The 61,896-nt window shown below is 41.9% G+C and overlaps 2 protein-coding genes across 4 annotated transcripts; one reads left to right on the top strand and one right to left on the bottom strand.

Moving 5' to 3' along the window:
* The first annotated feature begins 15,595 nt into the window (after positions 1–15,595).
* sp5l (Sp5 transcription factor-like) lies at positions 15,596–18,224 on the top strand. The gene is made up of 2 exons (XM_086277413.1): positions 15,596–16,058; positions 16,415–18,224. The coding sequence occupies exons 1-2, from the start codon at positions 15,849–15,851 to the stop codon at positions 17,453–17,455; spliced, it is 1,251 nt and encodes a 416-aa protein (XP_086133539.1). The 5' UTR covers positions 15,596–15,848; the 3' UTR covers positions 17,456–18,224.
* A 954-nt stretch (positions 18,225–19,178) lies between these two features.
* On the bottom strand, positions 19,179–61,460 carry arhgef25a (Rho guanine nucleotide exchange factor (GEF) 25a). Of its 3 annotated transcripts, none has more exons than XM_086277510.1 (17): positions 61,285–61,460; positions 60,221–60,359; positions 33,239–33,546; positions 32,624–32,734; positions 28,981–29,105; positions 27,774–27,840; positions 27,244–27,347; positions 26,970–27,039; positions 25,445–25,534; positions 25,067–25,159; positions 24,710–24,760; positions 24,160–24,237; positions 23,842–24,033; positions 23,417–23,597; positions 22,248–22,477; positions 21,874–22,008; positions 19,179–21,105 (listed from the first exon to the last, which is right to left on the bottom strand). In XM_086277510.1, exons 1-17 carry the CDS (start codon positions 61,378–61,380, stop codon positions 20,980–20,982), a joined length of 2,196 nt encoding a protein of 731 aa, XP_086133636.1. In that variant the 5' UTR covers positions 61,381–61,460; the 3' UTR covers positions 19,179–20,979. The 3 variants fall into 3 exon arrangements, with proteins under 3 accessions (XP_086133636.1, XP_086133637.1, XP_086133638.1); XM_086277511.1 differs by having other exon boundaries at positions 19,179–21,102; positions 61,285–61,459; XM_086277512.1 differs by lacking the exons at positions 60,221–60,359; positions 61,285–61,460 and adding an exon at positions 51,017–51,583.
* Between the last annotated feature and the right edge of the window lie 436 nt (positions 61,461–61,896).

Raw genomic sequence — 61,896 nt, 5'->3', positions numbered from 1 at the left:
AATATTTTTTATTTTTAATGCATAAAAGGACAAGAGCAGTTTTGTAAAGTGCAAACTGCTTCCAGGATAGAAACACCTGCAACACATGCTGCATTCAGTAAAGCCGCTACTGCCAACACAACATCAAAGATAACAACAGTGACACAACAACTTTGCAAATATCTGCACACACAGCATGCTAACAAAGGAAAACAGACCAGTCTTAAAAATTTGCATGTACTGACCCCATCCTAGCAGCCAGTCTGATCTTCAACATGTAACAAAATCAAGCAGTGAACAGTCAGACTTGCAGCACCGTAGCCTCGTTTCTACCTGTATTTGTTTCTGTATGCCCTCATTAGGACAGGGATTTGTGTCAGTGTGTGGGGCTATAGCCTGTGTTTTACACTATTCATTGGTAATTATGTGCTAATACGCTTCAGGCCATTTTAGGGAGTAATGCAAAAGTAATACAACAAGTAGCATGCTTCATGTCATGAGCTGTTTCTCTCCTTTTCCATAGTTTTCTCTTCCCATCATTTTCATATAAGGTAATCTTGCTTTCATATGTCTACAGATGCGTTTTCTGAACTGTGCTGGCTCTTTTAGACGTTTTCTGACAAACTCTAATCTTGTTTTCTTGTACTTGATTATAACCAGTGGTTTGCACCATGTTGTAAACATTCACGAAGGTGTGTCTCGATTGTAGAACTTGACAATGATTACTTGAGTTAAAAAAGGTTCTTCACTTATCTTCATCAAAAGGCAGATAGAAAGAGAATAATATGCTTTTTCTTACAGCACCCTTTCACTACAGTCAGCTGATAATAGTTCGTATTCAAAGAAAGGAACCATTACTGTTATTTTTATTGCAAGAAAGGACAAGAGCATAATAGTAAAGTGCAAACTGCATCTAAGACAGACACAATGCAACTAAGCATCTGCACCGACAGCATCCTAACACAAAGCTCACAAAGAACCCAGGCCGATGTTGCAGCTGAGTGTATGCTGAGCCCTGCAGCTGGAGCCTGATCTTAGGTACAGGTAACAGAAGCAGTGTTGAGCAGTCAGGCGTGCAGCATTGTAGCCTCCATTTCTACAGTACAATCAGAATTAAAGTCTCTTTGAGCTGGTTTCAGCTTTACATTTTGTGTTGTCGGTGCTGTGTTCATATTAAAACACGTACAGAAAGCTCTTGTGTGTCTCCTCATTAGAACAGGCATTTATGTAAGTGTGTGGGACTGTTATTATTATTGCTAACTGGTAATTATGTGACAGTGCGGTTCAGTTGATGTTAAAGAGTAACGCAAAAATAACATAACTAGTAATGTAGCAAACTACTTTCTCCAGAGAGTAATAAATGTACTGCATTATTTTTAAGAAAAGTAATGAGTAATGTGTAATACATTACTAATTTGAGTAACACTGACTACAACATCGGAGTAAACCTGCTGACACAAAACCAAAAACTATGGGTCCCAACGAGCTTTTTTTACTTCCTTATTTTTTTCTAATTTTTTTTTTTTTCACTGTTGTTGATGTTTTTGAAGCGCAGAATTTTCCTGGAAGAAAAACAGTTATCTTGTCTAAAAAAAACCTCTACAGTTCAGTGAGGCTTGGAAAAACATCCAATCCGATGGCAGCTGAAGTTTTGTTTGGCAGCGCACCTCATGATCCCACTTTCCTTGTTGCAATAGCATTAATCACATTATAAAAATACCTCATCCAGCCTGTCTCCTTCATGCTGAGTGTGTGTCCTGATCTTACGGGGTCTTTCAATTATTCTCTTCCAGGGAGAGTCTCCAGTTACTTTGTGGCCTATAGTTCCTGCTATTGTTCTTTATCTACTTTATGGGACGCTTGTCCCGACCCCCCATGTCATGTTCCTTTGGAAGTGACCTTGTCAATGAGGCTGACTGCTAGAAGCCAAGCCTCTCCTTGTGTCTCCCTACCTCTCCCAACCCTTTCCGTCTGCTGCTCGTCTCCATCCATTAGTGCCTCTCCTTGTCCTGTCCAAGTATTGTCTGACTTCAGAAATCATCTCCCTTACAAAGCATAAGATTGAGTCATAAATTTATGGTAATTTGTCACTTACATGTCAGAAAGCTCCTGCAAGGGTTAAATGCCAAACAAAAACTAGGATTTTTTCAGACAACCACTTGATTTGCTTCAAAAAGTATATTTTTTTTAAAGAAGCTTGTCTTTGGAAAATACATTAATGAAAGCAAAAATTGCATATTTTTTTTAGCTTTTGTTTTTCTTCTAATAATTTTTCCATGCTTAAATACACCTGTAATCATCATCATCTCTGTCCCCGGGCAACACACTATAATTTAATTAGTGTCAGAGATGTGTAGTGAATTCTACTCGCATGTCCCAGATCTCTTTGTCTCGCTTGGGAAAGGCATGTCATACATAAAGGTTTTCAGTTATTAGTTCAGTGCTTTTAAAGCAGCTTTCACCTTTGCGTGAGTCGGGAAGATTTCGGAGTGGGTGGCTTTTCCTGTTCATTTGTGATGAACGTCTCTTGACCCCCACCACACCTACACAAGTCATGTCCATTCATCAAACATCTGGGCCATGCATCTCCTGGGCGGTAAGGGAGTACCCGCCTATATCAAAAGTCCCCCTAACGAGTGAGCACTCAAAAAGCATCCTCTGAGATTAGATTTTATGCTCTTGTTAGGTAACAATAAAGATAATTAAGCACATGTTCATACTACAGTTCCCATATGATTAAGGCAATAATGGATTTATTGAGTACAGCAAATGTTTGGTCCGCTGGTGGTGAAGGAAGTAAACTTTTACTGCTCTTACATTTGGGAAACCAAATGGTTAACGCTTTGCCTAGGCATGCCGCCTGTCATCTGAAAAGAACAAAAGGTGAGAGCTCTATTCCCAGCTGACCTTCCTTGCTGTGTCATGCTGGCTGTGTCGTCTTTCAGGATGTGCTGTCACACACATGCACAAACACTCACTTTTGTTCAGTCTCATCTGGAGGATTTCTGTCACAGATGAAGTGCACTGCTTTTCCTGTTCACATTTACTCTGCCATGATGATTTTTGATGATTTGGCCACTTAGAATAACTGTTTGATTGAAGTCATGAAGGAGAGTTGTTGTTGTTTTTTTTTGTTTGTTTGTTTTTGTTGTTGTTTTTTCACCTGTCCCGTTTGGCTCTTTTGCCATCAGAATTGTTGTCTAAAGGCAAAGAAAGATGCCCAAGTTGTTTTGACCGGGGCTACTGAGGCTCTGGGTTGACTGGAGAGCCTGGGTTTTGGGATGTGTCACTTCCTAGCCTATGCCAAAGCATTGTGCAGCTCAAGTACACATTGGCGACACAGCCTTGAACCACATTGTAAGAGCTTTGACTGCATTGTCTGTTTCACCTCAACACTTCTGTCAACACTGGATTCACTTTCAGCTTTAGAGCACTAAGAGCATTCCACACAACAGGGAAACAGCATTTCTCTGCATTGTCATTTGTGGCGTTGCACACTTGAGAGTAATAATCACTCCCACAGGCATTGAACAAAAAATGGTGGGCTTGAAAAGAGAAGAAAGAAAGATGGGGGATGTTTCTGTGCAGCATATGGGGGAAAATAGCTTATGTTTTCTATGTATTGTGAAAGATTCCTGTACCCATCAAAGTTTCCCTTTTTGCATTTTTGTCATCATAAATAAGAAGTACGCATGACTCAACTATGTGTATGATATTTAATTTTCAATAAGCCTTATAAATAAAACTTTAAACATTAAGCATTAAGTTATTGTAGGGACGGGGGAGTTTCATTTTCATCTGTACAGGAAAGATCTGCACTAAATATTCTGACTGCAACCTGAGATCTTGCGTCCGTCCTCTGCAGGGACTCCTGTACTTTATCTTGTGCGTAAGACTCTGAGTGGTCCTTGAGAATCACTAGTGCGGCCAGGCTTACCTCACACAGAGTTCATGATGGTTATGTTGACTCAACAGCTTAGTTGTGGGCACCAACACAGTGATCTTTACAGGCTGCTATCTCCATATTGAACACATTATGAGCTGTAGTGGCATCTAGTCATGTTAGTTTTGAGATTTCTACTAAAACTTTACGTAAAATGTATCTTTCCAAAAATGTATACTTGCTAAAGTAAAAGATCCTCTATTACTCCCTGACTCTCAGACTTTGGATTTCTCTACATCGTGAGGTGGTGTGCTCAAGGTTGTGGATCAAAGAGCTATATTTCATAAAAGGCTCGGAGTGTAGGGTCTTTGTCACATTTTTAAAATCATTAACAGTAAAAGTGTCAGAAAGTAGCGGAACAGTATATTAAAAAAATATATGATATGCTTCCCAAACTGTCTGGTTAAGTTTGGGACTTATTCTAAAACAGTAATACTGGCATAGTGTCACGTCCAAGCTGAATGTCACTGTTAGTTCACTACAGTACAATAGTAAGTTAAATGTGCGGGTTTCTCGTACGTGAAACAAAACATTGTTTTCTCCATTGCATCACTTGTGTGCACTTTCATTTACAGTCTGCTTTAATAGTATTCATTAACACTGGATTTCCTGACTTGATCTTGTCAGCTTGAGGGATTGCACGGCAGCTCTAGCACCAGACACCCTCTCCTGCACGTACCAAGCTGAAATAAGCAGGGTGGAGAGGGCAAACAGATGCAGGGGCTGAACTGTACCGGCTGCCACTGCCAAACCACCTTCCTGCCACACAGGGACATCACTCATGAAATCACATTTGAAGCTAGACAACAATAGTAAAACCAGAAAACTGTTTTAGCTTTTTTTTTTTTTATTAGTCTACTTATTGTTAGATGTCGAAAACATTAAGACAATAAATAAATAAAAATGCAGTGAAAGAAGCAGTGGGCTTCTTTGATGTTCAAAGACCTGTAACCCTTCATTATGTTACGCCTTCAGAGTGTTGTTTATATATAATGTTTATCAATGCAAAGTAGTGGGCTGTAAGCATTCTGAAATATAAGTGCAGGGCAGATTTTGTAGTGTGCGCAGTGAGTGAGCTCGGAAGCATCATATGCGCGATACAGCCAGGGGAAAGGGCTCAGGGCATACCATCAGTGATGTACAAGGCTGAGAAAATATCTTTCAAAATATCTCATCTCTGAAAACACATTGGTGTTGAATGGTTTTTGTTTTGCACATTCCTGTGAGGTGCACACCTACACAGTCATCAACTGAGTTCTGGTGCATTTTCCCCCTGATTCTAGGCCAGTGAGGTCTGCTTCAGCGCTCTCCTTGTTTCTTCCTTTTCCCCTTGTGCCACCGCCTTTCTTTTCCATTTCTTTTCTAACTTCTCCTTATTTTTCCTCTGCCTCTTCTTACTTCTCCATCACCTTTACCTTGCTCCCAACTTTACTTTCACCATCAAAGGACACCCGTGGCTCCAGCTGGGTGGCTGCTAGCTTCTCATTTCCTCTCATGCTCTCCAACCATTCAGCAGTGGTGCTCCATCAGGGCTGAGCAGACCCCAGGGAGTCCACCAGAAGCCTCCGCTAGGCGCTCACCGCCACTTCCTGCTCATTTAAGTGAGCCCTCAGAATGGAGCACTATTGTCCTGGCTGTTATCTGATGGCTCCACTCAACAGAGAGACAAAGCCAAGGGCCTGCCCCCCTCCACCTCGCAGGCTGCGCTGAGTTTTTTTTAAACATATCAATAGCTCAAGAAGGGAGTTCTGCAAACACTGTTAAGTGCAGAAAGGCACCGCACGAGTAACACAGTGACAGTGAAAAATCACAATTATGATGTTCACAGATTGATTATCCTGCCTATTTTAGGGAGAAAACACATAGGATTTTGTGTAAAATGTAGGGAAAAAACAGAACGCCTGAATTTTAAAAAAGATATATAATTAAAACATAGTGAAAAAAAAGCATTTCCCAAAAATTGCATTAATTAATTTTATTGGTTTATTGCTAATATACAAGTTATTAACACGTTTTATAAAAGTTGAGGGAGAGGCAAATAAAACTGAGACAGTTATGTAATACAGATGGAACAACTCACGAGTAATTAGGTTTTCTTTGCACTTAAAGTCACTTTAACAAGCAGTTTCTCTTTAAGCAGAAATCAAAAACAAATCTAAACCACAATCATGGAACAACCTCAAAACATTGCTGATTAAAGTCACCCCAAATGTGAACACTGGAAAGAAGTGCTTTGATAATTCATTTTCTGCTGAGCGGCTCTATCCTGAATGAACATGATGAAATTTTCACCAGCATTTTGTTACTTTTTCAATCACAAAATACACGTCACCAGGATTTATTGTATGTGCAGATTTCTCTAAGAAATTTAGGATGCACTTTTAAAATTTAGGGGGAAAAAAGAAATAAGAGAAAACTCCAAAAAGGGAAAGAATTTCAGGAAGCGAAACAGTACTCATTTTATCACAGAAATTGTAGCATTTTTTTTGTAAAATGTCATTTTATCACAGCAATTGTAGCATTTTTTTTTGTGAAATGCTCTCACAGTACAGTAGGGCCGATGCAAGTTGGCAGTGTCCTCTTGTGGAGAGATGGGGTAAAGCAAATCCAGTGCTTTCCTCCTTTAACCAGAACGTTTTCCCTCTCATTTGGAAGTTTTTTGTGCCATTTTCTTTTTCTGTTTGAGAGTCTCCCCCCCCAACACACACACACACACACACACACACATACACAGACAGAGGTAAGGGGGTTTCCTATAGAGACACCATTGTTTGTGCTGCATCAAAGGGAGATTTGTTAAAGGAGCTTTGGTGTGCTGCGATATCACCCACATCAGTCAGGACTACCTGTGCAGGTGCTTGCAACCCTGGGGGTGAGCAGGGGGTCTGGGGCGTGGGGGGCTTAGAGCAAAGCTGGTCTCACTGTCTGCTCCAATTTCACAGACTTCTGACATGACAGGAAAGCCTGTAATAGCAGAAGGTAAAGAATCAAGAGTGCAGAAGAGTCAGGTTTAAGCCAAGTTAAAGCAACAATTGCATGAATCACTCTTTTGCTTCAAATCTATACCCGGAAGTGTAAATATTTGCCCCACAGAGATGTGCTTCTTGCCCTGTTATTTATATTTGCTCCTCAACAGCTCTCCCTAGTGGGGCAAAGACAAACTGTATATTACCTTAACACGTGTGCTCGTTTATTCCTTATAATGTGGAACTGAGAAAACTCTGTTACTGTATTATTAAGGCTGATAGTGAACGAAACACAGGCCTGCCTGTGTGTACAGGATGTAAGCACGAGCAGGCTGAGTAGAAATTTCCCTTAAATATAAAACAGCTGCTGTTGCAGTTGAACAATTAGTGTTAGTGGTGCTATGATTAAAGTCACCATCTCTGCCTGATTACCTATCTAACCTTTGTAGCTCTTATTTTTATTACATATTCCTGTATAGTATGATTTCTACACTGTCTATTACTTACATTAAAAAATGGACATTTAACAGGCCGGAGAAAGACTTAAAAATAAAGGGTTAGATTAATTGAGCCAGAGGAGCGAATCCACTTTTTAACCAGTGGTAATCTCACTTATCATGCAGCTGTTTTACCTGCGAAATGAAGCCAGACACAAGACATTAAAGTCATAATGTACAACTAAATACACCAAATGAGAAAACGAACACTCCTTCAAACAACTGAAGAACACTCTTAACTAAAACTCATTCATCCATCCAGATTTTCCTCTACTTTTTCCTCTCTTCTTTTTTTGAAGATCAAGCAATGGCAAAAAGTTGAATAATTCCGCCTCTTTGATCTGCACACACAAGTGAGAGTTCATTTCCATTTTTGATTTTTTTCCCCCTTCCTTTCTGTAAGAGTGCCAGCATCAAGATTTACCTTGGTGTGCAAATGTGCTGGAATAGGTTAAAAGGAAATCTCGCTGCTCTCTCAAAGCACAAGTGCAGATGTTATGAAGTTAATTAAAAATTTAGCAATTCGTTTCTCTCGTCCCAATTTAGGCTGCATCAAATAGCAGAAAACTGAAGGGAAAAAATGACTTGTGAGAGGAGTCCGTGCAGTCTGTCTTTTTACATGTATAGCAACATCAACAAGGAGGAATACTTCTGTAATGTAAAATTCAGGATGATACACCGATCCTATCCACCTTTTTCCTTCATGCAGCATGCATTATCAGGAAATATGTTACATCCTGTGTGTAGTACATGTATTTCCATTTCAACAAATAAATCCAAACACTGAATATATAGCTCTCCAGTTCCATCTTCCTAACTCTTCCTTTCTCTTTCTCTAAATCAATAATTCTGGACTGAAGATGGGAAATTAGTCCAGCCTGCTCATCTTCTGTTTTTTCAGACACTTTACCTCGTTTAGAAGACAACAGTGATGAACACATTTTTAAGCCTCCCCCAGCCACCAGTCTTCCCAACAACTAACCCAGCTTTCCATGTTTTCTAAAATTGCATCAGTGTGTTGACATAGGCCTGGTATCTTCTACCAACTTTTCCATCCCCTCCCAAATAATAGTGCCATCCACAGAAAGGATGTCAAGTCTCAAGATGCTGCCCACCCCTCTCCACTCCCCCTGTGTGGATGATGCTCCAGGAGGGAGGCGGGCGTAGTTTCTGCACAGGTGCTGCAGCTGCATTCGTACATAATTCCTTTCTGCGCGAGCACGGCTCGGTGTTAGCCTCTATGTGCTGCTTCCCCCCAGTGGGACCCCCTCCTCCACTGAGTGATATTACAAGCGGCAGCCGCGCGCCTCTGATCTACATGCGCTGGGCTCTCTCCTGGTCCTGGGTGAATAGCGCTTGACTTGTTCAATTTGTTTAGAAGCCGCGTTCGACGCTTTGAAGCCACACATTTTAGCATAAATCATAACCTGTCTCCTTGCTAACAACTGCTTTGAAATGCAACATCTGCTTTTGAATCCCCAGCTTTACAATTAGTTAAGCAACATCAATAGATTGACTCCCTATAATTTTTCTTGATAATGAACTCATGAATGAACGTGGGGGGGATTAGTGCTGGGCCCATTTGATTTTTCAAGGCCACGGTCCTGAGCTGGATCAGCCTTCATCAGCCTCACTTTGCTGGGATGCCGTTAACTTCCTGAAGTTCTCTGGATGTTCTGACTACAGTCAGACACACCTGTTAAATTGGGTTACCCTCCGTGGTAACCTACTTAGGAAGTGTCATGGTTGTGGGGCATGTTACCGGGCCATGTTGTTTACTCTTTCATCACACTCTTCAGGATCCCTGTTTGTTGGTTTGTTTTGCAAAGCACAGCCTTCTGTTCAGCTGTGGGAAAAGAGCGGAATCAAACACCCGGAGAGCGCCCTGACGTTGACATTGATAAGCTGGGCTTGTCACTTTCCATTTATCTGAATGACACTGATACTCAGGTTGGATCTCTGGAGGAAGTTGTGCATACACAGAACCCAGGTGCATATGCTGCAAGTGCTGCAAAAGGGAAAAAATATACGTCTTCTAAGTTTGCTTAATCAAATGCATCTAAAGTCATTGCAGTGAATAAAAGAAAATGCACATGATATTGGCAGGAGCTGTGGCTCTTCACTGCACTGTACTAAAGTTAAAACGGATCCATCAGTTGGAAACCTCTCATCAGGTGCATTAAGAATTCCTTTTGCAGGTTGAAGAGGAAAATAACAATCCCAAAGATTTTATTTTCAAAGGCAAGCATTTGATCAGTAGTCATCAATTAAACTTACTGAGGTGCAAATTATACCACAAGGATTAGATGAAAGAGCCTCTGTGTCATTTTCTCCCCTCCTCCTCAAAGCTTGGCTTGATTAGCAGTACACACAAACAGCAGGCTGATCCCTGGCATGGTGGTGACAGGGTGACACTTCCCCTCACATTACGCAGGCTGAGCTGACGGAGGGGCTTAACAGATAGTGGCATCACAGGCGTACATTTACAAATATATCTACTGCTCGGGCTGTGCAGCACTCCTCTGCACATGTAGCCCTTGTATCTCTGCTCCTGCTTTGCATTTCTGATTTCAGCTGGAGCTTTGCCATAAGATCTGGTTACCATACTGATCTCAGTCCTTCTTCCCAGATGGCATGTTTGGGCTTCCTGGGTAATATTTAAGAGACAAGATACTATGGGCCTTTGCTAATGCTAATACAGGCCTTCTGTTACATCAATATTCCAAGTAGTCATTTTCTCCAGCATATACTCATGATACACAATTTTAATAAAAACACAGACTTTTACTAACTCTTAAACTTTAATCCCTGCTTCCTTTGGGAGTGAGCAGCACTAGTTTATATCAGATCAGCTAATATTACCATGACAGGTGCTCGTGTCTCCCGCAGCCACTGAACAACGCTATAAGATCAATTGGCAGAGGTCCCTGCATGCTACAATACCCACATTAACTTGATGGCTGTAAACTGTATTGTCAAGTGTTAAAGGTAATTGTTTACCTGTGTCGTCTTTGTCTAAGTGGGTTTGCATAGGCTCTGTGATTGATAATCCCATTGTTTCTTTCTCATTTTGTCTCTGTGTTTGCTTTTTTATTATTCATTTTGTGTCACATTGCACAGACAGGCAATTGTAGGGAATTCATCTTTTTAGGGAATTTACACAGCAAACCCTATGAATAAACAATTCATTTTTTTCCCGGTAAATTAGTAATCATTAATTTTAAATGCTGTGCTGGGGAAAATAAATTAACATAAAGTTATCACGCTCAAAAGTGCAACAATGGATACTTTAAACGCAGAGAGGACGCCACACGATGTGTAGCACCTTCTATATAAACTCTCTCAATCATAATGACAAATTCACTGGTCATGAACAAATATACAGTATATATCTGATGTAACTTCATGAAATACAACTGAAGACATCCCCATAAATAAACAGATCATTGGCAAATTAACATAAAAACCTGAACCCTTCCCCTCAACATCGAGGGGACCCGGCTCTGTTACAGTGCAGGAGTGTGACATCTCGACCCATGTTTGCAACTGTGTGTTAATCGTGCCACAAAATAAATAAATTAAGTAAATATATACATGCATAATAACAAAGTGCATGAAAAAATAAAAATGCTGTTTGAGGAAATATCTTTTAGAGAAACTTTCAACAGAGTTCAAAAGGCTGAGAGAGTCAGTGCCACACCTCGTTTTGTTTCAATAATAATATGCCTATGTTACATAATAATTTAATAATACATAATAAAGATTGAAACTTTAAGTGTATTTTGTCATCTTTGAACAGACCTTGCTGTTTCCAGCCTACGAGCTAACCAGCTACTGCCTTTAGCTTCACATTTACCACAAAGATATGAAGCAGTGGCTGTTGGTCTTTTCATCTTATTCTCATCACAAAGAGCATAACCTGTGTACATTTGTCACTTTGTTTGTCTTTTTAAGGTAAAAAAAAAACAAAAAACAAAAAAGAAAACCTTAAGTAGCAGCGTCACTTATGTTTTGAATGACTACATGTCTCGTCATGCAACTTTGTCACAACTCTCTTTTTCAGATCAAACGCAATATTTTATAGGCCAAAACCTTCAAAGCATATCATATCCTGTCGAGATGATGAAATGATCATGAAGCACCATGAAAGTGACATTTGGCAGATGGACTGCATTCATCTTTATCACTGCAGAGTTCCTGTACTACTTTCCTTTGATAAAACATGAAACACCTCCTCTGCTCAGATTTTCAGACTGTGACAAGTGTTTTAGTTTCAGTACTCAGGACTCTGCTCTTACACACACAAACAGATAGATAGATAGATAGATAGATAGATAGATAGATAGATAGATAGATAGATAGATAGATAGATAGATAGATAGATAGATAGATAGATAGATAGATAGATAGATATTGGGGTTGGAGTTGTTGCATGATTAACCTTCAAGAATTACATTAGTGTAATTTATCTAACTTGGCTATGAAGGTGAAGAAAGCAGTAATTTCTTCTCAATCCATTTCTTTTACTGTATATGTATTTCACAAACCCCCCTCCATCTTCCCTGGATCTCTCTTGCTCTCCCCCCCCCCCTTTCGTCTTTCGTCTCTGGGAGTATGGGTGCATGTCAAGTGATTGTTGAATTGAAATATTGATGTGGAGTATCAAAGCGTGGCGTAGCACTCCTGTGTTTCCAGAACTAACCACGAAGCGCTTTGATCAGATACTCCTGTGATCTGACTTCTGAAGTTGTTAAGAGTGCTGGAAAACAAAATGCAAACAAACTTCAAGTGCTCTTGGTATTGATAAAAGTTTTCTTTGACAAGTGGAGATGCGTGCTGTCTGCCTGTGTCTGCCCAAGACAGGAGATTTTGGGGTTTCTGTACATGCTAATGGACATGAGATGAGGGAATTATTATAGTTCTCTGCTTTTCACACACGGAGCAATGTAAACTGTGGTGCAGGGGTGGGAATCACCTAAGAATCCCGCTGTGATATCAAGACTCCCGAGTACCAATTCTAAGTCTGGGAATTGTTTTAATCCAATTCTGATTAAACTTGTTAGAATTTATCATTTATTCCATTAGCAAACTAAAAAGCTAAATGAAGACACTTGTGAGTAAAGCTCTTTAAGATAAATCTCTTCATGCAATCAAACCTACTGTGCTTACAGGGGGAAATGAATAAATAAATAATGTGGATGTGTTTCCACACCAAAACATCATATTTATTAAATAACTAAATATGATAAGAAAAAGAAAATGAAACACTTTCATCAGTTTCTTTCCCATCATGCTCTAAAAAAAGGAATTTGAAAGCTAGAGAAAGATATTAAAATCTTTAAGGTTTGAGACCAGTTCCAATTACTGACTGTGCCAATTGGAAAGAATCTAAAGTTTCTGGGCTCCACGGTATTCAACGCTTAGCTGTAGAAATGGTCTGGCTGTGGTAGAAATCTGACATATGGTGTCCCTGAAACTACAGAAAAGAACCTTATTAGTACCTTGCAGAGTAAACATCAGTCTTTGTTCAGTATCTCCCTCTGTGCCTCCCACTCCAACATCACACACATTTCTAACTGAGTATGAAGAAGAACTGACTCCTGAATGAGGTATCAACTGATTGCACTGTAAACTCCATCTGTAAGCGCTGCTCTTCATCCTAAAGAAACTGACTGTCACGGTAATTATGACCCATCGTGTCCCGTCTTGTCTTCGTGAATGGTTGAAGAGTGAAGCACTAAAGTTAGCTGCAGGCTTCTGCATGCTGTCTGTCTTATCCATTAGGCCACATTTGTCACACGAGGGCCATTGAAGCAGGCCTGTGTTGTAAAACAGGCTTTCTGACATAGCCACCAGTACAAAGACTGCCTTCCTCTGTGGCTGCCCTTTTACAGTGCAGATGGTCAAGACAGCTGGGACAATTTAGTGATCTGAGGCTTTTAAAATGCCCCCCAGGCATGATAAACAGCTTGAATACCCACTTGCATATTCCACGCAGGCAAAGATTATGTCTGAAAACAAAAACAGCACCATTTGTGTTCTGCAATGGGCAAAAAAACTGAAAAACTCCTCCAAGACTGCGAGATTTTCAAAAATACTAAACTATCACGAGCATCCCTGTAGAGTTTAAAATCTGTTTGTTTTTCTTTGACATGTTTTTGACTGGAAATAGGTGCATGAGAACATCTGCATCATCTTGCCGGGATTTTGAAGTCGCTGGTAGCCACCCAGTCAGAAGCAGCGTGCGATGTATGACGGGGCGCGCCTGATTACCAGCAATCTCACCAGCTGTTTAATGAACACAGGGACCTCTTTCTCTGGAAATTAGTTTTCCCTTGAATACTGTGGAAGCCGTATCCAGGTCTATTTAAATGAGGTAACATGGGGAAGGTAAGCACCACCACATGAGCATTGTTTTCACAGTTCAAAGTGAGGAGAGAGTACTTTGCACTTCAAAGACACTCATCTGGGAGGCAGTACAGTGGGGGTGGGGTGGCGTGGGGGAGAGGGGACAGGAAATAAGAATCAGGGTAATTAACAACTTCTGCTCTGTAATAAACCAGAGACATAGTATACCTCTGCCTCCAAGATACATTCCTATTTTCATGTCCTCCTCACTCTTTTGATTCTGCTCTTTTCTTTCAGCCTTTTATTTGGAGTTAGAGAGCTTTTTTTTTTACCTAGCAAGGCTGCATGTGACTACATTATATTTGTTACCTCATGCACAGGTAATTAATTATCAAGAAACAAATCCACGTTGTTTTAATCTAACTACAGCATTGATTTGCATGCCGAAAAGCACTGAAAAACATTTTTTTAATCAATAAATCTTTAAGGACAGCAGCACTGGCATCTTTATCCTTTCACATTTCAAAATAAAAACTATAGGTGTGATTTAAGTCTGCATGTCACATCTTTTTTGGATGTTAAGGAGGCTACATAACCTGCGCTTTCCGTTTGGCTTTCACACCAGTAACTTAAAAAAAAGTCCCATAACCAAATGGTACAGTTAGGTGATTAAATCGCTGCCTCCCATGTATTTTTAAAAACCTGCTAATTCACTCACCGGCTAAGAGGAATGAAAGGAACTTTACACTTGTGTTTAAATGTATTTCTAAAGCAGATATATTTTTGTTCCTCATTTCAGATGGCTTCACTGTGGGGTGTGTTTATTTAAGGATCACAGCCTGTGAAACAGTGAGGAGCAGATAAGTGAGGAACAAGGAATTTACATGAGAAACAGGTTCCCGGCCTGGATTTAAACTCTTAACATTGTAATGGTGAACAGATTTACAGAATAAGATTAAGATTCAATCTGCATTTAATGGAGCAGATCTGAGGCGGCCTCTACTTGAACCTTGAAATGTGAGATGTCACACAGGGCAGCCTATTTGACATGTCACCTACTGGTGAGAACTCGGAGCCTTTGATTGAGTTTTATCAATTACGGAAAATACTGGGACTTTCTTTAAAGTTGCAAGCCTTACGTGGCCAAGAAGCGCCTGCTGTTGTGTTGAGGTACAAGTTTGTTAGGAGAAAATTAACAATCCTCTAAAATGTCCAGTCAATCTATACAAGTAAGAAAAAGGCTTATATTCATTGTGCATTGTTTCCTTAAGTGGTGCACTTTGTTTTACTGCTGCCCTGTATGATTGTTTCTGCTTCTGCTTGTTGACTTGAGATCATAGTTTGGCCACCTTTTCATTTAACACTGCATCTGTAATGGTTGCCAAAAATAAAAATCCACCCGCTTTCTATCTTTACTTGACTTCCCACAATGGAGTTAAATCAGCATGTAAATACTCCCAGAGTGAGAGAGGTTTTTTTTTTCTTTTCTACTTAGCTGGCTCTGTTTATCTTAGATCTTTTAACAGACTAAGCATTTTGTTCTTGTGCAAAATTTAGTCCTAAATGCACTCAGTGAAAGTTGCTGAAACACATAACAGCAACTTGTTTTCTTTTTTTCTCTTACTGTATAGGGTAACAGTTGCGTATGCTTTTTTTGAATTATTGAAGTGGATCTCAAACACACCATGTCAGCTCAAATAAACGCTTTTCTAAAACACAGATTTTACATGAGCCTTTTTAAAATCATTGTTAGAGTCTTTTTTTTTTGTCTCAGAACAATTGAGGGAGGAGTCAGTTGTTGGGGTCAGCGTTTGGTTGAAATTGAGTGAAATTATGAGTAGCCCACCCCTTCACCTAACAAGCCCCCCTCCTTCCTCCCTCACATCTCCTCTCTATTGACGGGCTCGCCTGCATCATACTGAAGACCCCGTTGAGAGGATCTTTTCTCACTATATAGAGAAGATGCAGCTCCGGCGCCTTTGAGATGATCGCCAGGATTTACTCCGCGCCTCTCTGCCCCTAAGTTCTCTAAAGGGCAGGCACCTTCGGCTGTTTTAAAATAACCACCTGGACTGCTAGCACTCTGAAAACATTTACCTAGTGGAGTGAATGTGAATGAACTTCCCAGTGTTTGCTGCCAAAGCGTCGGAGTCATTCAAGACTGTGAGCATATTTTTCTTCTGCGCGACCAGCTGTGGTTTAGCGCCGGTGCGTCGGTGCCTCTCGGCGCAGTTTGTGTTGCAGGTGCTTGGAGAAGCAGCGCGAGGACAGATGGCTGCGCTGACGATACAACGGACCGACAACTTTTTGCACACATTTTTACAGGTTTGTTAGATTCTTCTTTATTTTATTTTGTTTTAAGGCGGATGCGTTTGTTTGCTCCTCCTTTTCTCTGTTGTGAGAGCGCGAGTGTTCACAACTTGTAAAATAGTATTTAGCTTCTCGGATGGTAAAATCATTTTATGACAACTGAAACTAGCAGGAAACGAGGGGAGGGAACTAAAATAGTTTGCACATATTTTTTTGATGTAAACTTTTTTTTTTAACTTCAAAGTTTAATTTTCAATTTGCATGATTGAAAAAAAATTTAATGCTTGTTTTTTTTTTAAATCAATTTGTTGACCCTGAAGATCATCGAGTAGGACAGGAAACCTGATGTGTTTTTGTATATTATTACACAGGACCGGACGCCCAGCTCTTCTCCAGAGGGGGCACCCAACGCCCTCTCCTTTCTGGCCACCACCTGCAGCCAGGCCTGGCAGGTGGGGAGCACAATGGGCTCAGAGGGTTCTCAGTTCCCCTATGAGGGCACCGTCAGCTCAACATCTGGAATGTTTCAGCTCTGGAGCAATGACATGCCACCCAGCACAGCCCTCAGCACACATCAGATGACCTTCACGGTGCCCAAGATGCAGTTCCCTGGACACATGCAGTCTGGCCTGGGTCACCATCATCATCACCATCACCCCCATCATCACCACCATGAGCTGCCTCTTACCCCTCCAGCTGAACCACCATCATCCTACTCCTTTGAACTCTCCCCTGTTAAAGTGCTGTCCTCACAGCCACAGACCAACAGCCACTACTATCCTCAGCATAACAATGTGGGACAAAACTTCCCCAGCTTCCTCCCAAATTCATCAGGTAGGCATCATTTGTCCGGAGGCCATGTGGAAGAAGGGCAGCAATGGTGGAGCCTTCCCCAGACCAACGCTACCCCTTCTAACCACCCCTTCTCCCTGGGCAGACAGCTGGTTTTGGGGCATCAGCCCCAGATAGCTGCTCTTCTCCAGGGCACCTCCAAAGGTCTGCTGAGCTCCACTCGCCGCTGCCGCCGCTGCAAATGCCCCAACTGCCAGGCAAATGGCGGAGGGTTGGAGTTCGGAAAGAAGAGACTGCACATCTGCCACATCCCAGAGTGTGGCAAAGTGTACAAGAAGACCTCACACCTGAAGGCTCATTTGCGCTGGCATGCCGGGGAGAGACCCTTCATCTGTAACTGGCTCTTCTGTGGTAAAAGCTTCACCCGTTCGGATGAGCTACAGCGGCATCTCCGCACGCACACCGGGGAGAAGCGCTTTGGATGCCAGCAGTGCGGCAAGAGATTCATGAGGAGTGACCACCTCTCCAAACACGTGAAGACCCACCAGACGAGGAAGAGCCGATCTGGACAACCTTCACAGAGCACGGACCCTCTGCTCACCAACATTAAGAGAGAATAATCGCTATGGTTCTTCAATCAGAGACAAGAATGTGTGACTCACACTCACTGCCATAGGTTTGCACTAGAGGGTAAGCGTCAAGCTCCCTGAATATATTCTGTTGTCAAAGCTCTGCTTTGGACTTCAAATACTACCATAAAGTATATTTAGTGATCATTTTGAGTTAATAATTATGTGCTGTTTGGAGCCACGCACCTTTAAAGAAAACTTGAAGCCTTTCTAAGCGATATTGTGAGAGTTTGTGCTGCATTCAGTGTACCTTTCTTCAAGCCACACAAACGGATCTCGCCTAGAGTTAACTTAATTGTATCCCTTTCACATTTTCAAATTCATTTAAATTTGATCAGAGTTGGGGTTTTTTTTGTTATTTTTAATTTTGTGATGTAAATATTTTTTTCATGTGATGAATTTGCAAGACATGAAAAACATTTCAAAAGGCTTTCCTAATATGTTCCTAAATAAATGTATGCCTTAGTACAGCTCTGATTTCTGTTCCCTCGAGCGAATGGATGAATGCCTGTGTTACTGTTGATCGTTAGAATTTTTTTCCAAAACATATGCTAATTTGTCTACTGCAAGGTAAGAATCTTTTTTTTTTTTAAATATAAACATGAGTGTCTCCGAGCCGCATACGTATCTGCCCTGAAGCAGTAATGTTCATTGCTGCAGATCAGCAAACATGTTACATTTTTAAGTTCTCTGTAAATTGTGTATAAATATCATGAACAGTTTTATTTGTATTATGGCAGCATGTAAATTTGAATAAACATTGTCCTTAAAACGGTTTCTAGCAACGTTCTCGTTTTTACACCTACAAGAAACTGAAGTAAAAAGACAGTTGGGGTCAGTCACAGTTTTAAACTTCTTAGCAACTCATTCAGCAAAGGAGTGAATTTCTCAGGGCAATCTGAAGCACCCACTGAGCTAACCTTTTATTCAAATGATATTTTACTGCTTTCAGAATACAAGTGCTGCTCATTGTGCTGTTGGTGTGTGGGGGGAAGATCCTCATAAAGACCTAACATGGTGGCTGTTCAAAGATTTTCACACCTCAAAGTAAATACTCATCCCATTGATGGAGCTGTTTGTCTCGCTCGCTGCAATCAAGTTCACAGCCATGTGGCTTTTAATGAGTGTTTTCATTCTCTCAATGGAGAAAATTGAGTCAACAGATGCAACAGAGGGCACTGGAGAGGAATTCCCTGTGAATGGGACCCCTGTTGTTGAGACCCCCTCAGCAGCGGCAGGAACTCCCTTTGATTTTGCACCCTTGTGAAAGTTAATACCCCCTTCCCCCCTACTCCGCCACAAGCCTCCATATATCACAGCCACATTACGATCGGCCTCGCTTTACTGCCCAGAATGGGGCTTTATTCAAAGGCCAGCCAACCAGATGTCTGCTCATCCAGGGGTTTCTTCCCTTTGTTTTTAATCCTGTTTGAACTTTCTCCAGCTGGGATGCAAAAGCAAGCAAAATGCTTTGTCTTTGTCAGAGGTCCCGCGGTGGAGTCTGAGGACCTCCACGGCAAATTTGAAAGTTTAATCTGAATCAAATCAGAATTTAAGAGAATTCAGCGCAGATTGCAGAGCCCATCGAGTGAATTTCCTTTAAATTTACTTACCTGACATCGAGGTCAAATACTTGTTCAAATACTCTGTATAGATGGTTGTGTATTTTAAAGTAAATAAGTCTCAAATACAAAGAAAAACACAAAAACTACACTCTGTTTCAAAGACACTTTTTAATTCATATGATACAACTGTTTCTACTCAGTCAAGCATGTCATTAACAAACCCTCTCTTGGTTTTATGTCCTTGCTTTTGGTTCTCTGTAGTGGTATTCCTTTGTGTTACATGCAAAACTGCCTGATCAGTAATTCCCATGAAAAACCTCACCACTTCACATTAACTGCAGATACATTTTATGAGATGGTTCAAGTCATCTAATGCCCCATCTTTCAGTTTACTTAAGGTAATTTAGTGTTGCCTTTTGGACCGATCGATTAGCAAGCAGCTTCACTGTTAGCAGGAAGCATGAGGCCTATTGATCTTTGGTGCAGCTGTATGATTCAACTCAACTGAGAATGGAAGCCTTGTGGGGACCTCTATTGGCCACAAAGAAGAACAGACCTACTCCGCTCTCCTCTTCTTTTTGACACCGTCCAGATAGAAACACAAATATCAACGACTGGTGGTAAGAGTAGCGGCAAGCTGAGCTGCAGTTGTGTTTGGCACTGTTGAGGAGGTGGGCGCATGCAGATTTGTCAGCATCGCTCTGTTTATGCAACAACATGTCATTTTCAATGGGACCATCTGGAACGGTGACATTTTTTGGCATACCTTGGTCATTCTTCGTGGTACAAGTGAAAATGTATAATTTATGGTATGCACTGTACAGTATTTAGCCCATGTGGCCAAAAGCTAACAGAGTTTATAGAAATGGTGCACGGCTTTTAACATGACAAAAGTGAACCGATGAAACAATTCATATTAGTTTAAACCAATGAGCTGTTTTAGGGACCCCTGTCCCCAAAAATCACAAGCAACCCAAGTTGGCTTGTAAAGAAAGAAAGAAAGATGTATGTAAAGATGTTGCATGCAGAACTTTGGGTCAGCACAGCAGGCCCTTTAATGCATATCTCGCAACTCCTCTGGAGTTGCCCAAAGAGTAAAAAGTATTCTGAAGTGACGTCATACCCACAGAGAGCCTCCAGGGGGCTTCCTCATGCCTTTTTGTCCGGATCAAAGGGAGGCCGGTCAAACAGAATAACAGAGCAAAGAGGTGCTCTCAACATGGCGGCAAGAAAGAAAGTTCTTTTACTTGCAGATGAAATTTGAGCGAGTAAAGTACTTGTGGCACATTTTGTCTTTCCTCTTCTTGTTAACACAAACGGCAAACTCAGTTGTCAGCAGGGAAATGAAAATAAAATGTAAAAATGTAACTGTGTTTGTCTTCGCAATGGGGCATCAGAAAACAAAAAAGCTCTTCAAGGAAGTTTAACAGAGAGTACAAGAGGAGCCAGAGCCACTCCTTCCACACTCTCATGCGCACAAACACATCCACACATAATTTCATAAACATACATTCAGGCACACACGTAACTCCAGTGACTTCCCCATTTAGGAATGGAATCATCAAACAAATTCCCCTTGCCCTTTCAAAGAGAGAATATAAACTCTCAAAAAAGGTAAAAAGCAGAAACTGTCACAACAGTAAGTGTCCACGGAGTATTTTGTAACTATGAGTCCAGTGACATCCCACTGGGTGCTGTTCGTGTACACTGAAGGTGATCAAGGCTAAGTCACCTCCCTTTAAATGGCTCTCTAAAAAGGAGCAAAGTCATTTATCATAGTTGCAGCCCATAGTTCCTTCATATATTCATCAGGGTCCTTCATTGATCTTCAGAAATCTTGACTGAACCAGGTAAGGTGCAGTCTGGCATAAACAAATAGTCGATTCTTGTCTTCCCAGCTGTGGCCTTAGCTGCCGTCCTCCTGACCGATGACGCACACGGCACCAAAGTTCAAAGGTCATCCTCAGCTAGCTGGGCCAGGTTGCTGGGACGTCGTCCAGCTGATGGACCCGACAATGGACCCTGGTTTCCAGCATCAGAAGCCTGACCCCTGCGGCAGCCCTCTCCTGCTCTCTGCTGGGGAGAGAGGGGATGTTCATCACAAAGACATACCGCATTTTGATTTTCATATCAAAAACAACACGATACACCGTTCTATCCCAGCACTTTTCTTTTACAGCCTCAGCCTGAAAAACGCACTGGCCCACCCATCTTCTGTATGTTCCCCAGCACAAGTATAGGAAACGATTATCTGCGTTTGATAGGCATCTTTTTCTGACTTCCTTTTGCTGAATTCTGTCTCTGCCTACTTCCTGTTTGTTGTGTGCCAAGTCTGTCCAACCTGAGTAAACAGAGAGCGAAACGAAGAACAACAACTTCTGACCGGTCAGCGCAGTCCCTCTACGGACACGAGCCAAGTGATGACAGAGGGAAACTCTGCTAATGGTAATGCACGGAATCCCAATAACAGGATGCTCCTATTTTTGAATAAAATTCCGAGCTTCCAGGACAGCGAGACCCGAATTCTTACTGTGAAGCTGTTGTAATCGGGTTTCCTTCAAAAATGTTCAGAGTTTTAATAATTCCTTTACCATCCAACAGGGGGGGAAATAACTCTTTTTATGACTCAACAATGTCTCTACGGTGTGTCTGAAAAAATAGTTACCATTTTAATGGTAAATGCCATTAAGGAAATCAGTGTAACGTTAATTAGACCTTATTTCCCACTGTAGAGCTTTGTGACGCTTTTTTGCTATTAATTAATTGTGACGTTTTGTGCGAAATAATTACATGTGTACCATCGAACCAACCCCACAGACTGATTTGTGCATACGTATACACTACCTGTACACTTTGTGTGGTTGGGGTGTACAGCCCATTTGACACAGCTTGACAGTTTGGCTGATCAGTTAAGCCAAGTCGGACATGTGATGGAGAAACAGTGTGGGAGTCAGCAGGGCATGGCTGGACCACAGTGGGCTGCAGAAGCAGGTAAGAACAGATAAGTCTCTAAGTACAGGAGTGCATGCACACAATACCATTTGCTGTTTTTTATTAATATTTTATTTTTTTGCAACATTCCAGTCCAGAAGCAGTAAAAGCTTAAGAGATAAATAGGCCATGCAGTGTCTCATGAACAGAAGGATTGAGTTTGAGTAAGCAGCTACTGCTGGACAGTGTCACTGTATGCAGAGATGAAAGAAACACAAGTGACTTACATCCCTCAGCGAGTAGGTCTCATTGGATCCTTGGCTCTGGCCTTGGCTTGGAAGGTAGAGCGCAGGAAGGGAGGTGTTGTGAGAGTGAAGGGAGGGCAGTTTATGACGGTCAATGGAGGCAGAGGAGTGAGGCCGCAGGGCACTGGCAGCAGACAGAGGGGGCCTCATACTGCGGCCCAGGCTATTAGACTTGCTCTCTCGCCGCTGGTACTCAATAGGCGACTGTAAGGCTGAGAGAGAAACAACAGGCAGGTCTTATGAAACTCTGCTGCTGATTCTGAATCTTTTATAAAACAATGCATCCAGAGGATTTAAGTATGTATTTGTTGAGGAAATGAAGACATCTATGATAAGACATATTTTCATATTATTACAACATCACAGCATTATATTGTAATCATCACCTGCTTATACAGCGGAACCCATACAGGCTGCTCAGTACTACCAAAAGATCCTCAATAAATACAAGTGCTTTTGAAAAGCAATGACTAACATTAGGTTTTGTTGATAATAAAGAAAGAAAGTTAATGGGTTCTTCATGTCAGTGTTGCATTAAAAACACAGTGGATGATACCAAATCCTTACAACTTTAAAGTTATGATCATAAAAATGCAAATTAAATGTAAAGTTCTGACATAACACTACAAAAATCCACAATGACAGTCTTTTATTTATTTCTATTTTTTTCATGCAAAGCCAAAACCGTGAAAAAGTTGGTCAGTATATTTACATATGCCATGCTTTATGCTAACGTCATGCAATCTTGCAATTTTAATAATAATAATTGAATATTTTCTAACCTTCTTTTTTCTTCTAGGTGTGCTGGGAATATAAAGACTACACAGTCTTGTAAGCTTGTCACATAGACAATAAATGAAACTCTAAACTCCAAGCTAAAATATAACTTATAGATGTGAGAGATCCATAAATTTCTCCCCCACTGCAGCATGTCATTGAATTTTTATCATCTCTCCCCCTTCGTCTGCTATCTTTTTCTTTGCCATCACCCCCACTGCCCCTCACTGAGCGTGGTTGAGTGCTTGCTCATAAGGGATTGCTTCACTTCACCACGGCTTGAGGTGACTGTTGTTGTGATTTGGTGCTATATAAATTAAATCTGAACTGAACTGGATTGAAATGTGAGTCTTCTTTACTCGGTTGGCACTTACCATTAAGGAAGTTGCGCTGGCTTTCCAAGATCTGAACCACATCATTGACCCAGGCCCTTCCTATCTCTGGGGAGGAGGCCTGCATCTGGAAGCGCACCACACTTCCATCGGGATTGCGTAATGTCAGCACAAAGCGCGCATCATCGCTGTCCACACTGGGCTCCACCCCCAGGCAGCTCACCTGAAACATATATATATGATTCGACTTTGCTTGTTAAATGCTTTGTTAACACACGCATGCCTCTAAAAAGTCCACAAGACAGAATTATGTAAGCCAGGCAGGAATGAGTGCGTTTTGGTTCTGTTACGTAACTTCTAACCTGGGAGTGAGTTGAACTTTCTCTTTTCTTTTTATTAGTGCATACAGTTCATAAAAACATCCTGTGTGGCTCATTTGAGTTTATTAAGGCTTAGTAGGCTCTCACCTTGATGCTGTTTTTAAATATGTATCCAGGGAGTGAAAAGCCTTTCTTCCTGTCTATCGGCTCACTAAAGATGACCAACTGCTCAAACAGGAAGACGCGTCTTTCCTTGGCACGAGACAGGAAGCCACTGTCCTGCTCTATAACAGTGAAGGTGTCCTGCTGGAGAAGCTTGCCCTGGGCTGTGATCTTACCCTGGTAAAGTTAAAACAAAACCAAAAAACGGGGAAAGTAGTTAGACTGTGGTTTTCATGAGCTGAACACAAATTATTCCAAGGCAAATTTTTGGAGGAAAGATGATCCAAACATCCAGAGACATACCTCAAAACCTTGTAGTCTGCCCACATTCATCATGTCATTGCAACGTTTTGGCACAAAACACATCACTTCTACTGCTTTCTGTTTACAAGGGGGAAAGGCAATTAGAAGCACAGTAACGACAGCAACTATGTTGCTAGGAATTTGATTAGCAAGCTTAGAAAGCATTTATAGGGATCAAGTATGGAATAAAGTACATAATTTTGTGAGTGATGTGAGGCATTCACTCGCCTCCTTCTTTAAACTATTACAATCTGCACAACACTATTGTTCCCTCATATTTACCAAAACAGGTCCAATTTTATATTCCTCAAGCCATCAAATTTCTAAACATGGGCAACGCATAGGAGGCTAGATTGATGTGGCTAAAGTCATCCCTAAGATGCAAGGACAGTGAAAGTGTTTGCATATTGTGTGCTTATGGCTGCTTATGTTGATGTTATTGTTCTTATATGGTGTATACAAATGTCAGCCACAATTTGCTACAAGCAAATTTCCCCACACGGATAAATAAATGTATCTATCCATTTAAAGCGCAAAGAGCAAAACCCACCTCCAGCTCCTCCGTGTCCATCCCAGCTTTGGTGTAATACTTTAGGAAGTCCTGTTGAAATAAACACAGCACAGTCACCAGAGCATTCCAGGTTTGCTGGGCAGAATAATGAGAGGCAGTATTTATGAGCTGAATACTGCTCAAGGACTTTTACACACTATTGTTTAAATTTTATATATAGAGCCTCTTTCTCTCCCGCTTAATCGCACCCTGACCAGACAACATTGTGTGTGATCAGCATTTCTGCACAGAGGTTTGTATGTAAGTGTTTTGGTTTTTCTACTTGTATGTTTGCAACCCCATAGCAGACACGGCGCTGGTGTTTGGCTAACAGTACAGCAATGACATGCTTTTTACCTTGAGCAGAAGCTGATACTTCATGATCCTCTGGACAGGTTTGATGAGCAGGTCGTTCAGCTGCAGCCTGTGGCCCAGCTGCTGCCGGAGCTCCTAACAGCGGAAACGGACGCAACATTTTATCGACGTGACAGCGCAAAACACGGCAGCTGTTGGCCTGTATAATTCCTCTATGACCATAAAGCACAGGCTCTGCAACTAATACCTATTTGTCTTGTTCTTGCTGTCAGTTGGAATAATAAACAAATGGCAAATCAGAAAACAAAGTCGCACGTACACAGTCGTGGGCATAAACAGAACAGAAATATAAACAGCATCTTGAAGATGGTTAGGCTAAACAGAAAAACTGCACAGAGTCAGACGTTGAAATTCACTCACCTCAAAGTAAGTCTCGATGTATTCTGAGACAATGTGTTCTGACTTGGGCTTGTTCTGACAGTACACAACATACATATGCAGGCGCCTCTCCTGCAATACGAGCCACATTATAAAATAATTTCACTGAGCATTTTGTTACAAAACGTTAGCCACATGGTAAAAGAAAAAAAAGATGAGATGAGAAATACAGATCTTAAGGAGCATTACAAGTAAATGAAAATGCCCATGAAAGTGAGTACAAACATGAGTAATCAATGTGCGGGTCTCTGGTTGCTCTTTGGGATGAAAGGGAGCAGAGCAATAATGATTCGTCTAAGACTGGGCCTTTGAAGCCAGCTCTGTCTGGTAGTGCCTACTCTTGTGTGACTAATTGGCGTGGAAGTGCAGATGTGGCAGACCTGAGAGGCCTAATGGAGTTATATGTAGATGAGCATCAGGTTATGTATAATTTACCCAGGTTGCCCTCTGTGTAACCAGAGCCTTTTAAAGGCTGCCAATATGGGAGTACACCTAGCAACAGACATGGCTCTGTAACCTAGAGAACAGCAAGCTGCTACACCTCAGTGGACATCATGTAACACTGCAGACAGCGACTGCTGACACACGAGGGTTCACGTGTTCATGTGTGTCTCTATATGTGTGCAAGTGAGCACATGTGTTGTATACAAGTGACTCAGCTTGTTAAAAGCCAACTGTGTTTTCTGTTTTTCATTAGGACCGTGTTCCCAGTCTGCTTGTTTTCACAGTTTGACACTGTGCTTAGATTTAGTTACAAGTTTTTTTATTCCCCCACAGGCTTTTTAAGTTAATTGTCCAGAGGGCTCAGCCTTATTGGATTGTTTAAAGAGCTACAGTCAGAGACAGACACACATTTAAGTTAATCACGTTCACAAAAAGAAGCGACTTGGTAAAATTGTGCATTATGTCTATCTCGTCTGCATGTGTCACCACTCACTCAGTATACATAAATCTAATTTTTCCTGCTGTATCAGTGTTGTGACCTTATAGTGACTCTAGCTCTGTTCTACTGGCAGAACAATATACTAAACAGGGAATCTTTTTGCATGTGTCATCGTTCTTGAGTCAAGATGTGAAAGAAAGACGACCCTGCTTTTGGGAGGGGAGGAAAAAAATCTTTCATATCAAAAAGTCTGAGCTTAAAATTTATTATTCTTCCTTTTATTCTTGTTTGCTTTTCAGACTGTTTTCCCCTGGTGTTTCCTGACCAGTCCTCCAGCCCAGACTGCAAGATCAGACAGCGTGTCATGTGTGTGTGTCTGTTAGCCATGTGCACGCTTGTAAAAACACAGCCTGACTAAGACGTATCAGTAACAGGGAAGAGGAAGGAGAGATGTTGGCAGCTGAGAGAGACGGAAAGAGGTACGGTAAAGGATAAGCAGGAGCTCTGTGTTTTGTTTTCTGTAGCTCTTTTTTACCTTTACTCCAAACAGCACAAAAAGTAGACCTAGACACGTGCACTATGTGCGTACGTGCATTTGTGTGTGTGTCTTTACACCATACTCACATGTTTAATGAAGAGCTGAGCCAGCCGCTCTGGCTCTGCCAAACACTTCTCCAGCTCTCCCAGGAAGTAGCTACATAGAGGAAACACACACACATCCACAAAACGGAAGGTCAGATTTCCCTCCTGCACTTTTTTTCCTTTGTCCTCTCTGAGCTACAAGCACGTACTCTGCAATTTATTGTTTGCCTTTCATTTTGCATGCAGTTAGAGCAAGCGTATATTTTTCACACACTTTCCTCCTCTCACTTCCGTGAGAAAAAAAATAGGGACTTACTCTTTATGCCAGTCAAATATTTGATGAATGTTCCCAAAAACAATTTTGTCTTTTCCCTTCATGTCCTCCTGCACACCTTTGGCGCTCATTGTGGCCATGTAGCCCTGCAAAAAGGAGAGAAAGCAGCCGTTGTTTCTTAAGTCCTGCAAAAATCTGCAGCTGGCTCAAAACAGTAAAAGTAAATACAGTGAAGTTGTTATAACAAAGAGCAGCAATCACACACACACTGTTTTGGAGCTTTAATTAACCTTCAGATGGCAAGAATTCATTTCTGAACCAAAATATCTTGAGCTATTTTCAGCAGTAGGAGATGGATCTCTGGCAATATAACACTCCTCACGCTAATAATTCACAAAATCTGCTTAAGTTTGGAGATGGTGTGATGGAGGCAGACCGAAGTGTGGAGTAAAGTGACAGAACTGTGATGGTTAAGCTTTAGAGCTCGCTTTGAAAGACTGCAAGGATGACTAAGCGTGCTCCTTTTTGTCAGGGAGATTGTGTGTTCTTAGCTGCCAGACTCGGTGGTTTACCTCCACTATGAGCCCCAGGTCTGACACGTAGTACTTCTCAGTCTCAATAAGCTCCTTCAGCACATACCTATAAAAATATAAATGAGGAAAGATTACGGTTAGGATTATCTCACTGAATTCTTTCTGCACCCTGCAAAACACTTCATTTTACAGGTCCCAGTTTGCTAATATATTTCCAGAATGGAAATAATAATAACAAGTTTATAAGGAGTTTCCTGGAAATGAATATGTGATTTGGTACAAGCTAGAGAGAAAACACAGCAGGTATTCAGACCATACACTCTAAGTCCAATAAATCTAATTAGCTAACAGAATTATTAACTGAGGATCAGCTGAACGTGCAAAATTTAAATAAACACCTATGTTTATGTTTCCCGTGACTTGTGACTGCCTTGCACTCGTTATCAGGAGGAAAGCTAAGATACCACGTCATGACCACAGAATGGAGCGTTGGTCATGTGACAACTGCTAATTAATGCTTAGTAATAGTAAACATTACTAGTAATAATAGTAATGTTTTAAGCTCAACAGATAAGTAAGATGATCCACATAAATCATTACAGTTTTACCACCTAAAAACATATTTCACAAATACCTTTTATAAAAACTTCAATCTAAAACGATCAGTACTTACTATATGAGTCATCTTAAAGCACTGTGTCTGTCTTCAGTATTACTGTTATTCCTTTCATTTTTTTCAGAAGTCAATCTGAATTTTTAGACTAGTAAAAGGAAAAGCTTTACTTTTCTCTTCTTTGGTGCAGTGACCTGCCCTGTAGGTGCTTCTGAACAGACATTTATCTTGTCATAGCAGGAAAAGGACCATCAAACATATTAACAATGGCTCAGTTATTTGAAGTGTCCAAGTAAAGCAGTGTCGCAATGAACCTGAAAATAAAGCAGCCGAATAGAACAAAGGCACCATTAATCTTAGTTATTACTCTGCATATTCTTTTATAAGTCAGACAGCGATTTCTGGAAAATCCTCAAAATAAGTGAAATTGTCATTTAGTTCCACCATCAACTCAACATGCAAGGAGACGCACTCAGCTGCATCTCGGCTGTAAGCTGAGCTGCAAGTGCTAACGCTTTCTAAGAGCAGCTGCACTTAAATATATTGCTGTTTGAGACAACACATTTATTTAAAGAATGGACAACAGCCCGAATTGCCATCGGGCATAAATTAAGTGACGTCTGAAACACATACATGCTTTTCTCTAAGGCACTCTTCCTCTCCTCCTCGGTGTCAGCTGCAGCTGACCATTGGCTGGAGGTGTCGTCCATCAAGACGGACTCGCTGTCATCTGGCAGAACACCGATGGACTGCGTGTCCTGAGGAGGAAGAGACAGGCAGACAAACTGTTTATCAAAGGTAATGTGGATCATGCCAGGAATAAAGTAAACAAAGGGAGATAAAGAGCAGGAGAGAAATGGTAATGATGCAGGTTGCCAGGGTGACCAGGGAGCGCAGAGAGACACGAGTAACAGAGATTGAATGATAAAAAGATCAGATTGTTGTTGTTAATGATGCATGCTGTGACACACATAGAAAAAAACAGATAAAGAGTCGGGGGGGGGGGGGGGGGGGGGGGCTGTGCTTGTAGAAGATAATAAATAAAGCTGTTTCTGATAATCATTTAGAACAAACCTGTGTTTTGTGGCATTACACTATTGAAGTTTAAATTAATAAATTCATTTGCCAATTGGGAATTCAAACAAACTATATATTAACACGCATGGCACATCTCCTTTGGTTTAACTTGGCACCAGCATCTTTTACATTAGTACTTCCTGCCTTATTGGCCACGTTGTACCCGAGATAAACCCAGGGTTACTGCGATCTAATCGATTGTGTTCATGTGGTACATACGTGACCTCCTTTTTCAAGCTTTTTCCTGGAATTGATATAATTTCCTGTGGGGGTCCTAGCACAAATATAGAGTCATTGTGCACACCGCAAAGAGGGCCTGCAAAGATTTAAGTCATGACTAACTCAACAGAGACGTGCTTAACATCTGCAGACAACCCTTAGTTTGTCTATATTAGCATTCACACTCATCCCTTCAAACCTCACTACAATATGTCTGTCTAACTGTATCTATTTAAAAAGTTGCTCCTTCTATTTTTAAAGCATTTCTTTTTAGCCTTTTGACTCTCTCCTGACTCCGGAAACCTATAGGGGCAGACATCTGTCTTTACCTAAATCCCAGTGTCCCCTTGTCCCAGTCAAGCAGAACCACCCCGCCTTAAACACATACACAAACCACCAGACACACACCTAACCACTCAGACCCGCCTGGCAGAAGGCTGCCCAAAAGAGAAATAAATTCACGGCTGGACTGATACACATATAAGCAAACGGAAAGAGGGACAAGACTCTCCTTTTCTCCTCTGGTCTAGTTCAACTTGTTCACCTGCGTTCCCCTTGATAAACTTGCTGCCATCAAGAAGTTTTGAGCTTCCGGTCGTGTCACAGGGGTGCGTGTGAAAGAGACAAAGCCAAGTAAGAGAGACAGAGAGACTCCACGAAGACCCTCTCTCCCCCAGCTCATCTTGCCCCGCTAGGAGTGCTCCAGCCTAGCTGACAGGTCTCCCTGGCTCCCTGATCATTTCCAGGTGTGCTATGGCAAAACCCACAGGAAAAAAAAATCCCTTGTCTCTCTCTGTTGTAAGTTTTGTTTTCTAGCCAGAAGCCTGCGAAATAAACTGACAACAGTTTTAGAATAAGTCGAGGCCAAACCTTTCCAAGCAAGTAAGTTCAGTTGAGAGCGAAGTGATTACAAAACTTGTTTTTTTCTATGGGTAAAAAAAATACAAGCTCCAAGTTTTATGTGTAGAAATCAAAGAAGAATTTTATTATAAAAGTGTAATTATCTGGATATGAGAACAAAAAAAGGATGTTTGCATGTAGAGGTTTGCACCACAGAATATTTGCATTGACTATATTTTTGTCTTGGATTAAAGCACAGTGTTTTAATCTAATAAATAAATTGTCCATAATTTGATATCTGCCTTTTGTTATTTCATATTTATAGCTGTGGACCAACTTTTGATTGCACTCTTCACTTGGAACACAGACTGCTGCAAATCACCAGTAGTAAAGTGAATTTAAAGGCCCTCATGTAAGGAAACATGAATCTGTGTGGCTTAAAATGTGATTGTTTAAACTGTAATATAGGTATTACGGCCTGTGCTTGAAACTGTATTTTCCACTGCAGAGGTGGCATCAGCAATTTTTTATTTTTATAAGGGATGGGGCAAAGCAATCCTTATGCACACAAGTGCACATCAAAGTTATGATACTGTGATACAAACAGAGTTGGGTGATTTCATTATGTCTCAAGTGCAGAAAAATCTAATTTAACAGCAATAACACCGGTGTCACACAGCAAAGGATGGCTTTGAAGAGCGCTCACAACTAATGCACCACATAACTCTTTTCACAGTTTCTGTCCCGGTTTGAGTTAAAGTTTATTCTTTTAGTTAAGAGTTTTCTGTTTGATACGTTTTATGAGTGAAGATCAGAGACTGTACAAGCTGTTCTTCAGGAAAAAGTGATTTAATAGATCTGTTGATCATTTGTTCCGGCTTGTTTTTTAACACAGCGGCTTGTTAGACCTGCGGACATCGTAAGAAATTTCCCGTGCTTGATCAAAAACACTATAGTTTTATTTTAAAAAGGTGGGTGGGGGAGACGAGCAGCGCATTTAACGCTGAGCCCGTCGGCGGAGAAGGTGGTGTAGATGACAGGAACCATCGGAGATGACTGACCTACATAATTGAATCTCTCTCACACCACCTCTCTCCCTGTGTGTAGCTTTCGCTCTCCTACCAAACACTGGCAGTAAAAACACCACAGCGCTGACCTCATCCCTCTGATGTAATCCCGCTATTGTCTTTCAAAGTGTTGTTGAGGCTGAAATTATAGTTTAAGTGCCCAGGTCTCGATTCAACAACAGGACGCACTTCACAGTGTTTAAATGCTCAGACATCGTTATTGTTTCCTGTTGATGGGACGCAGGCACCGCAGGTTAACGCAACACTCCCGCTGTTCAAACAAACACCATTTTCCAGCGAGCTTCTAGCAGCAAAAAGGGACCAGCCAGCTTAAGACACTCCTTTGCCACAAGCAGTTTGATGGAGAAATGGAGACGGGCTCGCTTCTTTGTTAAGCATTTCTTTGTTCTAAAAGTGAAGTCATCTTTCACCACATTTGCCGTTTCTTATTTATCTCCAGGCATGTCCTTCTGCAACATGTTGAATGTGAGTCATGCATCACACTGGCCACGCTCAGATTCTGCCCTCTGGTCCTCGGGGCATCGATCTGGTCTGAGAGTTTGTCTCCATATGCATCTGTGCATATGTCTGCATTTGTGTACATATATATACACACACACACATATATATGTCTGCATATGTATGTAGCATATGTGGCTACAAAAAGCAGCCCTCCTACGTGCGTTTGTGTGCTCATGTTGCTTCATCGTTGAGCTCCTCCAGCAGCAGTGGAGTTAGTCATTTCCAGCTCTGGCTGGAGGGCCATGGAGACAAAGAGCGCTGATGTCACCTCCCCACCAGGCTACGTCCTCACTGAGAGTATTATTTCTACTCCTCTCTGAGACTGTCAGCTATAATGAATTGGTAATGGATTATTTTCATAGTTTCAATCTCATAGCCAGCTACTAGATCATATAAAACAGGCCTCCTTTCAAAAGATTACTAACTGCATTTAAGTTAGCAACGTATAAGTTCTGCTTGGTGTCATTTCTATGTGATACTTATCATATGTGATATGAGACATAACAGGACAGGGTTGGGTGTTATTTTGATAGCATATCAAGATGGCAGACCTGGGCGTTTGGCAGTGACGTGCAGCCAATCAGCGAGTCAGTTATGCAGCTGGGTGACTGTAGAGTAGCTGGTGACAGGTCCTCAGGGCTTGCCAGGCCATCTTTCCACTCCTGGAATACACACACACACACACACACATACACAAACGTTCACAGTGTCAGAATAACAAAATCTGTTGCGTGCATATGTGTTCTGGCACAGAGAGACACAGGCGGCGCTAAAAAGAAAAAGAGGACACATAAGAGAACAGGGTAGGGTGAGAGACTGCAGGAAGAGCCAGCAATGCTGCTGTCATTCACAGCAACACTGCTAACTGACATGGTACTTGTTCCTCCGGGGATTAACTCTACATCAAACCTGCTTCTCCACTGACAACCTTGCGCTACCTAAAATAAACAAGTGTGGTCAAGATGTTGGTTTTAATTTGTGTTTGCCCAAGAATGAAGTTTTGCATGCATCACAACCAGTTTATACAAATACCTACTGTTAACGAGGTGCAGTAATAATTTCAGTTTACTTATGAGGCGGTTCATGTGAAATGTGCAGAACGGAACTGCAAAACTCACCAGGCAAAGCTTTGTTTGATTAGTTCGTATGATCAAAAAAATTCTCACCGGTTCTCTGTGGGTGACAGGCAAGATGGTGAGACTCTCTACAGGCCTTGGGAGGCTCTCCATATCTTGGTTCTGGCTGTGGGATGGAAGACATGCAGGCTTTCCCTCAAGTTTGCGGACCTGACGCTCTCCTTTGGCGGTGGATCCAGCGCTAAGTTTGCGGACAGGGTTTGTGAGCCATTTTTTAAGGGTGCTCACAGAGCGCCTGGAGCCTGGGGAGCTGGGGGCCGAGCTGCCTGATGCCTGTGGGGGCAGCGACGCCACGGAGGTGGAGATGCTGCCCTCACTGCCTGCTGCCGAATACGAGTCTGAAGAAAAGGCATAAAGAGACAGGAGAAGCAAAAGGTTACTGGCGAAGGAAAACAATCAATAGATAAGGGTTAAATGGGTCATGAGGCAGAGTAAAGGCTCCAAGTACAGACTTAAGTTAATCAATGAATCTGTGGACTTCGACAAATGTGCAAAAAGAGCATTTTGTTTCAGGGACACAACCCTCGCTTGACTAGTAGACGAGGCTTAACTGCAGGTGTGCGAGGTGATGCAGAACTGAAGGCAGAACACATGTCAACACACCAGGAGTGAAAGATTAACGAGAGAAATCAAAATAAAGAGCGGAAATATAAATTTCTGTTCTACAAACACGGCTGTGCAGGTGTGTAACTACACTATAAAAGATGTTTTCATTATGCAAAGCAGACTTTTTGTCTTCTTTTTTTTTACATTGCTGAGCTGTGCACCAGTCCATGCCATCGTTACTTGACCACATTCTGATGCAAGGCCGACAGCAGAGGTAATGAGGGTCGGTATTTGAAACAAAAATACACTAAAAAGCAGTTGCAGATTGACTGCTGCACACTGATGTCAGGAGGACATGGGAAGTGAGTTGGGGGGTTGAGCTGGGACCGGACATCCTCTTTAATCCTTTTTAGAAGGGGAGCTCCTTGCCGGGGACTGTTTGTTTTTTCTTTATTGTCTTCCTTTCCCATCTTGCCTCGGCCAATCAACCTACCGCCCTTCCTCCAGCCTTTCTCAGTCCTGAGCTCTTCTTCTAAACTGTGCGTCGGGAGTGTTTCATCTCTTCTGTAACAATTTAGTCATATTTCTTATCCATCTTTGCGCCTTAATCCTCTGACACTTGAAACTCTTTCAAGAAAAAACTATTTTCCATTACTTGTAAAAAAAAAAAAAAAAAAAAACTTTGTAGTTTATGTTGTGCATCTGTTCATGAGAAGACAACACTGACCTGATTTCAGAGCGCTTTATTTGAGCCACAGTCTGTTATTGCAGTTCTCAGCAATAAGATGCAAACTTAAACCCAGGCTAAATCATTCAGCTTAGTTCAGTGTTCATAATTAAAAGATTTAAGAATCTCCACAACTTTATTCACTCAATTTCTTTGTCTGAGAAATTCAATAGCAGCCACAGTACTGATCAATAATAATGAGCTTTGTGCTCTGCACAGCACAAAACTCACAGTGTTTGACGAATCATTAACCTCAGCGCAAACAGGCCATGCTAATAAGATCGTATTTCTGCTAATGCAGAAACTTGTGAATGGTAGGTGATAACTAAGAAAATAACTTTAACTTGTGTATTTCCACCATAGAGATACCATTTCCTCTATTTTTCCCCAGCATGTATCACGCAATTTTCCCATCCACTTTTCTTTCTAATTCCCACCCAAATATCCATATAAAAGTCTGCAAATAGAGTGTATAAGGAGATCTAAGCCTAGCAGAAGGAGCATCTGAACAGAGCAAGATAAGGAACACAAGCAAGTTTAAAGAAAAAAGATGGCTGTACCCTGCAGGGAACTATTGGGATATCAAAATGCATCTGAGAGCCATTGTATTTATGGTTGCATCTGGAAGAAGCAAAGCGTCCACCATCTGTGAAGGTTCCCCAGTCAGAGAGAAGAAAGGATGTGAAAACGCTGGGGAGCACATGTGATATTGTGCACCCTCCCAACCCAGCTCTCCTGACCTCTAACAAAGGGCCAGACCCAGAGGTTTGTATTTCCCAAGGTTCCTGCTCAAGTTTAGCCAGGTCAGCGTTTGCAGTTCAAAGTGCAGAGATACAACCAGCAACATTGTTTCTAACTATCTTGAGGCATCAGCTGAAGAAATAGGCTAAAGAGACTGACACCGCTGAAGCGCCTGGAAGCAATTTGAAATGACTGGAGACAGGACAGAGCAGCTCTCCAATTCGAGGCTTTGCATCAGGATGATACAGTAGCTCTGTCACACGTACAGATTTACGATGCACAGAGCGTACATTATTTACTGGTTTTATAACGACTATCCTTACATCTGTCACCATGGCAACTGAGCACTTCCACTGATCATGTATTCTTTGTACCTTATACAAGTCATTACGGAGACATCAATAACACTTTTGCACAGAAACAGTGAGACAACTGTAAGGGGAGATGATGAGCTTCTCCTTAGAGAAACCCACCTCCGCTCGCCCCACACATTGCAAGATAAGTGGAGTTAATACTGTTATACACCTACAAAGAGGAAACTGGGGGGTGGGGGGACTATCCTTCCCACTCTTTCCCTGCTGTGCTTCATGCTGATAGTGCCCACTGAAATTCATCTCCATAATGGCACCACAAAGAAAAGATTACCCACGCTGATTTTGTTAATGCAACTTGACTATTGTTTATGTGCTTGTAACAATTAAGAGTTAAGGGCACAGGAGAAAAAGGGCTGCATTAAGCTGCCCTGATCTGTGGTGATTTGTTAATGCTAGGTTTTCACCACTCGCCCACTCGCTGTCTGAGAGGATGAGCGAGTGCCGGGGCGGGAGGCTCATCCAAAATTGCTGTACTGTGTAACTTTGTAGCCAAGTGGGTATCTGTTGCAAGGCACTTCCAGATTTTTCTTAGTGTTGGTCGGTCACAATACAGAAAAGAGACAGCCCACATCATCTAAGAGGGCAACTTAAGAGAGCCATCTTTCACTATTAGTATTTGTACGGTATTGCAGAGTCAATACAGCTATGCAGCAATTTTTCTTTTTCAACTCACAGTTGGTTTCTAGATTAAGCAACTAATAAGTTGGCACAAGACTACAGATAACTGTCTGTCACTATTTCCTAAACCTAAGGTGACTTCATCAAATGTCTTGTTTGCTCAAGCACAGCCTAACCCAGTTTAGTTCAATTAACTATAATTCAAGCCAAGGAAAAAAAAGAGTTACTCGTTTGAGAAGCAGAAATCTTCAGCTGTTTAATGAATGCTAATAAACTTAAGCAATCCTCAAACTCTGTCAATATAGTGAATGATTAATTTTCCAAAGGTCAGTCTGATAAATCTATTGATTGCTGAACACTACATAATTTCACGTCCGTCCTTTTTTGTGTGGTTCACAGTCAACCATTTGTTATTACCACAGTTAAATTCACTTATAGCTGATTGAATTATCTAATGACTATATGTGGCACAGCTTGTCCAGTCATGTGGAGAGGGAAAACTTATGATTCACTGTTCTCATGAAGGTTTGAGTTAGATGTGACTGAATCAAAGGCAGGGACAGCTATAAGAGCATGTGACTGCCTGTCTCTATGCCAGGTGGGACAGACTCCTGTGGCTCCAAGTCCCCAAGTTGGTTAAGAAGATGGATGGATGGATGATGGATGGATGGATGGATGAGTTAAGAGTAAATTTACTTTAATTTATGTCTGAAATGCAAAAGCAGAGAAAAATGAGAAAGCAAATCTCTTCCCCTCTTTTCAGGTGATTGATGGAGATAGATATGCGCTAAGTGGTCGTCCACCAGAAGAAGTCTGCTCTAACTTCTGTTTATTGATTGCTGAAGAGTGAGTGCTGCTGAGCCAACAAATCAGGCTAAAAGCGTTGGCTTTAATGGAGCAAACTTCACAGCCCCCTCCACTGTGGAGTTCCCTGTCAATTCCATGCCTCTCGGGATCATATAGGCAATTTAGGCATTACTGGACTCCACAAATAAAAAATAAATAAGCAGACATGCAGGTGCCCATACGCTTTTTTTTTTCCAGAGAGGCTCTCCTGATGGGCGCACAGGTGCAGGCTGTCAACCTGTTATCCAGAGTCATCAGCCTGTCAGTGTAACAATACACAGCATTAGAGGCGAGCATCCTGCTGCTCAGCACTGTGGCAAACATGTCAAATATCCTGCTGAGTTTGACAAACTTAGAGCTGCCATTCAATACTAGCACCTTGTGGCTTACAGCTCTGGGGAATTGTGGCAATCAACACATAGGTGCCCGCCCGCGTCATTGCTAACAACTCTTAACACAACACCATACTTATCTTCTCGATTCTTTCTCTCTCACTCACTGCCCTCTCCACCTTATGCTCTTCAGCCTAGACTCAGCTGCTATATTACATTTCACCCACTCAGAGGAAATGGACACCCTTTCCATCAACCAGCAGGGCCCGGTCTGCACTCACGTTCAAACCGAAAGAGCTGAAAGACCACGAGGCAAGTACCTGAAGCACATGACGGAAAATGTTCTAACCAAGGTGCTTTTTACAATGAAACATTTCAAATCATAAATTGTACTCGTCTTTTTCTGGCTTTTCCTTCAATCCTCCCTCCTTCCTTTCTTTTTCACCCTGACACCTTTTTCTCTACGATAAGTTCCTCCTTCTGCCACCCCGTTTGGCACTCTAACGCACTCTTACCCTCTGCATCTCTGTGCACTGCAGTGTTTTTCAGATAATGACTGGGAGCAGGACACTGCACAGCTCCCTCCTCTTATGCAATGGCCTCCACTGCACTGCCCCGAAGCTGCTGAGTGCAGCACAAGTTCGACATGCAAAACAAGCTAGCAGAGAAGACAACGCTACAGAAGTAAAAAAAAAAAAATGTTTTTAAAAAGTTTTTAATCCTTTTTTATTCTCCTTTCTTATCTTTCGTTTTGGTATTAAGGCTTAAGCAACTGAATCCACAACCTCAGGAATCCTCTGACAGTCTAAAGCAGAGGCTATGGGGTGAGCTGCTGGGAAGAGCAGGGATTCTGTATAAAGATTAAGCAGCAGAGGGGCAAAAAGATGCCAGTGTGATTAAAGTTAAGAAGTTCAGTGAGAGTATGGGAGGAAACACTGACGAGACGAGCGGAAGGAAGGCCATGAGGGCACAAGCGACATACACTTGAGTGCACATAAGCAGGAACTGTGCTGATTTTTAACTGTGGGCACTGCAACAAAGACATGTGCAGCAGCTCAACTCTTGTCGTCCTTGTGTGTGCCATATGTGAGTGTGTTCGTGTCAAACCTTTGGAGTGACACACTGCAGTCAGACAAGTGAACAGTGGTTTCCTGTCCTCCTACTGACCTAGTTTATACGCACGCACGGACACACACATCCACACACCACTGTTATTCCCAGAGCACAGAAGGAAATATGTGCTAGACACATCAAGTGACACGCAAACAAGCCATCAGAGTCAGTCTCCTGCCATCATCGCCCACAGCCAGACTCTGTGGCATATTCTTTATCAGTTTAATGCATCAAAGTGCTGCCAGTCACCAGAAAAACAAGACCGAAAAAAACCACGCTGGCATTAATCCTTTCGTCTGTGGAACAATGTGAAAGAGTAAATCAGACACTTCTCCTGATGAGGGATTATGAAACAGCTCTAATTGATAGTCAGATCTAAACCACTACTGCTGCCACTGACTGTGAAAATCAGGTCAGTGGGAGTATAGCAGTGCAGTCAAAGTGGCAGAGGTTGTGGATATCTCACCTGAGATTTCAATCAGCATTTTCTTTCAACTTGATTCTTAATTTGCAATTTTAAAAAAAGAGGCTGTGACGGCAGTCTCACCACAGAGACTGTCTGCAAGCTCCCAGCAGTGCACAGTGAGAGACTGGAACCATGTTTGTGGTTAGTGGCCTTGAAAACTCCAGACATTCCTCTAGAACCACTTAGAGAGAGACTTGCCAGATTCCGGATTAAGGTTGCAGTGTGGTCCATTTCACACAGATTTATTAACTAAGCACCACAGGATCAACAGGTATTCAGAGATGGAAAGTCCCATATTCACAAATCATGATCCAATAATTTAATCAAGAGCCAGAGTCAAGTCATTTACTGCCCCGCTTTCACTGAACTGTTACCAATGGAGAAACTTTCAAGCAACAGAAGCTCAGCTCTACTTACTCTGAGACAGTCATTACACCCTGCATATGCAGTAACTGCTAAACTCCAGATCCCAGTTACTATGTAACTCAAGCTTTCTCTCTCACTCATTAAAGTTTTAAAAAATTCCAATTGTATGAAAGTGAAAAGAAAGATTTGAACAGTACAAGCCCAAACCTCAGTCATGCTAGAGTTATGGTAAGATGGCAATGTAGCTGGGAAATATTGGTGTTTACCCAGTGAGTACATTCAATTCTTTTATATTCGGCAACAAAATGCAAGTAGTCATGGCAGCAGGTCACCTGGTGGGATGCAAACTGTCTCCAAACAGTGGCGGTCTGACTCAAACTGACTGCAATCACTCTCAGATTGGTGAAGGTATGCAAATAATTTCCTTCCAGTTTAATAAATGCAGACAATTTGGCAACATCTTGTTGTTTGTGCATGTCTTTGTAACAGGGGACTCGACTCCTCTGGTTTTATTCTGATCATATTCTTATTTAAAAGCAATGTTGCAGAGCACCTATGCCATTTTACAGTTAAATCGCCTTCCAACAATAATTATGTCACTAGTTTTGGAGGAATTTGTCAATTTCTGTTTGAGAGATTTAAGATTTTGGCTGTACTCTGAATGTAAGTAGTTAATTTGAATCTCTGTGCATGTGGACAGCAACAGGTTTGCAACAGATAGAACAGATTTGCAATTTTCGCTGATTTACTACATTTAATTACAAACACATCAGCTGTAATTTCCTGAGGTGCATTCGATTGTCAACTGATAGCAGACTGACAGCAGACTGACTCCATGTTATTGCAGTTTTATCGCCAACTTGATGCACCAAAGTCCCCTTGAAGATCACTGACTGTCTTAGAAGTCAAGGAGATCACAAGTTTATTGTAAATGGTTGCAGTAATTTTGGTCTCCACCCCCTGGTTCCCCTGGTGTGACCGTAGCATAAGTAAAAAAACTAATAAAGTCTAAATGTGCTATAAATGTTGCTTTTCAAAGTGCACAGCTTCAGTTTGAAGGCAGAAAAAGAGAACAAATGGATTTGATTTTTATAAATTCATATAAATACTTTCATTTCTTGTAGACCACATCTTTCACACACATGAACACCCCACCTCCATAGCTTTGTTTCTGAATGATGCCCACCTATGGCAGCCGTAACCTTTTCCCTATTTTTTCCTCTTATGATCAGTTAAAGTTGTGAGATGGACCAAATAAATCCTTGTCAGCTTGATACGTGATAAGCTTCTCAATATTTTCCCCTTACTTTGCATCTCAAACAATAGCCAACTGTAGTTGAGGGTGTTCGGACATGTTTTTTTCCCTTAAATAGATAAACTGTCAAAGTAATTTTCTCTCATTACTACAGTACTTTGTTTTTGGGGGAGCTTTCTCCAGAAGAAGAAGATATGAGATTGAGATGTGACAGAGAAGAAGAAAATATTTAAACAGACATCCTTTGTTTATCATGAATGATACCGTGCACGTTACATGTACAATACGAGGCCCAGAGGCTGAAGATCAACGCAGCAACTGCCTGTTTTGCTCTAGTAAAGAAGCGCTAGCACACCAAAAGCAAAATGACTCATTATGCTTTTATTTTTTGATTTTATTTGTACGTAATCTATCAATAATTATATTTGATTATATTTAGTGCTACATTTATTTTTACATTACTTTAACCCTGTAGTTGTTAAAGCTGGACAACATTTTAACTGTCAATTTATTGCTTATATTTTATATTATAAAATATCTGCCAATTTGTTCTTACAAAAATAATGGAGAAATGAATAGGAACTGTTTAGTAGAAGTATGCAGCAGCTTAAAACGTCACAGTCACAATTTTCTTTTCCCAAAACAAGAACTAAAAAAACCTAAACTGTGAAATGGATGTTTTCCTGTAGGTGGATATATATCAACCGCTCGTGCTCCCAAAGTAACCATAAGGTTGTTCAGTCTTTATATGAGGTCCACTGAAAAATGCTTTGAGGCATTTTGGGAAAATGAGGGTTGGAAAAGTACTTAAATGACCTTGCAGGCGCTGCATGGCACTCTGATTTAGTGTGTGTGCAATTGTGTGTATATCTTGTGCCAGTGTGCGTGTGTGTGTATGTATGTATGTGCACCCGGATAATCACAGTGATGATCAGCACTACTCTTTTTACCCTTTTTAGCAATAGGAAGCACACACCCTGGGTACTGTCGGTCATCACTATGATTATCTAGTCACACACACACGCATTCACAGACACACACTCACTCTAAAAAAAAAAGTCAGAGAACAAATGGCTGGCACTTGTGTTTGAGGTGGTCGAAAACAACGAGCAAATTAAAAGCGATTGTGATTTCATATGGCAGTGCCAGTCAGGAGGCCTCCAAGGAGAGCTGGAGACAGAGCTGCGATGCACGCTGGGTCGCGGGTATGTGGAGCCTCTCCTTTGGCCCCAGTCTGCCTGACAGCTCCAGTACTGTGCTCTTGCAGTTTGTCGCTGGCTGTGCACAAGGTCAGTGCTCTGCACTGCAAGTAACCATGACGGCTTTATAACAAACTGAGTCAACAATGTGAATTGTTGATTTGACACAAAACTGTCTAACTTCTCTTGTCTCAGATATGCTCTCTCATAAAATTATATCCTGAGCATCCAAGCGTTCAGAACATGTTGTGTATTTGGAGCAAGCATGCGAGGTTTGTGTGCAAAAACAAATATCTCAGCTTTCATTGTAATGGGGCACACAGTTCCGACCTCGAGACCTAAAGATGTGCTGGCATAGCGATTCTCAGTCAGACTTGATGTGCTTTCCAGACACATATTCTCATTCCTTTCCATAGCTCTCCACCTCTCCCCACTCTTATTGCCATAGCAACTAAACCCAGAAGGAGAGAGAGTGAGGGACAGCCGCACAAAAGATTAGCCATCAGCAAGAAATCAACCTACACATGTGGGCGCACGCACTCAGTCTTGTTTTACATAGCAATACACTCGTGAACATATACCTGTCTGTGACACACACACACGCTTGCACGTGCACACACACACAAAGCACAATGATTACTGTAGATTTGCATCAATATTCATACAGTGACAACCCAGCAAATGTTTCCCTGGCTTATGTTTATTAGTAAGACAATGCCAGAGGCACAAAGGATGCTTCTGAAAAGCTTATTCTGAATTCAAGAAAACCATCTGCAGCTGTCAGCTTTTGTCGCTTTTCGATCAGATCCTGCATTTTGAGCAAGAGCTCTCCATATGGCTGTTAAGAGGGCATCTTATGAATACACAAAATCCATTTAAGTGTTTGAGGGCGACCCGAGGCACAGTTCCACCTGTGCCAAATCCATCAGGTGGACAGTTTTCCTATAGGTTAACGAAACTGAATAATTAACATTAAGTAAAGCAATAGAAAATGTGCAAGTGTTGAGTATACTGCCAAATATATATAATACTGTGAACTATTAGCTAGTGTAATTAGATTGTTACGGCAAAAGCAAATCTTTAAAGTCACACTCAGACACTCAAATGTTTCTAAATTTGGCATTTATAAAGTAACAGCTACAGTAGTCTTAGTTTGGCTGCTACAATGTGAATTTTGCACATAAATAAAAACTTATTCTAAAGATTTGGGGGGTTATTAAATACACATTAGGATGTTTTTACATTTTTTAAAATTGTTTTTCTCTTGAGTCCACCAATGTGGCTTTAATCCTTACGTATTGGCTGCAGGCTATGAACAGAAAGCTGTGTCTATAGTAACAATCAGTGGTGCCTGACTGACAATCAGAGTGTTGCAGGCCGATAAGAAGGAAACAGGTCAATTTTTGGTTTGCTGTCTTCTCCAGTCCAGTGTAGAAGGCAGAAACACGGGGGAAAGCTTATTTAACAATGCAAAAACTTTATGGAAGTATTTGCTTGTATCTTTTGCTTTTCTTAGCTGTGGATTCCCAGTAAAAACATACAAGTTTGTTTATTAGTTTGAAAAGAACTCTATTTTGCCCAGAATTCATTGGGATTTACAAATGCTTAAAGGGACAGTTCACCTCCAAATTATTTTTGCTTATATTTTCTACATTCTGTAGAATTATTCATGCATCTAGGTTGTTTTGATGTAAACTTGTTTTGACATAACTGCCTCCTGTCAGCTATATTGGAACTAAATCAAAGTGACAAATAATTATTTGGAAAAAATCAGCAGCAATTCAGCACAAAAAATGCACCAACCCTGCTGTGAGCACTTTCATATAGAGACTGCAAAGTGTGCAGGTAGCTAGCATCACAACAGCAATAATCATATCTTGTCCCATTGTGCCTAACACAATCCTCTTTGCAGATGTGCTTCTTTGTGCAGAGTGACATGGCCCAGGTATGATTCAGTAGATGGATAATAGCTGCCATTAGAGTGCTCAAAACAATGTTCGTGCATTTTTTTTTATTGACTAAGCAGGTCAGCTTTTTAAACGTATGAAAACATAATTTCCATTATCAAATCAAATCAAATCAAATCAAATCACTTTTATTGTCACATCACATGTGCAGGCACACTGGCACAGCACATGCGAGTGAAATTCTTGTGTGCGAGCCCCACAAGCAACAGAGATGTGCAAACACAACAACACAAACGAGCAAAATACAAGAATGGCCAACCTGAAACTAATAAATATATGTACAATATATAATAGTGTATGCATTTCTGGATGTGTATACTAAATATTTTCCTACGTGTGTGTGTGTGTGTGTGTGTGTGTGTGTGTGTGTGTGTGTGTGTGTGTGTGTGTGTGTGTGTGTATACACATTTTTACAAATTAAATAGTAAAAAATAAATAAATAAATTATACTGTACAGATGACAGACATCGCTACAATCAACACTTCTATAACTGGTCAACTGACGCCAAAACGGGCAAAAGAAAACATTTAAATTAAATTTTGGTGTGAACTGTCCCTTTAAGATACCCCAGAGACTCTTGTGCAACTGATAAACCATGAACTCGCAGAACTATCCTCTAGTGAGGCGCAGAGACAAACATGATGGCAAATTTAGGTTAGAAGTGAACCAAACAATAATGCTCTATAAGCTGATCACAGGCTGCGAGGAACTACAGTCCCAACAGTAAATTTGATTAAACACAAGGTAAGTAAGATGCTCAGCTCCTGTGTTGCCTTGCCTTGTGCACTGTTTTGGAAAGTTTCTCACTGAGGCCTCTGTGAAGTATTCTCTGGAGAGAACTGCAGAACAGAGCAGCCAAAATCTCTCCACTCTGACAGCCAGAGGGGACACGACAGCAATCATTGCAGTCAACCTGTCGCTAAGACTTACAGCAAGCATGTTCCAATCTCGCCAAATGAAAAGAGTCAAAAGTTGAAACTTTTTTCACACCACTCACAAGTCTTTATACTGCGGCTGCTGTTTTGAAAAAAAGAAGGAGTAAAACTCCATGAAAGCAAGAGCTGAGTATTAGAAAAGCAAGAGCAAACATTATAGCCCCCCCCCCCCCCCCCAAAAGGAGGCAGGTATAAAAAGAGCCATATGGACTGAAAGTGGGGGTAGAATCACGGGGGGGAAGTCGCTCCTCTCCCCCTCTGCACTGTTGGAGAATTCTTTCTAAACAAGGTATGGAATGCACTCCTGTGTTTCATAATTTGTTCCCTCATTCTTCTCCTCTGCACATTTACAAACAGAGTCCTAAGGAAGAGAAAAAAGGGAAGGAAAGACTGTGGGAGCCTTGCAAATATGTCAGGGCAAGGCAGTTTAGTAGAGCAAAAAGGAAATGACAATGAACTGTGAAAGAAAGGGACGTGGTAAAAATACATTAACCATATATAAATGTGTGTTTGTTTTAAAGGAGAAAGGGCATAGATAATAAAATAATTAATAAAGAGCGGGAGTTGAAGGAGAGGAGAGAAATGAAGAAGAGAAGCAGGAGGAGGGAGAAAATGAGAACGTCCCAGGAGTGATCTTAAAGCTCCACTTGGTCTTCATATTCCAAGCCAGCAGATCACGCAACATTCAGCCCAAATTCAGGCTGGCTGATTTCTTCATCCAGCTGGGGAGCTTCGCTTTTGCAACAGAGAAACAATATGGTGGAGATCGGCTGGGAAGGAGGCTGGGGGTTTGGTGGGAGGGCAAGAAGAGATGACGAGGTGGAGGGTGGGCTGGGGTGCAAAGTTTAAAAATATCTCAGAGTGCTGAACACAGAGCTGAGCCACGGCAGTCTAGCATACCTTCAATTTCAGCTATTTTTGTTGCTTTTTCCATAATGTCTGAAGTCTGCCTTATAAGCTGATGACAACTAAGTTTCTCTAGCTGAGACATAAAAAGACACACTGGTCCCCCCGCCCCCCCGCATTTGCCAGCAGTGCTGCTTTCTGTCAAAAGCACTCTCAACTTGTTATCAAAATGTATTCGTACATCGCGGGGTCCCAGGTTCGCTGCGGGGATCAAGTTCTTGTCTGACGGCGGCCAAACTGATGAAATGTGCAAGCGCGTGTTCTTGAGCAAGACACTGAACCCAACCACCTCGAGGTCTGCAGCACATCGTGCACTCTGACTAATCTGTGAAGGGACAAAAATAAATGTTCGGTGATTTATTCTATTTTACGAGCTGCGTGTTGATGCCGAACATTGTGGAGCAGCTAAATTTTAATCGCTGCCTGTCACGTGAGATTATTGTGAGTTTTTGCTTCTTATTTTCTCGATGGCTTGAATGCGCAGCAACTGTTTACTACGGCTGAATGCAGAACCGTGGCAGCGATACAGATGATGCAAGTTGCCCCAAAGGCCTTTGATGCTAATCATTTTTTCAATTTGAAGCTAATTTAAACTTACATATATATCAGTGTATGTTTTGGGGTGTTTTTTTGTTTTTTTAATGGTTGTCTTTGGTTTCGTTCGCCCTGTCTTTGCCGTTCAACCATGTAAATATATGTGTGTGTCTGTGTGTGTGAGCGTATGTGTCATTGCTGTGGGGGATTCTTGTCCTAACACACTGCATGCATGAGTCAACACCAGCCCCCAACACTCACAAATAGACACGCTCTCAGATGCAAAGGGAACACATATAGATGCATATGCAAGACAACGCCGACCCTTTTCCTTCTTTGGAGGATCATTAAAGAAAAGGAACACAAAGAGATAAGTGACAGCAGCAGAAAGACAAACATACTTATGGAGACACAGACAGATCCATAGATGGAAACAGTTTTATTATTGCTGTTGTTGTTGCCCTACCCTGACTGCTGCCATGTGACCTTAACCCTCTCACACACAGGTAAAGCTGCTTGTTGCCTCAGTTGTGGAACACAGCAGGTGAGGAATATGTTAATGAAAAAGAAACCATCCATCCATCCATCTTCTTCCGCTTTATCCGAGGCCGGGTCGCTGGGGCAGCAGCCTAAGCAGAGAGGCCCAGACCTCCCTCTCCCCAGCCACCTCCTCCAGCTTATCCGGGGGAACACCAAGGCGTTCCCAGGCCAGCCGAGAGATATAATCTCTCCAGCGTGCCCTGGGTCTGCCCCGGGGCCTCCTCCCGGTGGGACATGCCCGGAACACCTCACCCAGGAGGCGCCCAGGAGGCATCCTTGTCAGATGCCCGAACCACCTCAGCTGGCTCCTTTCGATGTGGAGCAGCAGCTGCTCTACTCTGAGCCCCTCCCGGATGGCCGAACTTCTCACCCTATCTCTAAGGGAGAGGCCAGCCACCCTTCAGAGGAAGCTCATATGCCGCTTGTATCCACGATCTCGTTCTTTCGGTCACTACCCACAGCTCGTGGCCATAGGTGAGGGTAGGGACGTAGATCGACCGGTAAATTGAGAGCTTCGCTTTTACACTCAGCTCCCTCTTCACCACGACGGACCGGTGCAGCGTCCACATTACTGCAGCTGCAGCCCCAATCCGTCTGTCGATCTCCGGCTCCCTTCTCCCATCACTCGCAAACAAGACTCCGAGATACTTGAACTCCTCCACTTGGAGCAGGAACTCATCCCCGACCCGGAGTGGGAACCGGGAACGAGTCCGGGAACAATGCGGAAAAAGAAACCACTGAATAACTGAGATATATAAATGTGTATAAAAAGTACTCTTTCCCATATGGTCTGCCTATTACAGTATCTGCCTTTAAGTGTGATCTTAACTCTGCTCCATCCTTATCTTTGTTTGGTTACTGTCTGACAGTCTGCACGTATGTGTGCTAGATTTACTTGAGGGTGCATCCCAAATAGCATTAGATGTGTGGGAGGCTGTGCCACAGAAAAGATAAGACGTGTTAGCTCAAATTGCATGGGTGTAATTCCTAACATTATCAGTGTGTGTGTGTGTGTGTGTGTGTGTGTGTGTGTGTGTGTGTGTGTGTGTGTGTGTGTGTGTGTGTGTGTGTGTGTGTGAGGAGAACATTGATGGTTCCATCATCAGTAGTCTTTACAGCATGTGAACTCCTTCCTCTGATTGCAAGATTTGAAAGTTCGCTCAAAAAGGCGTGAACAGACGTTTGCAGTCAGGGCCTTGTCAGTGCTTGTCCACTTGTCCATTCCACCTCTCCTTTACATATTACAAAATATTTCCCCAAACTCTCTGTTCAGATAAATCATTTGATAAATAATTAGGTTACCTGCTTTTATGCCGTCTGGGCTGTGAATTCAGCTCACCGTGGACAATATAAGACAAAGCATACCATCTGTTTTCAAATGGTTTGTCAACAGTCTTTGCTGGGAAGCAGGCCCCACTAATGGCCCTCTGGAAGCCAATCTGCTAATGCGCTGTGCAGACTACCGCTGGTATCAGAGCTAAAATGATACATGCCTTTCTCTTTCATTAAACCCATCTCCCCACCTGTCCATCTTCCTGCCCTCTCCATCTCGATGAGTAGTGCCCAGATCAATAATCCCAGCTCTTCTGTCAGACATTTCCTCCAACTCTTCCTACCTTCTAGTGCTCGTCGGTATTGCGATAAACACAAATCCACACACAGTGCAAATAACACCCATTCACACATTCCTAACTTAATAAGGACTCCGCTGCCCCTGCACTCGTGTCACTGGATATTGATTAAGATGTGAAAAAAGTCCGGCAGGGTAGCCAGCATGATGCCACATTGATTCAGCTGCAGTCTCTTTCTGCATATAAGCAAACGGGTCAGATTCAGAATTAAAGACTGTCCCGTGCGACTCATTTAGTCTGTGAGCAGCTGAACTTATTTTAGCTTACCCATTGAAAAGTCAAGTGTGAGTATGCTGGTCTAAGCGATAGGCATCCACTAGGAACACATATGGTGTGACATAATAGCATAGTGCATGTGATCACCCGGCCTGCAAGTAAGTGCCATTACGCCTAAGTAGGGGAATGAATCACACCGCACATGATAGTTTCCTCTTAAGTCAGTCATCAGGCTTTTTTTTTTTATTTGGAATCAATGAATGATGGAAATGCATCGTAAACAGTTGTGTCCAAGACAATAGAGCAAAGACGGCCTGTCATGATTTTAAAAAATGACAACAAAGAGGAAATTCTTTTGTTGCTATTGATATCAGAGTTAGGGATGTGGGAGCTAATAGTAAGCTGCCGCTCTGATTATCTCAGCTAAGACAGTGCAGGCACCACTTTGGGCCTTTTTTGAAAAAATGTATGCTTTAGACAAATAGATGGTAATTGATACAGTTACGTGCCTCACCTGAAACAACAATGTCTTGGGAGAAGAACGGAAAAAAGTCTGCATTATTCAGTATTTGTCTTGTAGACGCCACAGTAAAAACAATGGGAAAGTCAGATATGTGATATCTCACAAAAGTATGAGATACAATTATAAAGAAAGGAAAGAATTGAATAATATCAGGTTTTTTATAGACAGAGAGAGAAACAGTTTTTCAATAATATAAAAGTCTACAACTGACCCTGGACCCCCATGTTTTAATCAGAGAAACTGCTGTGCAGATTAATGGAGAGAGCAGTACAGTATGTGAGCACAAAAGGCAGCCGCAACATGAAAAATGTGCTTTCTTCTATGAGGAGGTTTTATAGAGCACACATGGCTTTTACAGACAGGATAGAGTGCTCATATTTCTCTTGTTCAGCTTGCAAAATAGAAATTTAAAATCTCATCTTTTCATAGTGGACCAAAGTACCCCCCCCCCCCCCCCCCCCCCCGCCATCCCTGCCAATACACTAAAAAATATATAAAATAAAATATATATTTAAGGAAATCCTGACTGTTGGGATAATGTTCTTGCTATAGGCTTATTGAGAGTTCTTTTAATAGCCTGAAATGTTTCATTCCTCCAGTCCCCCACATGTTTATATATTTTGATCTAAGTGTGTGTGTATTTGCTATGATAACATGGTAGAGATGCAGAAGGGAGCTGCAGGCGATGGAAAAGGAGAATATCTATTACATAAGAGATTAAACTGAAGGAATCTAAGGTATGCATTCAACAATGCTTGCCAGCAATATGAAAATCTACTTTATGAAAGCCCCCCTGCTAAGTACTGAACTTCAAAGGGTATGTCCACTGTTTACAACTTTGATGTACGCTTGTAAAAGGGAACAAACGCACAGCGTGCCACCACAGCATAAAATCGTACACTGCTATTAGACACCGCTGTTGTTTTAACTTTGCCTTGGAGCCACAGTGGCAGAGGTCATGCATGTGTACAAGATGGCAAAACGAACAGAGAAGAAAGACCAAAAGAGGTAGGAACATTAAGACGATTTTTTTTCCTGCTCTAAGCTCAAGGTTACACCGAGTCCTGAGTTTTGTATAAACTACAAACAACCACGGCTGCCTATGGACGACTGTGCCTGCTCATCTGACTTTGTTGTTATTACATATCATGCCACCTGCTGCTTTAACTCAACACTACTCTGGTGGACCGCTGCTATTTATGTTGCACGTCATTACTGCAAACGGAGGGGAAGACAGTGACAGGGGTGCTGCTGGGGATTGTTGTCGTTTTCTTCTGCTCCCCACTGTTTTGGGTCGAGGAATGTTTCAGCGTAGCACAGCCACCCCAACCCCCGACCCCCCGCGCGATTCATTCATCCACGTGCTGCACATAACTGAGTGACATGAACTCGTCATGATGAGGACAGTCACCTTCCAAATCACATGCAGGCTCTTTCCCTCTTCTCTATCCTTACTGGAAGAATGCATGATCCATGTCCTCCTTCCGGTTCCTCACTGTGCTGTGCTCTGTAGAACTTTTTTCACTTGCTCTGAAGTCTGTGCGTGCATGTGTGCGTGCATGCGTGTGTGTGTGTGTGTGTGTGTGTGTGTGTGTGTGTGTGTGTGTGTGTGTGTGTGTGTACATCTGTTGCTTTAGCTGGAGGTGTAGGGATCAGGGCAGGGGGCCAAGGCTTACATTTAAACTGTTCACATATGCTCGCAGAAAAGAGAGAAGAGATAAGAGAGACATGGGTGGACATCTCAGATAATGTATTGGAGAAGGAGATTAGGAGCAGTGGAATGATCAAGAGAAACTGCACACACACACACTCACACACACGCAAACGTGCACATACACAACAAACAGGATCACAAAAGCAGTTTTTAAAGCACAATTCCAACCTCAAAGCCAGGAAAATCAGATAATCAGATATTAAAGATCAAATTTCTTTAGGCGTTCTGTGTGTATGTGCATTTGTGTGTGACACTGACCTCTGACTCGTGCATAGCAGCAGCCACACTTGGCCAGGACTTTACGGAACAAGTGTTGGCAGCCACAGCCTCTGTGGTGGCGATGGTGATGGTGGCCCCCTTTCATGCTGTTGAACCATGAGCTGAGGTGGGCATGGCCCGGGCACTCTTTCTCTCTCTCTAGCTCTCTTTCTATCTCTCTATCTATCTCTCTCCCCTTTCCTTCTCTTTTCTTGGTCTCTCTTCGTCACCCTCACACAAGTAGAGGTTTACTCCTCAAAAAGTGTAAATCCCCCAAAAAGGTGTCAGTTGATCCTCCTCTTCAGCTGACTGTACGCAGAGTTAAAACCCATATCCAAGAAACCAAGTGTAAGAGTCCCCAAAAGCAATAAGCCAAGAAGAAATCCGCACTCACAGGGCTTTGCATCTGATGATAAGCAGTGAGAGAAACATTCCAGCAAGCTTATCGTTACGCTGAACGTGTTCCTTCTGTCTCTGTCTCTTTTTTCCCACTGCTTTCTTTTTGGTGCTGAGCTCTCGCCTCTGTGAACTGCCTGGTCAAATGACACACTGGGAGACTGCTTCAGAGAGAGGGGGGGAGAGAGAGCGATTGCAAGGGAAAGGGAACGAGAGAGAGTAAGGGGAGGGGTGAGAAGGGTGGAGTCTGTAGCTCTAGTTGCTGGCTATTCCAGGATAGCTTTCCCACTCCCATAGTTTTCTCTCTTCCCCCCTCTCAGCTGTTTTTTTCCTCTGCTCCCTTCTGTTTCCTCTCTCGTCTGCTGCCCCCCATCTTGTCTGTTATCCTCTTTTCTACATGGTTGAGTCTCATTTTAGCGTAAGTAATGCTTAAAGGGGCTCTCACATAGCCAACTCCGAGATCAGATGAAATGACACGCTCTCTTGTGTCTGCTCGGAGCTGGCTGTTGAAATAGTAACACCCAGGTCTGCAGTGATACACGGTGCTATTTACAGCAGAATGGCCATGTTATGCTGAAGGTGTCATGCATTGTCCAGCCAGTATCAGACTCTTTCTGACAGTTTAGGAATGTTTCTTCGTGGGCTTGTGGCTCAGAGTGGGCTTTTCTGGCTGGGACAGCTCCAATATTGACTTCTGCGCTCATTTATGATCACAGAGCTCGCAAAGTGTGTTTCCATGGAGGGAACAGGCGGTCTCATATTTCACAATGTTGGCATTCTTGATGTGTGTGCGTGCGTGTGTGTGTGTACCATCAATCATTTGGGCTGATAATTTCCTGTTCTGAAGTACACAGTGGGACAGTCTAACCAAAGAAGCTCGTGGAATAAAGCAGTTTTGTATCAGTGACAAAGTTGCCCCCCGTAAGGGAATTGGGCTTTGCACTGTAATATAGTTACACCATGTTATCACCATATAGTGTAACTTCATCTTGTGATAAACACCCACTTTGTGAGGTATACCTGTTCAACCTCAAATATCTAATCAGCCAATCAAATGGCAGCAGCTCAGTGTATTTAGGCATGTAGACGTGATCAAGATAACATCCTGAGGTTCAAACTTAGTATCAGAAATACTTAGACAGGCTGGTCTGAGTATTTCTGAAACTGCTGATCTGCTGGGATGTTTGTTTATAACCATCTCGAGTGTTTAAAGCCCAAAAAAGAAAAAATGCGCAGTGAGCAGCAGCTCTCTGGGTCATAATGCTGTTTTGAAGCCAGAGGTCAGAGGAGAACGGCCAGACTGCTTCAAGCTAATAGAAAGGCAACAGTAAATACAGAAGAGCAGCAGAGGACCACACAGAGGGCCAGCCCTGACAGCCAAGAGCACAAAGCTGAGGCTACAATTCACACTGGCTTTCCAAAATTGCACAACAGGAGATTGGAAAACTGGTATCTGGCCTGATGAGTCTCAAATTTTCCTGCAACATTCAGATGGCAGGAGACAAAATCTGGCATGCACAACATGAAAGCATTGCTCTGGATACTGCTTTGTATCAATGGTTCAGGCTACTGCGAGTGGTGGGGAATGGGGTTTTGTCATACTTTGTTCCCCTTAGTACCAACTGAGCATTATTTAGAAGCCACAGCCTACATGGATATTGCTGATGATCATGACCATGACCATGGCTGCATCTAGCAGGATAGCGTGTCACGTCACAAAGCTCAGATCATCTCAAACTGGTTTCTGGATGGATACAGTGTTTTACATTATGAATGTGCAACTGACAAATCAGAAGAATGCTAACATGTTTTCAGCACCTTTTGAATCTATGATATGAAGAATTAAGGCAATTTTGAAGAAAAAAGTGAGTCCAACCTAGTACGAGACCTACAACTTAGACCTAATAAAGTGGCAAATGAGTATATTTAGACATAATCACCAAAGCGATCAACTAGGATAATAAAATATGCTCTTCAAAGTACACCGATCAAACTAATACATGCATTTACAAAACCTGATGAGTGACATTTTTAGAATTTTTAGTTTCACTCAGAGGTGCTTTTACCCAAAAATCTTCAGCAGCAGCTGCAATCTTTGACCAACATCTTTTTGCGAGCAAATGTGTCTTTGGGTAAATGTGTCTGTGACTAAATCGGATCGAGCATGGAGCACATTTGGGCATTTGTGTGTAGCATTAGCTGTGAGTGTGCATATTCAAAGGAGGAACACTGTAGAATTGTTTCCCTTTCTTTCTAAGTCAATCTGATCAACCTGAAAGCTACACAGGGCAATTCTTAACAAAGCGCTGTACACAAAGCATGCAATATTTAGATGTGTACTTTACATCAAAGCACATTAAAGTCAATTAACATCTGGATTATGGCTCATTCTCCATGCATGTGAAAGCAGAGGCTGTTGAAATGTCAGTAAGTAAAGCAAATGCATCCAACTCGAGATATAACTAGCGCGGGAAGGAAAATAAAACTTGTTTCAAGACATGCCACATATTTTGAGGCACAATTACTATTTGATCAACAAACAGTCTTTCTCAGGCCTGAAGCTGCTAAGCTTATGACTCAGCGTGCGAGCCCATCTCAATTTTCCTGGGCACATCCTTTCACAGGCTACAGTCCAACTGTGTGGAAATCACCACCTGATTACTGCAACAAAGACAGGCAGCATCACAGCACCCACTCAGGTTCCTCTACGGGGCATCAATGGAAACAAGAGAAGGCTGAGTATCAGCTGGCACTGAACCACCATGCAGGCACACACAAGCGCACGCATCACTGAGGTGCACCGTCAGGCACTTCAACAGCTGGCAGAACTGTGTCTCCATCATCTTTCTGTCCAGTGGCAGGGTGGTGGCACACTCCTGTCAGGATGTTTCTGTCAGGGTAAACAGAGAAGCCTGGCTGCCTCACCCATTAGCCATACAAACAGAGTACTTCAAACCAGTGCATTGACTATGCAGCATTTCAGCACTCTGTACATGAAGAGGGATCTAAAGCAGATAGAAAATACAATTCTGGACTGGAGACAGACTTATGCATTATCAATTCCCAGGCTCAGGCAGCACAGTGGTTCACCACATATCTGTAAAGATACACACAGGTCACAGCTTTCCTTTCTCTCTCCCCATCACAGCCTCCATCGCTCTCTCAGTTTCTTTGCTTATAATGGATGTTTTAAGCAACTGTGATTGAAAGGGCAATTCGCTAGAGGATTCTTGAAAGGCACTGCTGAACGTCTCCATTTGTCTGATGCTGATATGGCTGCCAAACACCGTGTGAGCGAAGGAGCACAACTCAAAATGGGCTGAGAAACAGTTGATTTGACAGCAACAGAAACAAGATAAAACAAAGACGGCAAAGAAAGACGACAGCAAACTGTGTTACAAACTGAACAAATACTGCCTGCACTACCAATTAACAAAAAAACAGCTATAGAGCAAAGAAGAAACCGCTCTGGAGACACATTCAAAATTAATGAATATGAGAGAATCTTTTAATATGCTCTTAAGCTAGAAGCTGCCAGATTATGATCCTACAAGTCCCACAGCGGGGGGGAGGGGGTGCTTTTGTACTTGTTGCGTAAGGTTGATTGCAGGCGTTCTTTTAGTGGTGCCGCTTCAAAGCACGACAAATAGGAAAAAATGTTTTCATTTACAGTATTATAACAAATCTTTGGACTATTATTAGACACTCAATGACCAGATCTGACATGTACTTGGCATACTGAGTGCTATGTTTCGTTTTGGTCTTTAACTAACATCTATTTCTGTGCATCAGCCCTGACATTTAACACTGGCAGTGTCCTTCGTGCAGACCAGCAGACAATGCACAAAGCTTTGAACGTTAACAGAAATATGGAAAAAATGTTCCTCCCTCGGCTTGAAGGGAGGAGAGGGGGGATGTGAGGTGAGGCATGCATTAACACACATTCATCTCTCTCCTTTTATCTCTCCTCTCTGCTCACTCACTTCTTTCTCCTACTCCCCACATACAGACACACAAACACACACAGAAGACTCCTCTGCTTGTTCAGATTCAGAGACGTGTAAGAATGAATGAAATCTATACATTTACATTCACGCTGGACTGGACTCGTTTGCAGATAAGCACACTAGCAAATAGATGGGTATGACATTTTTATGTAGAGCCAGGCAGCCAAGCAGGGAAGAGAGTATTATGTTTCCACTGAAAGAGAGAGTGAGCCGCATTTCAGAGTGTGTGCTCAAAGTGGAATATCAAGTGTGATTTATGAATGTGTTGTAAATCAGCTCATACACAACATTTCCTGCTCATTTCATGTGCCACTCTTGGGATGCATATATTGCAAACACTGTACGCCCTGCTGAGGTAAAAACCTTCATAATGTGTGGCAATAAATTACAGAAATAACAGCAAAATACAGAAAATTCATGTGATATAAACATACATGCTAATAGATACAGCAAGTCTCAGTTCAGCAGATACGCAGTTGCTTATTCACAATGTGTCCCCCAACCCCCCACTGACATTAGTCTTTCTTCACCCCATCACTCTGCTAAAATCCTGCCAAAATATGCTCACTGCATTTCACTTTTATACCAATTTTTCCTTCCCCTTTCTCCTTTACTTCCTCTCTATTTTTTCCTCCCTATTCCTAAGCTCTCGCTATTTCTGAGTGCTAATTAAGGGAAACTGGCATTTTGGACAAGCCACTATGAGGGGGAGGTTGTGAAGTTGTGAAGTAACTGTCCTGTTCGTAACTCATCTGCCCTGCAAAGAGATGCTGTTTTTGTCCAATTAGACTAAACTACGCACTGCTAGCATACACCGGGGAGGCAGACGGTGTGCCTCTCTCTGTCTGTACATGCATGTGTGTGTGTGCACTTCACTAGTACCACTAAGTACCTCCCATTGTTGTACCTCATCGAGCAGAGCTGCTCTCAGGCAGCAGTTCTGCACTAGGCTGCACAGACGGGAGGTCCATGTCTCACAATATTCACACACATACAGCAAAAGATCTGCCTTTACACAAACATATACTCCCTTTCCCATCCAGCTCTTATTTTTCCAGAAATCTATCCAGCTTTCAGGTTGGAGTTTTCCAGCTTCACCTGACCCACAGCATCGCTCTCTGCCTTTATCTCCTTGGAGCTGAAGTGTAAACCTTGCTCTAAAAGCAGCATGCTACCACTGAGACTGCTGGTGACTGAGTTTGGGGCTTAAGTATGATCTAAAACGCCCCCCAAAGGATAAAAAGTTAATTAAACAAATGCAAACCCAAGGGATTATCTGCTGGAAAAAAATATCAAAAGGTGCCCCTGCTACAGTAAGAGTTCAGCCTGAATGAAATACTTCTATATCCTAATATTAAAATATAAATATTTAAATATATCCACCTTATGCACTTATTCAGTTCGGGGTCACTTAAAAATCACCAAAATACTGTTAAAAAAAAACTTTCTGTATGTTGCTGCTGTGTTCACATTTTTTTCCACTGCCCCCAAGTGGCCAAAACATATTTAGTTTAGCAACAGCAAGCTTAGTGAGCTGATGGATGTTGTGAATTCAAGAAATAGATGTCTCCATAATATACCTGTCAGTCACCACTATTTCACAGGAAGACAGTGCTGACAGTTCAGGTAACATCATCCCTACAAGAACTGAAACAAATACCAGAGGATTAGGTGCAAAAACAAATCACGGTAACATTTAGTCATTACATAGAACCTGGGAGAGTGTAGTATTTCTGATACAGTGTATAACAAAAGCTATTCTAGATTGCACATGAAGGTTGTATACATAAGATGTATAACTAATTGTGTTGGTGAGGTGGCTTTAGTTTGCCAATTAAACTTATATTTATTCTATTAATGAGAGATACATTGAAATTATACTACAGTATTTATGCATCTCTTCTGGGCAAAACTCTGGACTTGTTATAAATAAACAGGAATAATTATGTCATTGACTTATGTGAAGTAATGCTAATCTCTCCGATCTCTGGGCTCTATACAATACGATGCAGCTTCAGGTTGATCTCTGCCCATTTAAGGTCATTCGCACACAGTTCAGTTCCAAGGTCCTTGGGGATCAGCACTCCTTGAATGGCACACTCTCCCAGCCTCTCTCAAAACCAGATATGGACAAAACCATGGATTTCCCGCACATTTCTCCTCATAATAACTTATGGAAAAATATGAATGGTTTAATTTGAGAACCAGTGAGGTGCACTGTGCTAAACTAAGATGACTAAAAAAGAATTTCTCTCCATTCTTTTGTTTTGGTCTCTGGTTTTACACATTAGGAATTCTTATGTGTTTCATGGTTTTGCTTTTTAGCACAATTCAATTGAAAATCTTGCTCTTCCTCAACACTGATGACACATATGATGACACACAAGGTGTGTTGTGTACACGTGAGCTTTTCTTGTAGACATTTATAGGTAAAATTTAGCACTTTGTATTACTGGTTCAGTGAAGATTTGATCTTACCTCAAAAAAGGACAAAACTATAAAACCCAGAGTGCATGGACACACTTACAGCTCTCCATCAGAAATCAGTGTTTTAAATAAAGGAAATATTTGTATTATCTGGCAAGAGTAAAGATGTGAATTATACGTCTGTGAAAAAAAATCTGATTATAGTTAATCAGCCAAGTTGCAATCTTCCCTTCTGTTTCAGAGTTATGGTGTTAAATAAAGGAAAAAAATTATATTTTTAACAGAATGCTATGATATCACAGTAAAGCTGACTTTATAGAAGCCCCCTTTTCATCAGACAGACAGATGTACAGGTCAAAATCCTAACATCTAGCTCTGAAGGAGAGGTCAGGGTTAAAATAACAATGCTGTGGACACAGCCTTGTTTCAAAACAAAATTTTAAAAATGTAATTCAAACTCAAATATAGCTTTGAACTGGTGAAAAACAAACACGACGAGGTGAAATGAGGGAAAAAAGAAAGTCACTAAATTCACGGAAATGAGAAAAACAGGAATGTTTAAGAATTGTATAAAAAAGGGGGGAATCTGAATTTGTGGATGCTGGCACTGGCCTGTGATTCCTGGGAAGCCACTAGCAGGCATCTCGTTTCTAACACATAACAGATGGCCCTTATGAGCCAACGAACCATGTCTTTGAAGAAAGCAAGGGCCTATCGTCTTTCCTCTGTCCTACATTTAGAAGGTCAGAAATTATGGAAAATCTTGAGGATAAAAATCGAATTATGTAGCACCCTTTCAAGTGATAACGTTGATGAATTACCTGATTCATTTTTCTCAACTGATAAATAAAGATTGAACATTTCTGATGTTTTTAACGATAATACAAAAATGTTAAGTAAAATTTGTCTTCGAGGTTACCAAGTTTGCTAAATTGCATTTTAAGAAAATTATTAGTAATGAATGTGGCTTTGTGTCAAGGCCATAAAAAGGTAAACGCTTTGTGATTTCATGGGCTCTGTACTGCCAGCTCCAACAAAAAATAACTGACACAGACAAAAATAAATATTAGGTAAGTAGAAAGATACTGCGGTAAGACCTCAAAATAATAAAGCTGCCCCAACTTAATGAAATAAAATAAAGCAGCATTCAGTGTGATATCGAAAATCACAAAGTGAGAAAATTACATTTGTTCATTTACATGTTACAGCCGAGTATAATTATATTCACGTAAACGTAATGTTTCAAATAAGTGACAACGTGTATTGCCAAACCTTCTCTGGGCTAAGACGAAGTCTGTCTGGCGTTTTGGTTCAGATGTTTTTTCCTTGTGTTTCATTAATTTTCCATCCAATTTTCCATCTAGAGGAAAATGGGCTGCACAAAAACAATCGAGCTTGTCTGGAGCTGAAATAAACAATCTCCTTTTCGGTCATCATCATTCTACATGGCCCTGAATAATGCATTTCCTTACTTTTTCTTTTTTTTTTCGCTCCGCTATTCTGAGCCCCGACCAAAAAGAATTTCTGGCTGCATCGACTTCAATAGCATTCCCTGTCTGAGTAAGACCGTTACAGATAAGCATCGCTGACAGCTTCCTCTGGCCTCACTCACACCCCTTCTGTAAGCCATATACTGCTCTGCACAACAGTTAGTGGTCTGGCCACATGGTACACACCACCAAACCTCCAATATATACACACACACTCCCTCTAACCCAAACCCAGATCCAGCAACAAAGCTCCTTTTGTTCCATTCCACTCAAGTAAAATGGCAACGCACGCAAGCCTTTCACAGAAAAATCAAAATAAGTTCAACCAACAGTGATGGGGCAGAAGGGGAGGGCAGGCAGTGGAGCATGTTTTCTTGCCCCATCTGGAAAGTATTGCTTGTGTATATGCATGCACACAAGAAGTCTTTTTCTGTCTCACGAACTCATATATGGTACATTACAGCAAAGCAATTTAAGGTTATCAGTGCTAATAGAGGATATAGAGGGTGGAGTTTAATAAGAGCAAACCACCAACATTCAGGTGACTCCAATCTGATACCTTTCCTGAGCTTATTACTGCCTAATGACCACCATCAGATATGGCAGATGGGACCCAGGCCTGTTTTGATGGCTAACATTCAAGAACAGGGTGAACTGAGAGCAAAAACACAGGCAGTAGCTAGTGGCTCACATGAACCTTATCATAAAAAGAAAAAAAGACTGAGGAGTGCACAAGGAAGGTTTCTTAAACGTTACTTCACAGAAATCTGAGATGTTTCATAGCTGGAAGTTTGCGTTTCGGTGAGCCTCTAAGCTCTGACTGGTTTGGTGAGACCTGCAGTGTTTGGTCTAGGGTCACTCGGTGCAGCACTTTCAGGTCTTACCTGTTCTTTCTCTCTGGTCTGAATTTTCTGTAGTAGAGGCCTGCTGCTCCCAGTCCAGGCCCTCTGGCTCCCACTGACCCTGGACAGGCCCCTTTTCCTCCTCGCATGATGGGAGGTCTACCTCACCTCCTTCTGAGAGCTATACACAGAGAGATGCATTTGTCAGCAGTGGAGCCCTGCACTCAAGGAGGAAGTGACTGCAAGATTGTATAGAGTACTTATGGTCACATAACCACAGAACATTATCCCAGTGGCTGATTTTTTTCCAGTTTCCTGCATCTTTTTCATCCTTTTCTCCATTACACACTGAACAAGAATGTGATGGAAATGAGGCCCTAGTTTTGCCACAGAGCTTGGATGAGAACCGTTTCTCAGAAATAGGTTTGAAACTGTCTTTAAGTCCAGGGATGGAGGGAGATTAGATTCACTGTTATGGCTATGTCCTATATCTGCCGGAAAGGAAATAATCTGTCAAGATAAACATTTTTTAAGAGAAACAGAACTTCAAAAAGGAATTCACTGGTCACTGTGGTACCCTCCAACTTCTTTTTTCTTTTTTCTTTCTGTCAAATCAGAATTTGTCCTACAGAAGAGAGGACAGGCAGAGAAAAAAAAGAGAAAGGGGGGAGGAGAATACATTTGCAGGGCTGCAATGAGGCATTAGACCTGCATGACTTTGTTTATGGTTCGATGTTTTAATCAACACTACTGAGCTTCCTGTTCCACTGAAACATCCAAGATTCCTCCAAAGCACTGAACGGAGACTTGCAAACTTTCCATACCCCTCACTCTCTCCTCTCCCTATCCACTATATCTTGATCATTTTAGGTTGATGAAAAGGTTATAGCGACGAACAACAAAGCAACAAAAGCAACAAAAAACACAACCACAAAAACTTGGCATGTACAATGTGGATTTGTGGATATGTTGTGCTCTACGAACCCTGAAAAACACCTCCATGTGTGCGTTCAGTTTGAATTTAAGGCATTATTCTTTCATATAAACAGACAGTATATATCCAAACAGATTTCAAGTGAGCCAGCTGGGCAGCAGTCACAACTCACCCACTGTTGATTGGGCATGGCCACGGAAGTAAGCACATCAGCCATGGCTCCTAACATCTGGTCAGTGCGTCCCTGATTTTTCTGCAGAGCTTTCATTCTCCTGAACACCACACAAAAACTCTACAAGCTTGGTCTCTGATTCTGATGCAATCTTCGTGTCCCGTGTCTGTCCTGTGCTCTTGTTTTCTGCCCCTTCACTGTGCACTGTGCTGCAGTTTGGAGCTGAGCCCACCTCTTTCTACCATGACACACAGGAAACCTCATGCGCAAGAATAGATCAAGGAGGAGCAGGAGGAGGGCTCGTGTCTGTGTGGGAGCGTGCACTTGGTCAGGAGCCTCAGCACGTCCAGGACGCACAGGTGAGATGGCTGCAAGTGTCTGTGCAGCTTCCTTCTCTGATAGTCTGCACTGTTTTGTCAGGAACCTGAAAAACAGACAGATTTTTCTTCTTCTTCAGCCTCCTTCTGAGGTTTTTGTAAAGTCCACAGTCTTCTTCTTTGTGGTTCTTCTAAATCATGAGGTTTGACAGTGTGAAGTTGGCCTTCTTGTATGTTTTCTGAATGCTGAAATGGAGCGCAGTGGCTGAGCACACCACCCTCCCTGAAATCCTCC

Source organism: Aulonocara sp. 'chitande type north' Nkhata Bay, linkage group LG20 (genome assembly GCF_057382095.1).
Source record: "Aulonocara sp. 'chitande type north' Nkhata Bay isolate Kocher_YH1m ecotype deep benthic linkage group LG20, A_spYH_male_GT1.1, whole genome shotgun sequence".
NCBI lineage: Eukaryota > Metazoa > Chordata > Actinopteri > Cichliformes > Cichlidae > Aulonocara > Aulonocara sp. 'chitande type north' Nkhata Bay.
This window is presented reverse-complemented; position numbering and strand designations above follow the sequence as displayed.

Bases quoted from the DNA above. Each gene is read 5' to 3' on its own strand.
- sp5l (XM_086277413.1), top strand. From the start codon at position 15,849: ATGAACTTCCCAGTGTTTGCTGCCAAAGCGTCGGAGTCATTCAAGACT. The intron at 16,059-16,414 runs GTTTGTTAGATT...ATTATTACACAG, and splicing joins TTTTGCACACATTTTTACAG to GACCGGACGCCCAGCTCTTC.
- arhgef25a (XM_086277510.1), bottom strand. From the start codon at position 61,380: ATGAAAGCTCTGCAGAAAAATCAGGGACGCACTGACCAGATGTTAGGA. The intron at 27,348-27,773 runs GTAAACCACCGA...TCCTTTTTGCAG, and splicing joins ACCTGGGGCTCATAGTGGAG to GGCTACATGGCCACAATGAG. The intron at 22,478-23,416 runs GTAAGTGCCAAC...TTTCTCTCTCAG, and splicing joins CCAGCGCAACTTCCTTAATG to CCTTACAGTCGCCTATTGAG.